The following is a 71,890-nucleotide window of genomic DNA, read 5'->3' as shown; positions in this document are numbered from 1 at the left end:
CCTGCTGTGTCTGATCTGTGCACAGATAATGATCGGAGAGGGCATTCTGTACTGCTGCCTAACCAGGAGAAGAAGTGGGGGAGGAGGGGGTGCCGAGGCCAACATCAATGCAGCCGGCTGCAACTTCAACTCCTACATCCGCCGAGCCGTCAGGTTTGTAGGTAGGTTGATATTTTCACTGCCCCTCTGAGGCGTTGATGGTGGCATTTTGTATTGGATTCCAGAGAAAAGCATTTGTCTGGCTTTTTACTTCATGGTGTGCGGTCCATCAAACTCAAAGGTCCTCCATTTTGTAAAAAAAAAAGGAAAGAAAAAAAGTAATTATCCACAACACAGTTAAATGGAGCTGCTGTATGGGATTTCACGAGGGTTCAGAGTGGTCAGCTGGTGGGTGTTTTATTATTTAAAGCAGAGCTGTATGAAGTATCAGTCAGGGGGGTCGCTTGAGGCAGGTGGGCTCACACTCGAGTAGAAGCTCTCTGTGGGATTTTCTGTCAATCATGGTCCTGACGGGAGTGGGCGGAAACAGTTGGGGGGACCTTGGATTCATGGGAAATGACTCTGTTTGAGAATACCGAACCTTTCATAACCTGCCCAGAGCCTGCACATCACATGCGCGGGGGTCTGGTGATTCAGTACTAGATGAATAATAAAAAATTCTGTCTATTTCTTGCCTTTTAAGTTTAAATAAACATTTTAATGAGAAATTTCCACTATCTTACCAAACCAGCCTTCTTGAATGCAAATGTGGAGATAATGGAATTATGGCTCATGTCTGCTTTTGAAAATACCAATTTCAATAATTCTGACTCCTTTAAAGATCATGTTCAGGATAAGTGCTTGTGAATAAAAAAAGAGTTTTTTCTTTGAGTGTTCCTACAAGCATGAAATTTAGCACCTGTGCGTGGAAGTAAAGTATGTTTACATGTGAACTGTAGCTTGCATTTTGGAGAAGGGGAAACAGCATTTTTAATTAGTGTAGTTCATTAATTCACAAGCATAACACACAGGAAGTGTGCCTTCAGTGTGATCATTTCTGTACTTCATCATTTAAAAACTGATTATTGTGTCAATGACTTGGTGAATGAGGTAGTTTGATAAAATGTAAATATAGGCCAGACATGCAACACCTCAAATAAAAGAACATACCAGATAGTCATCAATTATATTGTATCATCATCTGTGTTTAATTAGTGGCCATTGCTTTAGCAACTTAGATTATTAAGGTGGTGCAAATGGGATAATTGCTTGAGAAGGGGCTTGACAAAGAGGCTATCATGACCTCCAGCTGGCGGAGGACTGAAGTGCAATTCGAGAAAACAACAGGAGACAAACTGATGGCTCTATTTATAGTTTATCACAAAGGCAAGAGGTTACAGAAAACAAACCATTATTCTTACCATTAGACCACTGGGTGAGCTTTCTTTACCCATTCCTATGAAATGCTGACAAAAAACTGTACTAGTTGGCCACAAAGCTTCCGGTATTTTCTTGTCAGTGCCGTGCGGCACAAATACTCCTTTTGCATTCTGACAGGCCACTTAAATAGAACTTCCATGATTGATAAAAAAGGACAGATCACCAAACCCAATGCGTTTTCTGGCCAATTACTTTGGTCAGCAAACTGCAAACCACAGGCCACACACTAAATCTAACTTGACAACAGATATATTTGTCTTATTTATTGAGAGTCCAGCTAAGTAGTTCCCTGGCAGCAAAATGGATGGAAGTTTCAGAAGTGAGAAACAGGAGGCGGTGCTTACTGGGTGCTTAAACTGCCAGCCACTGAAAACTCTAGCTCTAAGCCGCTATACTATTTGATACAAATTGAATCAGACGGTGAATCGGACGGTAAATTGGACGGTAAACCGAGATGCAGGCTTGCCGCTCAGAATCTCAGACTAGTTCAGCCTGAAAATAGAAATTACATTTGCATCTTTGTGATTTTATCCTTACGTAGCCCTAGCGCTAGTGAGCCTGCTACAGTGTGCATCATGGATCATGTTGTGTGTAAGCTCTGCATTTGTGGTTGCCCACAGAATCCCACAGAGTTGTTTTTCCTGTATTACAGTTAAACGCACATCAGAAAAACATGATTATTTATGAGGAGGTCTGTCATGGGCCGTACCCATTCATGATTATTGATGAGATTAATCTAATTAGAATATTTCCGCTTCACCGGTAAAGAACTCTCTGTAAGTTAGCCTGTGGAATCTTTGATTCCTGAGTGTTTCTTTTCCCCCCGATCTCCCTGTCAGGGGTTCACGTGTTCGGGCTCTGCGCCACCGCTCTCATCACTGACATCATCCAGCTGTCCACGGGCTACCACGCGCCCTACTTCCTCACCGTCTGCAAGCCCAACTACACCACGCTCAACACCTCCTGCGACGAGAACACCTTCATCATGGAAGACATCTGCTCCGGGGCCGACCCGGCTGTCATCAATGCGGGCAGGTCAGTCAGGACCGCGTGGGCGGGCTCCGCCCAAATACGGTCAGACACTATCAGGCTATTTTTTTAATTGCAACAAGAATCTATTCTTGCGGTATTTTTTCACAGGCTGTGTGTTTACTGAATGCGTGATTGTCGTTTGTTGTCCAGCTGTAATGCAGAACGTAGCTGAATCGCTCGAGTATGTCCAGCAGGGGTCTGGCGACAGAATATACTGAATCAAAAAATTGAAAATGTCACTCCTGTAAGCCCACACAAAGCTCAGCTCAAGAGCACTTACGAAATGGCTGTGCGGAAAGGCCGGCAGGAAAGAAACAGGCCGACGCCCACGCACAACCATGCAAACCTGCTTTGAGTTAACACGTCTTTTTTGAGTTAACAGTTTTTCACTTTGCAGTACAAAAGGTACAGAAAGAATACTTTAAAAATGTGTAAAAAATAAATTTAAAAAACATCCCCAATGTGCATACAGCTTGTATTGGACACCTTTAACAGTACATGTGAAGACTGAGAAAAAATTCAATTTTCTTTTCAAACTACAACATGCTTTTTGTTTTAAGCCAAGTAGCACATATCAGAATTAGTTGTGTTTTGTTTCTTATATAACATTTTTTGTTCACTCGGTGACCCAAGATCTCACAATATTGTACACAAAAAATACAAAATATTTGCTTGCCATTTAAACTTGGACAACCTGCATTGCTGTTAGATTGAATCTGGGCCTTAGAATCCCTCCAGAAATGTCAGGCCATCTGTGTTCTCCAGACTGTGTCCTAAACTGTGGTGACTGTGAAGTTGAACTGTAGTGGTATGATTTGAGGGGTGTGGAAGATCTCTTGTGAATACAGAAGTCATTAGTATGACTGTTGAGTGAAAGTTTAATGATGTCATTTGCTCTGTATCATGCCTGCAGAGAATATCTATGAGTATAAACAGTGTGGAGTTTATTTGTAATGGTGCGGGGTGCTCTGTGTGCTGAATTTTTCATGAACGGGACAGTGATTGTGTTAGAGACCGATTGTGTTGGAGAGAAATTGTGTTTGAGACTGATTGCACAGTAGAGTGATTATGTGGTAGACTGATTGTGTTGTAGAGTGGTTATTTGGTAGACTGATAGTGTTTGAGTGTGATTATGTGGTAGAGCAATTGTGTTGGAGAGTGATTATGTGGTAGTGTGATTGTTTTGGGGAGTGACTGTGTTGGAGACTGTGTCGGAAAGTGATTATGACGTAGACTGAAAGTCGTTGCGCATTGTCCCTGATAAATATTAATTAAAATACAAGCTTCTTAACGAAAAATACAATTCGTGAAAACTGTTTTTACGGTTGTTATGGTGAGTGTAGTGAAGGCAAAGCAAGTAGTCATGTTGACATTTTCAGTGTGCCCAGCAATCACAGTGACAGAGGACCTGCCACTCTCTGTCACTATGATTTATGCAAATGGTCATTGTTTATAAATTCCAAAATCTACTGCATAACCATAAGATGAATCTTCTTCCAATACTTAATCTAATTATTTGTAACATCTTTTCATTATCTGATACCAGATAATGAATTATAAATAATAGAAAAAAATTCAGAACGCTGATGCTCATCTCACCTGCAGTAAACCAAAATACGCATGTAACACCTCTCCTCATCTTCCTTCAGTAGCTGCTGGTGGTGGCTTGAATAAAACAGAAAATCTATCTAGCCCTGGTCTATGGTTCAGCTCCCTCTTATCTACTGTACAATCTATTGTCAAACCAGACACTCTTGCCTGACCACTCCACTGCTCATGCACTGGTTGCTTTCAGACCTGGGTCAAATACGAATTTGTTTTGGATTCAAATACTTTTCTACGCTTTACTGATCTTGTCTGGTGTATTGGAAACCAATTAAATACTCTCAGAAAGTGCAAACCCCACCTTCTGGTCATATTGGCTGGCTCAATTACACCAGGTAAGATAAATAGAGCACAGAAAAGTATCTGAATCCAAAACAAAAATGTATTTGACCCAGGTCTGGTTGCTTTACTGTCCCTAACAGAGCCCTCCTCTCAATCATGTCTATTCTCTACTCTGGCCCCATGCGGTGGACTTGCTGCCCATCTTCTGCTGCACACTGAAAATATATCCATTTAAACTGTACCTTGGATCACCTAGACATGTACATTCTGCATGGGGTTATTTAACAGGCCTATGCTCAGTCTAAAATGATATCCCCTAACCCATCTGTTCCTTAATCGAACTATAATAATTTCTTCCTTCTTGCACATAATATCAATTGCAACCCTGATGACCTGGCATTAGCACTGTTCATTGGCTAAGTCGTATGTACAGTACACTTTGTAAATCCCTCTGGATCAGTTTGCTTACATGTATATGCCTATTATGCCAAATGTTATTACACTCTGAGAAATGAAGTTGGGATACATTGTTCTTGTTCTTTAGGGAATACATTTGCCAAATGTAACCTGAAAGTACAATAATGGTCTATTTACTTTCAAATGAGTACCCTTTACAAGCAAAAAAAAGGTACAAATGAAGTATGTATTGTTGGCTAGGGGTACAATTTTATATACCTGTAGGTATATACCTTATATACCACCTCAGTGACTAGCATTTGTATATATTTTTCATGCGTTTTTTTTCTGAGAGTGCAGAGGCTCTGGTTTTCATGCACTTCATGCCACCGGTAAACTTTGCCAAATCTTTGCTGGCAGGTATAAATTTAGTTTGGGCAAGCTGATTTCTAACCGATTTGTCTGACCAGGCAAGTGTGAAAAAAGTGTGAACCCTGGATTTTATTCTATAGTGTGCGGCATTGTGTTGGAAGAGTGATTGTATGGAAGAGTGTCTGTGTTTGAGAGTGACTGTATTGAAGATTGGCTGTGTTGAAAACTTGATTATGAAGAAGAGATTGATTGCGTTTGACACTCATTGAGTGGGTGAGTGTCTGAGTCAGTGAATTACCACAGGAGACTGTGTGGGAGAGAGACTGTGTAGAGAGTAGTCGTGTAGGTGAGCGACTGTGTTGGGAGAGCGGTTGTGTTGGAGAATGATTTTGCTGAAGAGTGAATGTTGGAGTGCTATTATTGGAGACTCCAGCTGTGCTGGAGAAAATGACTGTGCACGCAACGACTGTGTCGGAGAGTGATTGTTGGACAGAGTGATTATATTGGAGAGAGTCATTGTGTTTGAGGGTGATTATTTTTTTGTTCTTCACAGGAAGTCTTTTCCATCCCAGCATGCAACCCTGGCAGCTTTTGCTGCTGTGTATGTCTCTGTAAGTAATGCCCCCCTCACACTTACTCACTGAAGCGGTTTCATCAAACTCTATTACACCCTGCACACAAATAACATGTTTTCTGCATAACAGTTCAATGCAGTTCAGTACAGTTTTCTTACAATTCTGTGAAGTCCAACTTAAGCACAGAACAAACAGCTGGAGTTACGGAAATATAAACTAGTATTTATAGTTTCACACCGCAACTTTTTAGCAACTTGTTTTTAGGCCATATATGCAATGAAAGGTGAATTTCACACACATTTCAAACGGATCCAAATGCACCTTGGAGTGAGAAAGCCCCTCTAGCTATCTATCTAGCTAGCGTTTATCGGTCAGCAGAGGACGTGTGTTCGCAGATGTACTTCAACGCCACCTTGACGGACTCATCCAAGCTGCTGAAACCCCTGCTGGTCTTCTCCTTCATCATATGCGCCATCATCTGCGGGCTCACGCGCATCATCCAGTTCAAAAACCACGCCATCGACGTCTACTGCGGCTTCCTCATCGGAGGCGGCGTGGCTGTCTATTTAGTAAGCTTTATATGTGTGCCCGTTATTTAACTGAATTGATTTAGCTGTATTAGCTATTGATTTACAGTGCTGATGATGTATTATGCATTTTGTATTGCATTTGGAATATATGCATGCCTCTCAATGCAATTGCAAGTGGTTATCCCTTAGTGCTGTACAAATAACCCTGTATATTGGCTTGCATTTATTTCACATGAATGTCCTTCAGTCCTGCAAGGATATGTTTAGAATGAGATGGCTGCTTGCAGGTCTTTATGAATCCAAATGCACAAAATGCTAAATATGAAAATATGTAAATATGTAGTGTTGCTATAATAAGCATATAAATATGCATGTCAGTGAATCAGAATGATTGTCATCGCAACTAAAATTCAGATATAAATCAAACCGTAATTCAGACTTTCCACTTTGTGAGCTAAAACAGTAGACTTCAAGTGCACAATGTCAGAACACATTCCCCTACTTCCTTGCCATTTAAAAGAGTTATACTGTTGTTGTGTAAGAAATAATAAAACTTGGGCAGATACACAACCCACGCATGTATATCTTATCCCTCCTACGCATGCCCTCTCTTTCACACGAGAGCACTTCCGTCCCTGAGCATCCCTATGACACTGCTTACTGTACATTCCACAATTCCCCGGACAGTAGCACAGACTTTTTCACTGACCCACTGACACCAACAGTGAACTCAGTCCAATAGATGTTTAGAGCTGAAATAGACTATAAAGAAGTGCCTGTCTCTCACACTGAATGTCAGTGAAGTCAGTTCAAATCATTAAGTCAGTAAACCAGAAGCCATTTTATTCTGAAGGAAACAGACTCCGTTCCTGAACACATATTTGTCATTTGCATAAACAAAACAATTAGGACAGCACGTTTTTTATTTTATTTTCCTTTCATCCCCCCTCCCAACGTAACAAGATATACTACTTTTAGCTTTTTGCTTATTATTTTTAAATGCAACGTGAAAAGAGAGGTGAGGTGCAATATAATATCTTGATGTTCCTGTTGGAACCCAAAGGGCAGGTGAACAAGCAGAAATTTCCTAATTCTGTTAATGAATGCTAATGACGCATGCAGCCAAGTGTCACCTTGGGAAGGCACTGTCACCAGTGTTTTCTCCCCCCCCCCATACCCCCCGCCCCACAGGGCCTGTATGCTGTAGGCAACTTCCAACCCAGCGAGGACACCTCCATCCAGCAGATTCCAGTCCGAGACCCGATCCGTTCGCTGACGGACCTCAGCCAGGACGCGGGACGGCACCTCCAGATCAAGAACGGCGGCGGTGGTGGCGGCGGCGGGCCAGATGGCCTGGCCCCGCACGCCAACGCCACCCTCACCCGCAACCCGCGCGATCCCGGCTCCCTGGGCAACCTGAAGAGAGCCAGCGCCGACGTGGAGATACTCAGCCCCCGGAGCCCGATGGGGAAGGAGAGCATGGTGACCTTCAGCAACACCCTCCCCAGGACCCACACCCCGGCCGTGGAGGAGGTCACCCGCCGCAACGCCAGCATCCACGCCTCCATGGACTCCACCCGGTCCAAGCAGCTGCTCTCGCAGTGGAAGACCAAGAACGAGAGCCGCAAGCTCTCCCTGCAGGTGATGGAGACGGAGGCCGGCCACTCCCCGCAGCGGAGCATCGAGATGCGCTGCAACTCGGAGCCCGTCCGCGTGGGCGTCAACGGCGAGCACCACCCGCCCGGCGGCCAGTACGTCAAGCTGCCGACCCCCGGCGGCATGCCCCTCATGCCCAACAACAGCAGCGGGATGACGGGCGGAGCCAGGGTCTCCATCCAGTCCCGCCCGGGCTCCTCCCAGCTGGTCCACATCCCCGAGGAGACGCAGGAGAACATCAGCGCCTCGCCCAAGGGCGGCTCGGCCCGCTCCAAGTGGCTGAAGGTGGCGGAGAAGAGCGGGGTGTGCCGCACCAACAGCCAGCCACGGATAATGCAGGTCATCGCCATGTCCAAGCAGCAGGGCCTCCTGCAGGGCAGCCCCAAGAGCTCGGACGGGAGCACGGTCAGCTGCACCGGGTCCATCCGGTACAAGGCGCTGACCGACCAGGAGCCCGGCGGCATCGTGCGGGTGGAGGCGCACCCGGAGAACAGCCGGCCGGTGGTGCAGCCGCCCTCCACTGACGGGAGCGGCTCCTGGAAGTGGAAGCCCCAGGAGAGGCCCAGCCTCCGGCAGTCCTTCGAGCTCAACGACCTGAACCGGGACTCGGAGAGCTGCGAGTCGCTGAAAGACAGCTACGGCCCCATCCCCGTGCCCGGCCCCCTGGAGCGGAGGAGGCCTTGCTCCGGCCCGGACCTGGGCTCCAACCACCACCATCACTTCCACCACCACCACCACCACCCGCACGGGATCACCACCATCCGCGTGACGCCCGTGGAGGGCAGCGAGGCCGCCTCCGAGACCCTGTCCATCGCGTCCAGCCGGGACTCCACCCTGCGAAGGAAAGGGAACATCATCCTGATCCCAGAGCGGGGCACCAGTCCGGACAACGCCCGGAACATCTTCTTCAAAGGGATGTCGGCCAGTCCGGTTTTCAAGGAGTGAGCAGTCTCCCTACCAACCACTACCTTTGTGCGTGGCCTTGATCAGAGGATTTACAAAAGAGAAAGAAGTCAATTGTGCAGCCTATAGTCCTTGGAAACACCCCCCCCCCACCCCCACCCAGCTCCCCCCAACTGTCAAGAGTACATTACAAGCCAATCCATCATTCACCTTTTTAGAGATACTGCTTTTTCTATTACGGAAGCTGTATCGTGCATGTTTCAAAGATTCTTTTGTTTTTTGTTTTCATATTCACACAAAAGCACAATTTATTGTGATGCTCCCCGCAGGTTTTTTTGTTTTGTTTTGTTTCAGTCAAAAGTTGAACACAGTCTACCTGCAAAAACCTCTGAAGGTGTTCTTATCGTGCCAAATTTTTTGAAACATGCAGGAGAAGGTGTGCATTTTTTAAATGATTCACTTTTGTCTAGTGCCCTTACTTTAACATTTAACCCTCTCTACAGCCACAGAGATTGGCACTCTTCTCCTGGCAGTCTAGGTGCTGTTAAAAAAGAATTTCATACTGCAACTGTTCTGAAAAAATATATTTTTTCTCAATGTAAATATTTATACTGTACAACTGGTGCTAGAGCGCCACCCTTATTAAAATTTGTCAATATTTAAAATTTGATAGTTTAAAAACGATGTTTATTGATTAATTTTAATATTTAGTTTTCAACTAAAGGAATCAAGTAGATAGTCTAGGGGAAAAAAATAACCAGAACAGATAGATTAATTCACAAGATAAATTTTCTGGATACAGCATAAAATGATTGCTGTGTGGCTTTTGTGTTGATGATTTTATGTATTCTTATGGTATGATGCCTCCATCCCACTGTCCAAATATGGCAGTTTGCTTGCATTTTATTCTTTAGTACCGGATTGTATCAATAGAATATTAGCTATAAGGACATGGCATAAAGGCAGTTACTGTTTATGTGGTTGCTGTACTGTACATATCTCTGAAAAATGCATTTACATGTAAAATGCTTGACCATTCCCCAAACAGTCAGTAAGTGCAGTTGTGTTAACACGGGAGTTCTAAAATAAGTGTGTTCCCAAGATTCTAAATCCAGTAAATGCTCAAAATTCCTAATCAAAAAGCATTCCCAGGATTGTGAATCAAGTGTGAGCACAACAGACAGAACATAACTATTGCTTGCTTTGTAGCCTAGGTCAAAATAATGCATTGCATTTGGAAAATCACACTATACTTGCTGTTTGATTTTATACAACAAAGTACCACAAAATCTCATTTTAGCATATGTGAGTACTGTATCAATATTTTTCATAGTTGTGTTACAATACATTAATGCATAATGCCTAAATGTAAACAAAAATACTGGCTTAGCTTCACCCTTGTATATGTGATATTTCTATTTAAGCAGTGTAATGTGTTCTTCTCTGGAATCCTAACTGGATTTAGTCCTATGAGTTTAGGCATCCTAATGGTTTTAGACATAATTTGTTCATTTTGCATTTGAATCTGAAATAGAAAATGTCTAGTGAAAAGGTAAATTAGTTCATCATACTTTATATTTTACATTGTCACCAAGTCAATTTGTAAGTGAAGGAATTTATATCAGAACAAAGAAAATACAATTTCAAGGGCAAGAGCTTACTGAACAGACTGCATGTCGTCCTCCATTAAAAACATACAGTATTTGGTACAGTAAATTAAGTATGCATTTACATGATTTAGTCTAATTGCAATGGAGCTTGTCCGTAGCTGTTGTCTTTGGGATGATAACCCCAAATACTTCATGAAATTGTAACTGCAAAATGTCCAGTGTTAATTCAGTTCTAACAGATAACATTTGTCACACTCTGGTCCAGAGTGGGACCAAATGTTGTCTGTTAGAGTTGAATTAACACTGGACATTTTGCTGAGTAAATGAAGTTATTCCAGTGTTCTTAATGTTTCATTTGTATCTTTGTTTAGTTTTCTAGCACAGCATTTCTGTCTAATTTAGTGTTCAGTTGAACTTATTGTAGATAAATGGCAAAAACCTTGAAAATTGTGGCTAAATACCCCCATTTTTTGCTTAAATTTAAATGTACAATGCAACAGAATATAATTTGTTTCTGTGTCCATAGTTGCTTGTTCTGGTGCCTTTGGTCATTCACACATGCATACATTACACACGCACGCAAACACACAAAATCAGTTTCACAACTTCACAACCTTTTACCACTGATGGAGAGAAAGAACGTTATGTAACCAATGTTGTTTCTCAGTGTAATATTGTAAAATCAAGTGAGTCATCCACCATTCTCTAGGAACTAGACAAGATGTTTATGTATTCTGTATTCTTCTGGACTGAAATTCACTGCTCTCACAGTCTTTTCAAGTGCATCCTCCCATTTGTACATAAGGCAGGGCGAGTCTGGAATACATTCTTCTTGTGGATTTTGCACTTCAGTGAACATGGCAAGGTAAAGTGGTATTGAGTGTTACCTGCCCAATGAACCCATCCTCCGTGTATTCTCTTACCATGCTGAATTTTAAGGATGCCTAACAATTCAGCTTCTATGTCTGTGTACAAGATGAAACTTTATTCATGGGGATATTATATTGCAGATTCCGTGTTGTCCTTCTTTGTGCGGTACTTGCAGAGTTGCACTTAAAGTAAACTTCTCACAATCATCTGCCAATCGAGGGCTGAAGTATATAGTACAGTTTACAATAAGTGCAACAGTTGCCATACTGTGTAGTATGTGAGTTGTATACTTGCCATTTATTTTCACTCTGAAGCTTGCCAAAAAAAGAATGTACAAATAATGTTTTACTACACTGTTGGAAGGTTAGATAAGAGACCTTGAATGGATTCATTATTTTCATGCTGATTTAGAATACCTTGACTTATTTTTATGTTTTCAGTTGAGACTTTTGTGACATTACTATATAAATATTTTTTGATAGTCTGTGCCAAAATGTTTTATGAAAAGTGACACATAATTTGTTAAGGATCTGATAGTGTAAATATAAAATCCAAAATGAAGGAATATATCTCAAATAAATGTCAAAATATACTGCAGATATTAGAAACTATGTTAGTGGTTGCCACTTTCTTATAAGTGATATTATGTATATCTTGAATGTAGAATGTATTCCTATATTTTGTATTTGATATTATACCATATATTGTCATATGTACAAATTTTTCACGAGGGTCACAAAGATTTATATATACCTGTATTCTGGTAATTTAAATAATTTCAACTGTTGTGGTCTCTGCGGTCATTTAATACTAAACTAAAGGCTTTTTTAAAATGATAACTTTATTTGCCATTGGCTGGTACCTTGATTTATACTTACCATGGATTGGTCAATCAAGTGTTTAACCTTTGTACCACTGTAAATAAATATTTGTTACTTTGCTAGAGAAAATACATGTGGCAGCGTACTTCAGGCAGTGTCAAGACAATGCTTATTCATTTTATTTCATTTTTTAAAAGATGCGTGTGTGTGAGTGGGGAAATTTGTTGGATGGTTCTGTATATAAGCCTTAGACCATTGTTCCGCGGTGTTTTTCTAGCAGACATCATTAGCTTCTGTTGGTTGGCGTGGGATACAAGACAGTGGCTTCTCAAGCATATAGAGTGGCTCATCAGCACAGCTTCGTGACCGCTTCCAGGAAATGGAACAAGAAAAACCTTCCGGAAAGATTTTTCAAGGCAGCCCTATTTGGCCTTCAGTCTTTCCTGGGCTGGCGTGAGGAAGTTGTGCTTTGTCTGACTGTTGAAATAAATGTTTGCTATCAAAAAGAAATGGGGCTCCCGATCTCCTTAGTTGCCTGTGGATTGCATTTGCAGCTATGGAGGAAAGACTCATTTGTAATAATCGATTTCACCTTGATCGCCAACACAAAGGCATTATATGTCCTAAAGTACTCAGGGTTCCCAAGATCACTGGAAAATGATCTTTGAGCCCTCCTGTGAAAAACTTTTCACTATCTACCAAATAACCGAAGTACAATAATGTAAAATTGCTAGAATCAAAAAAAGTAACTTTATTTATTTTAAAATTAGTGCAGTGTTCATCTTCCTTTCTAGCTTGATGCCAATTGCTTTCATCTTTAATCTGTTAGTAATGATTCTGCTAGTAAGGGTTCTGCTAACTGGCAAGTCTGTATGCTAAGCCAAGGATGTCAAAAATTGCTTGTAATCTGCCTTGGTTGAACCCACAACCAAAAGTCATGACTGAAATACAATGCTAAGGCTGGCTGAAAAATGAGTCTACACAGACAAAATATTTGGAATCTCAGAAAATGTCCTCCCTCATTCAAAATAGTCCAGTTTGACAGGAATTCGACTATTGCAACAGTTTAACAATAATCTTTGAAATCTTTACATTTTTAACATCATTGAAATAGCAGGCCAAATGTATGTATTTATTGGAGTGGGGACACACCAGTATATACTGTAATCCACAATATATCAGATTGGCTTTTTTCTGTGAAAAGCTATCACAAAGGGGCTTGTGGTGGTGTTTGTTCTAGGGAACTGGTTCTGTCACAAGGGCTCTTTCATGCTGCATCACTGAGAAGACCCACTGCTGTGAGTGCATCTACCCTTACAGCTTCCCGCCTTGTCAATCACACTGGTATAGAGTGCCCCACTTCCCCCACCACTGGGTAGCTGAGACAGAGACGCAAGACATCTCATTCTATTTATAACCTTGTGTCTGCCAATTGTTTACACCGTTTTCTTATTTCTTTTTAAATGTGCCATCATATGAATTAAAAGTGTACATACACGCGCCGAATTAAGGAGAAATCTGGGTCTTGTTAGCATTGTCGAGTGTAATAGCCGTCTTGAGGTCTAAAGTAGGTCGGTGAATTGACCTAAATTGGAGAAGAGCTCTTCTCATCAAACTAAAGAGCCTCCCTGAAGACTGGAGGGTGTGCACTGTCGAGAATGGGGCAGGGAGGGGGGACTGCCCTGGAGCAAACCCAGCACCGGCATCTGCCCATAACGCACACTGTTTATTGCTCCTGAAGAAGCTATGCGTGGGTAGGCAGGCTTCAGGTACCTTGTATTCCCGATGTCACGCATAACTAAAGCAATGGGGTTTTTTTTGTTTGTTTTTGTGGGAGTGACGTAAACACACTGCAGAGAATGCGTGCAGCCGTCAGACAGTACAGTTGGGCGGTGAAGTCATGCGGTTGCGCCTCGACATGGAGTTTCTCTGGACGGAGCTCAGTCAACAGAAGGGGAATATCGCATCCTTAGGAACAGATGGAGGAGGATGAATCTATGAAGGAGGGTTATCTTGCCAGGGGAGGTGTGTGTTTACAGGAACATTCGTAAATATGGCACCTTTTTTGGAAAAACCTACACATGAGAACAAACATGGAAGTTTTCCTGGAGCCAATAATACATAGTGGGCTACATTAAGGGTTCACAAACTGTGGTCCAGGGACCTCTTCACAGACTGTGAAATATAAACATATTTTGCTTATAGTTTATTACTTATATAAATATCATTATTATTCATTACATATTTATTGTACATTACAGAGTAATATTTTTCTCTGTGGTGGAATATAATGTTTTTTCATTTTTTGAGCACAAAATATAGGTTATTACTTGTACTGATTATTCTAAATACCCTTATTTGCTCATCATTATCAACAGTGTGAATCATTTCGAGGAGCTCAATGTACAGCAGCAAGTAGAACTCCTTTAAATAATTTGGCAGGATTCAGCCCTCTATGAATGAAATACTTGCTCTCTAGAATGTGTATTTTAAATTATATATGGCTGGACCACGAATAAATAAATAAAAAACATCATTTAGTATTCATACAGAACATACAAAGGTTAGTGACTTGCATTTTGTGTACTTGAAAGGTAAAGCGGTTTCACTGTATGTATAATCTCTGAGCAAATTGTACATTCATAACTTTGATAGATTGGCACCCTTGTTTGGAAATCTGTTTAAATGCTAGAACTGGCCATTTAAATGAGTCACTTTAACAACCTTTACATAATTAGCATCTTTCTGTTAGATTTACATGTACATCAATCCCACTGTTGCTGTATTTTGTGGACATTCAGCATGAAAACAAAAATCAAGGTTATTTGTATTCATAAGCACAGTTCAAACCCTGCCTGAGAACCGGGGCAGTTAAATGTCTTTCCTACCATGTGGCTGCAGGATTACCAATGCTGAATCACCAAGGAACCTGGGATTAGCTTAAGTTCATTTTTAATGGAAGCAACACACTGTAAATAAATCTCTTAAGTCCAGTGATCTCAACTATATCATTGTTGCTCCTGTCCTTAAGTCATTTCGGTTAGCTGAAGCTGTTTTTTATTTTCACAAGAGCCTAATGCTTACAAAACAGTGTGATCCACATTTATCAAAGTCACATCCACCAAGGTAAGGGGAAACAGACATATAAAGTGAAAGCTACACATACAACAAGCACATGAGCATCTGAGGACACTATTGCATCAAGAATTTTAACAAACCACATTTAACATTTACTATTATATTGTAGGCTACTTATTAAACCAATCAATGACTGGGTTGCCAACCACAGGTGGAAAGCCCAGGGGTAAGTCATACCATGTGTTTCTTCCACCCATTAACTCAGCCAGCTGATTCACTAATTCATTCAACCTCCTGGCTCAAGAATAATTTGCTAATTAGCAAATCCAGTTGATTGGATCAAAATACTGGGGAGGATTTTCTGAAACTGGATTTTCCACCTCTGTTGCCAACTCTCACACTTTCAGGGTGAGAAACGGACTCCTGGGCTACCCAAATACATCTCATGCCAAATAAAACGACCGCAACCAAAAACAAACCGCTCGCTGATTAGCCAAATTATTATGTATCAGCTCAAAGGGCAACGTGAGATTGGTTCATAAACTTGACAGAGACTGTTGGCAACTCTGCAACCACCTGTTGATCTTAGCTTTGTTGCATTGTGAAATGGGTGAATTGTTATGTGTCAGATAACCATATGAGCCTTTAAAAAGAATTTCAAGTTATCCTCTGTCAGCACCACAGTCCCTGCCATAGAGTAGTAGGCTGTTCAACAGCCACTTCCATCTCAACTCATGTGAGGTGGTCTTCCTAAATCCCTGTATTCAATACGTAGGCTACAATTCAGCAGTTTTGAAAATTTTGCAGCAGCCAGCAAGCAATTTGCTGCAAGAATCAAACGAGAAATCAACCTTGCTAACCAGTGTGACCCGCCTATTTTGCTTTGTGCTGGGTTAAAAAAAAAAAAAAAAAATTTGGGAAGGAGTGATACACATTAAATTGTCAATATAACACCACCCTATAGACTGACAGGAGCAAATTAGGAATGCCCTTTTAGGAATGAATAACAGAACACCACAACAAAATGTGATTAAACTGCTCCTCTCCTATTTTTATTTTTTCATTTTTCTGACATGCATCCTCTTAACCCAATTCCAACCCTAGAATAAGTAACCATGACAACACATAGAAAGAACATTGAACGCTATCACAGGCTGCAGTTTAATTTGCAAGTGCAGAGCTATAACGGTCTCGGAACAATAGGAAACTCGGAATGATACCGTGTCATGTGCTGCAGGAAGCGGAGATAATGAAGAAAAACATTCCAGGAGGAATGAAAGAACAGGTTTTACTTGGAGTATGACAAAGATAATGACAGCATGTAGCTAGCCAAGCCTATTGTTTTTGATGGCTTGAGGTAATGCACAGCATGTTAATTTCAAGGCGTTACAAGGGAAAGGCCAACCAAGCTTGTGGAAAAAGCACATATACTGCTGTCGCCACCTGTCCAAAAATGCACCCATGAACCTGCAGTTAAAGTATATGGAGTGAGGTCAAAGGGTGATGGATCAATATTTCGATCCTGGCATTGAACCTCAGATTTTGAAGCCATTCTAATATGGTGGTGGTCTGCTGGTGAAAGCACAAAAGTAGCCTCCTGAAGTGAACATGGGTCAAGGGTTCATGTTGACTTAGCTGCATATAATACACTTGTACAGCCCTTTTACTTCATATAAAATATGAAATGAATATGAATGTTATGGCTGTATCTGGCTGTACTTGCACCGTGCTGTTTTCTATTAAAGGTGGAAATTGGAAAAATCCATTTTATTATTTTATTATTTATTTATTATAAATAATTTTATTATTATTATTTATTTTAGCTGTTTCAAACATGGCCACAAGGAATTTGTGGTTGACCACCACATCCAATAGCCTGGTGGCATGAAGGAAACGTAATTTATTTAGCAGACAGTGGGTAAAAAATTTTATATCCTCAGGGAATGGCAGAGGGGTCGACTAAGGTATCGAACGGAGGAGTCTGTCACCCCGGCAATGAGAGGTCCAGTTCCTCACGCCCGGGGGAACCAGATGGCCTCTTCACACTGTATTTGTGAAAACGCCTTCCGCTCACCGTCACAGTTGTTCATTGGCTTCGCTTATTTTCCTAAAGAAAATATTTCTCTTCCGATTGTACAAAAATTACTTTGTACTTTGTATCATTTAGCAGGGTCAATGCAACTTCATGCTGATGAACTGCAGTTCATACAACAATGTGCAGTCTTCTTCGTAATATTAAATGATACACACGATAGTCGACCTGCTTTACATATAGTTGTTTCGCATTGGGGGCAGGCGCAGAAATAGTAGCTATAAATATTTATAAGGTACTAAGGTTATACCTACACTACCAAGTTGCTGAAATCACAAATTTCAAAATATAACATGAAACCTTAAGGTACATAAAACCTACATTATACATCAGAAATGCATGGCTGATTGTGTGCCCAACATGAATAAGTAATAGGAGGAGGTTCAGGCGAACCCAGAGTGAGAAATTCCACGCAAGGCTACAATCACTGCAATGCTATCGTATAATATACACACACATCTCTATGACTGATATGACCCAACTCTGATAGCCCCCAAATATGGGAAAGACCCCATAGCCATTGCTATAGGAGTAAATTCTCACAATTCCTGACTCTGCTCCAGGAATTTCAGGCCAGGCAAGTTGCCATGGCAATTAGCTCAGAAGCCTTGAGGGAGGTAGGAAGGGGTGGCCCTGGCGGTGGCGTCATCTGTCTGATCAATAATGTCAATGTCCTTGCGTTAGAGGTCAGCAGGGGGCCTACAGCTGAAGGGTGACAGGCAGAAGGCGTTGGGGAGCAGGAAGAGCAGGCAGGAAGCTGTCACTACCACCCCTCACCACCACCACCAACAGCATTTCCACCTCCACAGTTTTATGCAAATAAGAACAGAATGTACTACACAGTAACTTGGGAACCAGGTAATAAAATACATTATGCTGCCAAGTGAATCTTGTAACATACAAAAGTTACTAGGGAGATGAAGAAATGTATAAGAAGTATTTAGCAGTGTTTAGTCCACTGATTTTTGGGTTTCTGAACCTGTGCAGCAGTCACTTGATCCTACTGACTAATGAAATGCTCATAAGTGCTATTTGGAGGCATAATTATTATTTGGAAAAACATAAGCCCAGCCTCAAATTCACCATGGATACAATGTTAAGACTTACATTACAGTGTTTCCACACCGCTATTTATTCAAAACAAAACTCACTCTGCTGCCCTATTTAATCATCATAGCACCGAATCTGTGCAAAGTAAGTTTATCTCCACTGCGAGGTTGCCATGGCAATGTGCGAGCAGTCAGCGAGGAGAAAAGAATGCTGGTTTCTAATCAATATAATGGCAGGGCTGTGCAACCAGGCAGATAGCACCACAGCAAGTAATGTCTTACATCCAGAAACTGTTTAAGGCCAGATCTGTCTTTTCACTTGCCATTTCTATCTTACCACTTCACCATTCTTAGTTGCATTTCAGGAAACAATCATACCTATTATTCAAAGTTAATTAACTTTCCTATTATATAAAAGTGTTATATAATATTTGAAATTCAAGTAGACTTCACCCCTACAGATACAAACTCCACTGTTCATAATTTTTTTGTATATCAGGTATTTAAAAAAATGCAAGCTTTTGTTAAAAAATTGCTGTTGATTGGCATACTCTGTAAAGGTTCTCACTACATTAGCAAGCTGTAGTTACAGGTTGGAACTTCAGCTCTGATATTCAGGGAATACATAACTGTTGAAACACTGTTGACCTCATTCCACCAGCAGTGGTGTTGGTTTAAATTGGCCAGAGCTCCTCAAGTTACTGCTGCATTAGTTCTTCCCACTTTCATGCCAGGCGCCCACACACCACTAGGTGTCAACAGTGAGAGATATGCCCCTCCTCCAGTCGGTGCAAACTCTCTTGCAGAAAGTTGCTGTGTGGTCTGCAGGCTGTAAACTAGTCACTGACTTGCAGGTATGCGCAATGAATGATTGCATGCCCTGCAGCTACAATACTCCTTGCACGTTTGCAGGTTTGCACGTTTGCATGTTTTATGGTATGAAAATATGTGTCTATTTCTGCTCGTCAGTTATTTCACACCGGTGAATTAAATTTCATGGAGGCGCATGGTGGTCATATAGCCTGATAATGCTGTCCAGCATAATCCTTGTCCCAGGATCTTAATGGTCAAACATTAACCAATTAATTCCTGGAGTAAGGAAACACATCTATTTATCACAGCTGTAAAAACTGGCTGATGATTAGATTACAGTGGGGCTGGGATTTCATTGTTTTGCACTGTGCAAGCGCATGGTAGCATGAAAGAGTATACGAAAGTAGGCAGAAAAACATTTGACTGTTTCTTATGTTGGCAGCCATCTTAGAAAATTGGGTCTTAGAAAGCATGTAATTTTAAAGAAAGTTTAGCAGTAGCTGTAATTCCTGGTGGAATATGTAGATGACCTATTTATAGCTACCTTGCTTCTAATGAGCGCAAACCACCAATCCCTCTCCATTGGGCACATGCAGTGGAGTAGGCAATGTTATGGCTAATCTTTCTAGTTTACCATTATACCTGACAGCTACTGCTCGTAGGCATTTTAAACACATAAATATTTGCAGGTGAGCTCCAGGGAAAGTGTTCGGTTGTACCAACCATAGCCGGGCCAAAACCTTTTTGTCCCTTATAGAGCCACGGATGGATGTTTGTCTGACTTTTAAAACCATTCTGTTATCCTAGGAACCCAAATAATGAATCTGTGCTGTATGATATTTCATTTTGTTCAAATTCATGTGGCCTCATGTGTTTATCTGAACTTTGAAAAGGAAATTGACAGCTTTCTTACAGAAATATTGTGGAGGTAATAAGTTGGTTTCTTTTGTTTTCAATGTGTTGTCATTCAGTGTCTAGACATTCCGAACACTGACATTTTTGTTTTAAAGCACAGCATGCCTGTCATTCTGCCACTCTCCCCCCCCCCCCCCCCCCCCCCCCCAGCCTCCAGAATGTATGCGTCACTGTATTTTGTTCTGACCTGTGTTTCCAGGATTCTGTTCATAAATGTTGTGCCTTTTTTAAAAAGCAAAGTGTCATTTTTCCAGGGAACAGCAATGGCTTTCCAGTAGAACAGCTCTTTAGAATATAGGTCAGGCCGTAAGAGAGATAGGATTATTGTGAATGAGAAGGAAGACGTAATCGAGCCATGGGTGCTATAAAATAAGTTAATACAATTAATTTTCATTGTTTGTTCAGTGACATCGAATTTACTTGACTGTGACTTGCTCAGAATTGTCAAATGCAATTTTCATAATGAATCTTTGTATTTAGCATTTGCCCATGGAAAATATTTCTAAACTTAAACTGTAGAAGGTATTATACCTAGTTAGGCTAATACGATCACGTTAGTTTTTATTTGGCAGGATTGTTTTTGTCTGATTCTGATTAGGCAAATGTGATTTCAGTGCTAGTTTGTACTTGGCAGGATTGTTTGTTTGTTTGCTGAACAAGTTACTCTACAGGGTTGGAGTCCTGATCTATGTGGTCACTTCTGGCACTACGATCTTTACTTAACTCTAGTATGTTTCTTCTGCACCTCTGCACCTTGAACTAATGCACTTGTTGTACGTCGCTCTGGATAAGAGCGTCTGCTAAATGCCTGTAATGTAATGTAATGTAATTCTCTGCATATTCATCTAGCCTTGCTTGTTATAGAGAAGCCAGAAGCATTAAAATGGGCAATTCACATGCAATACAAGCACAGTGGTGACAGATAGGGAACATGATAGCTCATTAGTAGGTGCAAGAAAACTAAACCGGACAAAAGACCATTTTTAACTTTCTTTCCAGTTGGCTTCGAGACCACAGGACTAACCTTCTGCTGGGTCACATTCTCAACAACTTTTCTGGTCAACCCAGGAATAATGAAGTGCCTGTCCCTTTCTTAACCCTGCCATGAACTCACTGACTGATCGTTTAGGCATCATTTTGGGCAGGAGCACCCCCTTTTGAGAAGAAAAGGCGAAGCCTGGTTTAATACGCTTAAAAAATTAAAGCAGTAATTAATTGTTTATCTATCAGTCTTTGATTGAGAGCTCCAATATCACAAGCTAATAAAATGTGTGGGTGCCCAAAATGAATTACCAATCTGGTTCAGGGAGCACACGTGGGGTTCCATCACATCAGTGACATTTGTGCATAAAAGCTCAACAAAACTTAACAACTTTGCTGTGTGGGTAAAGACACTTCGTACCCGACCAGACGCACTCCTTAAGGGCCTTGACAGATTTTGCAGGGTGTCCCAACCAGCAGTTCGCCGGATCGCTCAAATTGCTATTCTGGTAAGGTAACTCGACCAACTCTATATTCGATAAACGAAAGAAATGCACACAAATGTCAATCATGTCATGAACAACACAGACTGACTCTCAAACACCACTGAGAATCAAGAAATGTGATTCGCCCCATGAAAACGATTTCTTTCTTTCTTTCCAAACCCTCCAACTGAACAGCCTCATCAAATCCAGTACCACGGTTTTGACATACAGATCTCAGCGCAGGGAGGAGCGGCAAGAATACCAAATGAGAGAAGTTAGCGCCCAGCCTCCTCTGAACATGCTGCAATGCAGTTGCTTTGTTGCAGGACTGCACCTCTGACTTCGCAGCCACAGGCAAACTGCAGATACACAATCATTTGGAGAAGTCACTAGAACTCCCTGCAGAGCGAAAGGTAGAGGACTTTGTTGGTAGGACTGCACAGATCTCTGAGCCCCACAGTGAGTCAGAGCCAGGATAATAGTGAATCCTGAATCTCTCGTACCCAACATTTGAAATGATTCCTGATTCATACGTGCTAATCTCCCAGCCACAAGGAGATGAGGGAGGAGAACAGATTCAGCATGATAACAGTAAATATTGATCCAAATCCATCAAAGGGTTCTCGCTGAAATAAAAATATGACAATTTAGAAATCAATATTCAAAATATTTTAGGTGAATTTAGGCTTAAGTCACTGAATTTATTACCTCCATCCCAGTGCAGTAAGACCACCAGTCATTTTCAATCATGTTCACTGAAAGCTGAACAAAAGGCATTTTTCAGTTGGGCACACAAATTAGGGACCATCAATGCGTGGGTGGTGCATTTGATTCGCAATTAATGCATGGCTTGATTATTTCCGTTTCAGATACAAGGCTGGTTGGTACTGTTATTAATAACAAGGTCAGTGAGCACATTTTGGCTTTTAAATTCATGAGATTTGAGGATTGGGCTTTGCAGGATTTGCTCCAGGAGTGTATTTGTATCTGTGCTGTTATCCCAGAGAGCTCTTCTAGAAACAATCAGGAGGGCACTGCAGACCAAATCCTCCTCCGTGCCCACGGTACAGTTTCACCATGGCAACCACACTAAGGGAACCGCATGAGTTCGGCTAACTCCAGCTGTCTGCTCTCCCAATGAACCTCAGTTACATACGCACACAGGCACACACGCTCAAATTACGCCAATGTATGCACATATATGCGACATACACACAGAGTTCACATTCAAACTGAACCGTTACACAGATTCTCATAATCATAATCACACAAGCACAGACAAATACACCCACACACATATAATGAAATGTATTCAAATGTAAATGTATCACACATAAACCTGACTTCCTTACCATTGAAAAACAGTAAAAACTACATTTACAGTAATTTGCATTGAAAATCCCGGATGTACACGAAGTGCTCGGTCAGAAGGTTCTTTCATCATCCATCATTTCCCTCTGTTAGCTACCTTCTGTAGCTAATGCTGATGCTTCAGGTCACCATCTTGTGAGACTCAAAATCGCTGCTTGTTGGCTGTCAATTTCGACATTACTTTGCAAGCCAAATGCTCACTATTCACCATTTCTCCGCAATATTTAATATTAATTCAATTTATTAATTTATTCATTACTATGCTGACTATCAACCCATATTCGAACCCCCTCCCCCCAACCCCCCCATCCCCCCACCCCCAATGGCAGGGGATTTCACTCCACGCCATTGCACTTTCCGTGTACTGTAATCTCCTCTATTTCCGTAACTCGCTCTGTCTTCCTACTGTCTGAATAAGAGTGCAAAAATAGATATTGAGGGTGGATTGTCTGTTATTCACAAACTCTTCTGTGCTCAAATGAAAATTATCTATTTAAAATTAGTTTTAAATAAAGTTTTAGAATCTAAAGTACTGTAAACCATGACTTTCATTGAAATTACTTTGTTTCTATTAAAGATAAATTGAAGTGTGTGGCTTTTTTGGTTTCCTTTCGGAATTAACAAGCTATTTTGTCCCTCAGTCAAAACACCTTTTTGTCTCTTTCTATTTTGTTCTTTTCTGGTTTTCACTTTTGTTGAACTGATTCTGTTCTGTTCTGCACAAGAAGGAAGTAATTTAAGTGCTTCTGCAGATATCTCCTGGGGCCACGACTGGACAGGTCTCTCCTTTTTGTTCTTTGTGGCCTCAGTGTGAACTCTGAGGACAGACAACTGTGTCGCATTGGAAGGTTCTGCGAGTGCTCTTCCTCTGAAAGTAGCGCCTCCTATAGGATTGGAGTAATCAAAGCAGCAGTTCCACTGCTGGAGGTAGCAGGACTGTGAGGAGTGGCATAAAATCTCATTTAAATTCCTGTCGGTGCTCTGGGCCACCGGTCTGGAGTTATGATTGGCAGAGTGTGTCATTTCCATGCTTCCTGTCCACAATACCATCAGAGGAAAAAGCAATCATCAAAGCATTCAACCCCATACCTTCCTTACTCACATATAGACATTACACTGCACACACACACACACACACACACACACACAAATTAGAACGTATATACATAATAAACACACTCTCAACCATTCATAAAAACACAGACAAATACCAAAACCTATGTTGGGAATATGTTAAAGGAAAGGCAGTTTAATGTTCCCAGAATGTATATGAAGGACAATATGGGCAGACGCCGTCATGTGGAGAGAGCCATTTGCGTCTGACGTTGGCAGCTCGCCCTTCCGGCTAAACTGAAAAGTGTCGTCGAAAACACGATGCCTTCGAAGGATAAAAGCGGAGAGACAGTGGGGGTGGGTGTGTCATATCTTGGCAGGGGCTCAACCGACAACCTAATCTCCCACTCCGAATGTTTCCCTAATTAAGGTTTTGTCACCTATTTGAGTCCCCTACTGGGAGCACCCGTCTGGGTTTTTGCTCTGCAGTGGGTAATGAAACTGGAATGGGGCTCAGATGGAGTAGCGGCTCCAACACCCGCCACGCTCAGACGCAAATTGACCCTGCCCGCTTGCATTTTCCACAACGCATTTACCCCAGCCCGGAGCTTTCTCTGCTTTCACGTTGGAAAACCTGTCGCCTGTCGTCATTTCAGCACATCACCACCTTCAATAAAGGATCTATTGTCGCACCTGGCCGACAAGAATTGAGCGTTTTCGTCAATTTGGGTGCCAGCTCGACTCAACTCAATTTAACAAGACACAAGAGAAGAGAATGAGAGGACTCAAATAATGTGAAGTGTCCCTCTTCTACTTCCCACTTACCAGGAAATGTGTAAAATTATTTTGACATAAACATGACCTTGCCGGGGAGTGATTCATTTTGCTTCTATTGTCAGATTGCATTTACTTTATGAATGGCGGATATCAGAACCTGGGTGTTTCCATTCTCTATATGGCATCTGGTTCTTTACTAACCATCAACAGCGTGTGAGGTGCAGGGCCATTTGATGTCCCAAACTTAGAGTGAGGTCATGGTATAGCAGCATCTGTTTGAATGCATTGCCATCTGCTGGTGAAAAACACAACAGGGAATATGGTGATATTTTTCACTTAATTACATCATGTAAGAATCAGAAAATTGCTGGACCAAATGATATTTGTATTTGTATTCATGTTATAATATTTTTCAAGCAAAGTTCTGATACACGAGATAATTCAATACACTTCAGATCATCACTCCAGGATTTTGGTAGACATATCTATGAAACTTAGTAAAACCAGCTTAATTAAACATGATTTATTTCGTAGAGAACATTTTTTCAAAAATATTATTTTACGTGGAGCCTTTTTGTTGTCTTTATGGAGTTATGTCAAACCAAAATGTTTTTCATTCATTTACCAGGTGATACATACCACTTCTAAGGCTGCAAGTGAATTGATAGAGATTAAGTTACAGGGTAGGATATTGGCAACATGGCTAAGAATTTGGCTGGGAATAAAAATGTAGCTAGTTCAAGTTTGATGTGTGGCGATGCTTTTTGCTACTGGTAATTAACAAAATTGGAAAATTAAAAAGAAAAAATAAACACTTCAAAGTGACAGTAAGAACTAGGCCAAGATATTATTGCTACCTATTAGATAATAGACATTAGACATGTCTGCATGCATGTTAAACATATGAATCAACCAATAAACATGAACACACACCCACACACATTCAGGTGCTTATCAGGAAAGATCCATATTTGCTTCTTTGTGGAGCATAATGTTAATTTGTTGCCATGGTAACAACACAACACATTTGTCTGATCTGTAATGAGGCTTTAATTCAACTGGAAATTTAGCTCCAATAAATGTGAGACACACCAAAGAGCATGCCCATAGGCATACAGGGCTTTTCCAAAGGACATTACTGACCTCTGGTGAAAGCTCCTCATGGTACTAGTGATGAAAATTGCATTTCGTTTCTTTGTAAAATGCCTTGTGTGGCCATTCCTTTTTGCATTACACACACTGTTTATTTTTATATTTTATGATACTGAGATCCATGCTTAATTGTGCCATCTTAATTATACCTTATTTGGCACATTTGATTTGGCCATTGATACTGTTGTTGTTGTTGGTGTTGTGTTGCGTCCTATGGTTTTGGCTTATTCTGGATCATGTTAATATCAACCATAGGTGGGACTTCTACAGGTTACAGAATGAGCTACAGCATTTCCCAGATGACAGATGACAGATCAGGAGATCTGTACAGGAGGGACTGTTCTGACACAATAATGTGTTTAGCACTGCTGTAATGGCATGTACAGAATCACATCCATTCTGCACCAGCCATGATGTGTTTCACACAGCTTCAACAAATGCCTCTCTTAGAAGGTAAGACCCAACAGCCAAGAATCCTAGTCAGCACTGGCATCAGATTTCAGAGTGGACTCTCTCTCAGTTCAGAGGACATATGTACTGTACTGGTTTTACTCATTTTCCTGGACAAAGTGATGAAAACTGTAGCTAAATTTTCAAATCCAAAATATAACATGGGGAACATTGCATATGTCATGCCCATTGAATGAAATGGAGAACTACATATCCATTTGAGAATTGACATTAATGTCTCAGGTTTTGGTAAAAATGTTGAAGGACAAATGTGATTGAAATACATATTGTACAAATAAAGGCTGACAACAATATTCACTTGGTATGACATGATAAGACCCTCATTGGTCCTCATTAACCTGTAAAATCTATGAATTCAGCAACTTTAAATTACTTAAAACTACTGCAACCATATTAAATTTTGCTTGAAACATGAACCCTGCATGATACATACATGATACATAATGGCACTTTTTATTTGACAATCGCTCCCTCACCACCTACTCTACCCAGCTCCTAGTATATGCCCTAGTACTCTCATGCCTGGACTATTGCAGGTCCTTTTTCACCAGCCTCCCTGTTTCCACCGCAAAAACCCCTGTAGCCCATACAGGACATAGATGCGTGACGTCTTCAGTCTTCCCAAGCGTACTTATGTCACTTCACTGGCTACCTGCTACAGTTCACATCAAGTTTACAGCCTTGGTACTAGCCTACAGGTCAGTGAATGAAATGGCTCCATCTTACCTCAATTCAACATGCAAACTATACAATCCAGCCAGATCTATCCGGACAGAAGTGGTCACGACAGTAGAATCATTGGCTATCTTCTAACACAGCCCAAAGACCCACCTCCTCTGACTGCATATTGCTTCCACTCCCATACAAACCCCATAGTACACCCTCCTTTTAAATTTTATGTTAGTTTTATTGCACCTCTTTTAAACCAGGAAGATCAATTAAGAACAAATTTGTATTTACAATGATAGCCTGGCAAGAGGCAGACAGCCTCTTGAGGGTAGAGGTGGGTGGTAATTTAGCAATTTAGCTAAATTGTACTAATTTATTTTATGGCATTTTTATGGTTTTAGGTCATATTTTCTTGGTTTTATGCTTCTCTTCTTGGGGCTTTATCTTCTTGGATGCACTCTGTATGCATTTAGTGTTTGTACTTTGGTTATTAGCATAGTTGCATTGTGATCATATATTTTTACTTGCTGATCTGGGAATGTTAGCCAGGTCTAACACTATTGCTCATATTAATGCACTTCTGCTTCCCTGTACTATATTCTCCCGCTGGATAGAAGCATCTGATAAATGAATATAATATAATGTATTGTAACTGTAATGACTGTTACTGTATTCTGCAGATAGTAAGTGTAATTTGGGCATGTCGGCCTATGACCTAACAAAAATTGCATGTCTAGGACTGAAAAACGTGACGAGGCCCAAGCTGAATGATAAGGAGGAGGCTGAAAAACAGAGGCATGGTGTGGTGCCACCATCACTGTGTGAGAGGACGATTTAATAAATGACCGAGAGGATTACCATAAAGGTGTCCCAAAATGGCTGCTCTCAGCACCCCCAGCTGTGTATTAATGCATGTCCCAGTAGATGACAATGGCAAGGCCCCTTTTTGTTCAGTTCATTTGCCATATTGACAGCAGGGCAAACAATGGCCAGGACTTGGGCACTCTCATGGACCAGACAAGGGCTTCTACCCCAGGGTTTGTCCTCCAGGTTAATGGTTGGGGTGTGGGTCCAGTGAACAATTAAGATGCATTTAATGCCACCATTAATCTGGGAAAGAGGGATACCATGGAAAGGAGAGATGCAAGTGCATTATGGACAAGTAGGTCAAGTAGGCCTGCTGAGACAAGGGTGTATTTTTGCATTGTGCTGCATTTGAGTGTACTGTATGCATTGAATGTAAGAGCCACCACCCTGATGTATGAATGTGCTAACACACACAATCAAATTAATCAATAAATCATTTTAAGGTATCACAAATCAGTGTGACAGCCAAGTGTGTCCTGGGGAAAAGCCAGGAAACAGACAAGGGCCCAGATCTAACACTCAGGCTCTAAACTGGACCGAATCCAGCTACCTCGACCCACCACACGATGCGGGCTCACACTTTGGCGTTATGTTTGAGACCACAGCTCGAGTCCCAGTGGCACGGGTCCCCATATATTCTGTATGTAATGTGACATAACTGCTTGTGAAAACACTGCCACAGTGCTGCGAAACTCTCACCTCTATTCTTTGTTTTTTTTTTTTGTACCTGAAGAGATTTAATTAAAAGTTAGACTGCTGTGAATGTCACATTGACAAATATGCCCTTGAAAGAGTGGGATCATATGCTGGATTCAATCACCATTTGTACTGACCTTGACTCACAGTTATATGCAACGTACTTTTACAGTTCAGAAAGTTCAGCCGATGAACGTCATCAATGAAAATATTGCTCACCATGAAAAATAAAACAGTGTCAGCTGTTATTTGCTAGTTATGGATGAATGTTAACACAATCCAGTAGGGGGGCAGAGTCTACTGGACTACTGTGAAATAAAAGCTTGGCAGAGAAGAGGTTTTCTGAGCTGGTATTCGCATGCTTAGCAGAACAATGGCCTTCACCTTTTCAATCGGAATCAGGTCTTCATATGCTTGCACACTGAGGGCCAAGGTCGGAGGAGAGGGTTAAGCAGCTGGCCTTGAGGTTTACATCTTCGGGGCCATTGTGGAGTGTAGTACTGCTTTCACTAGCCCTGTAGGGGCCCGCCATGTTGTCTTTCTGGCCATATTCATCCTGAACAGAAAAAGAACTTTAACCAAACGTTCCAAAATTTTCTGACATCTACCATGCAGAGAGAAACATTTCAGTCTCGGTGAGGAGTTTCCCTACAAACTACCTTTTACTGCTAACTTCACTTCACTGACCACAAAATTTTTTATAATACTGCTGCTTTTTAGCAGACAATGACACCATCAATATACAATTATTAATAAGAAATCATTGACTGTGTCACTAACCTGAAGCAAAATGGTTATTTAATGTTCCCCTAGCCTGTAAACACTGCATTTCTGTTATCGTCATGCAAATAGTATGCATGTTTGAGGTGAAAAACAGATTTGCTGATTTGGTGTTTCACTGACTCTCTGGTTCACGTAAATGTTCGTATTCTTCTGTCTGCACATGCCCAACCAGAGACCCACAGTAGACTAAGGGAGGTGAGGTTGTTTTTAAATTGTGGCCATTTATTACAGTTAACTGATAATTAAGAGTCTTGCCTGAGTGTTTAAAATTGTTCTTTAAGCAATAACAGGAGAGAGAGAGTTATTGGTGTAATAACAACACTGAATAAGTGCTTTTACACATTTAAGAGCAGCAGGGCACATACATTACAATACTTTCCCTCGAAGGCGAACACTAAAAATATCAGAAATAATCTCTGTGGTAGCTTGATTACTACAAATTTTGTACGTTCTTATATTGTTCATTTATTTTTGCTCAGAACTGGAAAATATTCATGTAATAAGCCTAGACTAGACTTTCAGCAGTTGTTTCCTGAGTGAGTTTCCAACAACAGACGGTGTGTAGGAAGCAGTGAATGTGAATAACTGAACAACCCAGGGGGACAACTATCTAATGGCATCCCCCACAGACTTTGAGCACATCATTAATTAGATGGTCGGCGGGAAATGTTTTAGAGTGGTGAGGGTCTCTTTTTTCAGACAAGAACAAGTAAACAGACTAGAGTGCAGTCATGTCTGACACCATCCTGCTCTCCATGACCTGTCTCCGTCTGATTTGTGACACTGTTTTCGTTTGATTAGCAGTTTTATGGGAGTATTCAAGCCCGTACGAGCTCATTTTGAGACCTAGTGGTGTATTTTTCTAAATGAATCTGACCAATATAACCACACACTAGTTAACTCCCCATAAAAAGCAAGCTATTTGAATTTTTGGAAATTACCATTATCTCCGTAACATAGATAAACCTGGTCCTGTGTTCAGCATGGTCAAATGTCCATTTGCACCACTTTTGTATTCAAAACAGTTCAAATAAATGGTCACCAATTTTCAAAAAATAACTTGCACACAGAACGTTGTATTTGTTTTTGTGGATTTGTGTGTGTTTGTATGTGTGGGTGTGTGCGTGTGCGTGTGTGTGGGGGGGGGGGGGGGGGGTCAACTGAAATTCAGTATTTTGGTGTGCATATAGCAGTATTCAGCCTCGTAAATCGCGTTGATAGCCTAGTATTCGTATTGATTTACCCCTTCACTCTTACAAAGTTATTGTACTCAGACAGTGTGGCGTAACGGCAGTGCCTTTGAGGTTAATTCGGAAGTAACTCGTTAATTGCCTGTCAAAGCCGTCTGCGCCTTTCTCCTAGGGGGTGTTGAGAGCTGTATGCTGCCAGTGGGATAAGGGGAATTTAGACCCCGACTTCTTGTGGTAAATTTATTTTGGTGAGAGATTTTTAGCAGGCGCACGACCGCACGGTGCGCCTGTAACAGACGCTGAAGGTGCCGAGGGGCTGTTTTAACAGGACACGCGACCTATATTCATTGGCCCAAGGGTAAGTTGTCAGTCATTGGCAACCCAGGCTCAACTGTCAGCCCACTGCAGGATACCTGAAGTGTCCGTTCTGAAATGAAGGGCTCCATGCTGCGCATTGGAAACTAAAACCCTCTTGGGCGCGCCAAACAAGACTGTCCCGCATACTCCTGGTGAGTATTCTGTTCTGTTTTGCGACTTTAACGCTGAGTATCAAAATAGATCCAGATTAATAGGAAAATATTCGGAATAACTCCGATTAGGACTAGTTTATCCTTAGGTGCGCACTCCAAATTACCTACACTTAGTGAGGGAATAGTTTTCTTATGGATTTCTACACTCTTTCAATGAGAAAAAATACATTTAGCCATTTACTGCGTGCCAAAACAAAAAACGAGAGGGAGTTCATCGGGTCTCTCATAATCTTATAATACCTTCAAACGTGCTTTCCGCCATCGGTCCAATCTGGACGCTCCTGGAAGTTTCCAAAAAGGGGTACGGGGTTTTAATTGCTTAATGACAGAATAGTGACATAGAAACATTTTCCACCGAATAATCACTTTAGTTATTTCATCGGGTGTTCATCGGGTCTCTCATAATCTTATAATACCTTCAAACGTGCTTTCCGCCATCGGTCCAATCTGGACGCTCCTGGAAGTTTCCAAAAAGGGGTACGGGGTTTTAATTGCTTAATGACAGAATAGTGACATAGAAACATTTTCCACCGAATAATCACTTTAGTTATTTTGCCTCTGTTCACAAAATAATAAAAATAACCATATCAGCATAATGACAAAATGTACTTTGTCTATGGAATATTTTACTTGGAATAGAAAGGTATTTAGCGAAACGGGAACAGGAGTTGCGAAGTAAACATGGGGACAATGCGCGAACTGCGTATGCACTTCTCAGTCTCTGCACATTTTTCGGTTATAATGAAGTGCATCCTCGCACAGCGTGGGCCTATACACTGTTCTCTGAATTAAAATGAGATTGGAAACTAGTGTATTAATTGTCATATAATGAGTCCATGTATACGAAAGACTGAACTGATAATGTTGTTTCGTTATTGTTGTGAGAGCAGATGCCTCATGAGATTTACTGCTAAAGCCCCAAGTGATTAAACGATTAGAGAGGACCTACTTCCGCAACGAAATCGTCAAATTTAAAGGTGCGTTCAGTTTGTGGCATCCAATGAAAGCTAACGTTAATTAAATATGTATTACAAGTAATGTTCATATTGATAAATGCAGCCTTTTTGTATTAAACATCAATCAAAGTATTATTATTATTATTATTATTATTATTATTATCAGTAGTTACGTTTATAGCCTGCTCCATTCAATGTGTCATTGGCCTAGAAAATTGAATGACTCTGCCGAGTAAGTATGCCGTCTGTAGCTACATTATGTCCCCAGGTCCCAGGTTGTAAAGACCTGGACCTGAAAGTGCAATATGCCGGATCATTCATGGTAGCCTAGTAACAGCACAGCTGTGTGCCCTGCTATTTTTACACAACCTCACTTGAGCCTGCCTCACCGTCTGATGGCTGCATGTCTGGTAATATTGCCTCTCGTAAAAGAGAAAACATCTTGTCGGATTGTAGGAATGAGAGAATGAGATATCCTGGGGGGAAAGGACTAAAACGTTCTTCCTTATGTTGTTACATGGTACTAAGAATGATTCTGCAGCTTGGAGCCCTCAACAGCTAGCTTGATTCCACAGAAGTGTGAGGAAACTGCTAACATAGAGCCACCCCACCTGCGCATACGTCCTCACCAGCACACTTCTAAACCCATATCCCGATCCATATACTTGCCCACTGCGTCTTTCACCCAGCACAGGGATTAACACTTCATACAAACTAAATTTCCTCATGACACTTTTGGTCATCTTCAGGACTGGACCACTGTCTGCACTGACTATAAGATTCAGCAGCAGCAATCACGTTCTTTGGCACAATTTAGAATTTTTAGACATTCATTTAATATGAATTTTACCATGTCAGTAGATTACAGATTGATTCATACGGCTATGGCCCTGTCACTTTTGTCCACATAGCGAGTGTCAGGAGATGCTCACATGGGCAGCAGGTTTGAGTATTTCAGTATGTTTGGGGAAAGTCTGGCAAGCTCATGGAAGCCACAGACCGTACAGTACTTGCTGACCTGCAGTTCATCCAAGGTTATGAAAAAGAACCTTGGCAGATTGAGAGGCATAAAGATCAGTTTACAACAGCATTAGCTACACCAGGTAAAACATGTACTAGAATCAACATATATAAGGAAATTGTATACATAAGAAACTAGGCGGCTGTGTGGTGAAAGGGGTCGGGAAACCAAAAGGTTGCAGGTTCATATCACTGTTGTTGAATCCTTGAGTGGGACATCTTTATTTTCTTAATTTCTTTTAGCAATACAATTGGAATAGAGCCTTGTGTTGACCTGATAATTGTTTTTAATATGAACAATCATAAACGTTTGTAAACATTTTTCACAAAAATGAAACTTTGCATGTACATGTAACCAGTCATGAACAATACATGAATTATGTCTTTTAAGTTGCCTTTTAAGTTTATTTTAAGTTGCCTTGTTGCCATAGCCAGTTACCATGGTTATAATTTCTATTATGTCTGTATGTGTATTTCCTATATTGATTGTACATTATATCAGTACAAACTTCATACTGCTCGGCACGTTTTCATTACACATGCTTCTTGGCCAGACCACAATGCCAAAAATAGCACGTTTTCAACTTATCTGATTAAATACAGATATTACATATTGAATTAAAATGGGGGAGGAGGAGGAGATCCTAAACTAAAGGCAGCCGGTCCACGCATTGCTAATAAGAAAGAGGCCCTACGTCTAAACCTCTGCTCCACCTCTCTGCTCCCCCTTGAGAGTAGACATATGCCCTCGCCCCCGATCTAAAGGACAGCTGTGGGGGGGGGGGCTCGCGCTACGTGTCCCGCGAGTCAGCATTCCGGGCGCAGCGCGTGGCCTCAAAGGCACGTCGGGACAGACAGGCCGACGGCGAGCGGGATGTTTTGTGTTTCACGCCGAAAGAAAGGAGAGGCAGCGAGCGCGCCGGTGTGCCCTTTGGCGAATAAAGGTCGCCGGTGTCAATGCGAAAGTCAGGCCTGTGCTAAAATTAACTCGCAAGGCTTTCGGCATAACGCGGTAAAATACGGTCTAATGCGGCTGCCGAGTTTTATAAGCCGTCTCCAAATGACTAAATGAATTATTTGCAGAAATCTAGTGTGTTAAAAACTTATTTCAGCTTTGTGTAGTGCCATGTTATCACTGATACCCTACATTGAGTAAGGTGCTTGAGGCACTGCTGTAGAGACAGTAGCACGCTACTGGCTGAAGGTCGGACTCTGTCCCTCTCTGAATGTGTCTGGTTGTGAGGCTTTCTGTGAAATTGCTCTTGCCCTCCAGTGACTTGAGTGACTGGGGTTGGGGGGAGGGAGAGAATCCAAGTGTCCTAGATCTAACAATTATCGCCAAATGAAGCCTGTCGGGCTATATAACGGCTGGAAGGGGTCCTGCTGTGGGGCGGCAGCAGTGACTGCCCGAAAGGCCGCCTCTGACAGCGCTGCCTATCCAGACTCTGACACCGTAGGTCACGCAGTGAAGGAGTCCTGTCGCTTTCTGCAAATCATGCTTTCTCTGCTCCCCGTGTCACCCCTGGCACTATTCCTGGGGTGCCTGGGGACTATCCCCCCTACTTAGATCAGTGACATTGCCTGTGTGGCATCTGCAGTATCAATGACTGCTCCCAGGGACCTTAACAAAGTCAATTACCTCTGTAAGCACTTCTGTCTGATGAATGGAATAGAATTACTGTTTAATATGCTTACCATCCTCTATTCAATTACAGCTGCACAACTTTTAGTAAAGGCATACAGAATCTTACTTATCCTTAAATGACAGTTTTATACAGTACTATAATTTTGTTTTATGTAAATATGTAAAACTACCCAAAGGCCTCCTCTTCATATTTTACAATCCCCGAATTCCAGTGTGGTCTCAGACTTCTTTATAAGTAGTTGTAAACCCATATTACACAGCATTGCTAGCACTTAAGTAAATAGCTTGATTATATTTTAATGATAAAATAATAAAGAAAAACGGTAGAAATACATATCCAACAGCAAATGTTTTCTGCTGCTGAAAATGGACCGTGTCCTTCAGATAAGAGTTTTATTTAAGTTTTATTTATTTAGTGTTTTATATTTTTTAATCAAAAACACTACAGTGTGATTAGTTCTTAACATGAAGAACAATTTTGTAATAGTTCATTTGGCATAAAAAATCTCCGAAGTCCCATTGTATCATCCACAAGACCTGCCAGCAACATGATCCTTTCTCATAACTCATAGCTGTTATTTGAATGCCCTCTAACACCAAGTCCATGGTTTCACCTTTAAGCTTTTGCTTCTGTGTGGAAGTCAAAATGGATGCCGCTTAGTTGCAGTCACTTAGTGATAATGCTTTTTTTAAAATGACAACAGCGTTAATAGATACTGCATGACGTTGACAGTTCCTTTCTGGTTCTTCCTGTACTATTAATATATCACTTAGCGGTGGTCAACTCTTGGCACCCTGGTAATCAGAACCAAGCCAAGCCAGAGTGTGGGAGAATCTCTAGAAGTACGCAGTGGCCTCTTTCTCTTCTTTGGAAAGAGATTGCACCAGCATCACTACCTGCCATTTAGCGTCACGCAATAAATAAAAATAACAGACCGCAGTTTTATCACCCAGCACGTTCAACCTATCCTTGGAAAAGCTTTGCGGCGGGCATGTGACATGCAATGCATCCTGGAGCCATGCGGTCTGTTCCAGCTATTTGAGTCAGCAGCCGTCGGTACCCTCCCCCCTGCCCAGAGCCAAACTCCGGTCAAACGTGGCTGTTTCTCCCGTCTCCCTGACACCGCAGACTCACCGCAGACAACTGCACATCCTCTTCAGCTGTCCTCTCACTGACCGTGGACCACCATGGAGGAGGCGCAGCTACTGAAAGAGCGACTTCAAGCCATCACGGTAAATTAGACCAGAATACTCTTTACCAGCTCACTAGCGGTCTTGGGACTTTAAAATGTTGAAAGCCACACAGTTACATTAATAAGCTTTCATAGCCAGTTGTGGTCACTCAGTTTAGAGTGTAGTAAGCAAAGCAAAATAAACCACACAGCATTCCGTTCCTGCCTTCTGTTTGTGGTAATAAGCATTTAATATATTTCTGTGAATTATTATTAATATTGAGAAATAGTGTTAGGTGTGAAATGTTATGACTGCACTGATTTATTAATAATGTTATGATTTGTTACGTGGAGCTTAACGCAGTGTTTAACAAAGTTTAATGAGGTGCTTGTTTTATGCTTTGAACAAGTACAGTTCACTACTTTTTGGGGAACACATTCTATTGTTTTCAGGTTTGTGTCATTTCTCCTGCAAACCCGATAGTTCCGCTTCAAATAGGTGAAGGACAGAAATGTGCTTGTAGTATAGACGGACTTTTCAGTGCCCATTTTTAAAGGTCTAGACAAAAGTAAGGGCCAGCTGTTCTTGCCGCTTGTGAATTCCCTGTGAAAATATTAATATTAGTTTTAAACATTAACGTTGTAGCGCTCGCATTTTGTCCTGAGGGAGCACAGTGCGGCACTCACTGATGTAAGGTAGACATGTATCACTTTACTCTTAGTCTGTGTTTTGCAGGGATCGTGTCACAGCTATTAACAGGAAACAATGAGTAAGCGATAAGGTCACATGGCAAAAAAAGTCTGTGTTTTAGTCTTGTAATGAGGCTTAAAATGTAATTTCATTCTGTCAAGTGGAAAATATTAGCTTGTTTTAAGTAACTTTTTGCTTGACTAGTGAAATTGTCTTACCCCATTGGAAAATCGAGAAAAGAATCAAACTCTCACCTTGCTGACAATCTGACTGTCTTATTTAGCAAAAACGTAATACAACAAGTGACGTCTGTAGTTTTTTGGCTGTTTTTGCGTAAAAGCAAACCATTTAACATCCAAAACACTACACGAACCTGCCTTGCAAAAGAACCACTTGCTTTCTTGATACATCCAAGCTTTGCTTGGGTTGATTTTCAATATTGACTTTTTCAATAGGGCTGTCAGGGCAGATTCTGGTGTCATGATGCAGTCTCCTATGGATAACCTTGCTCAGTGCTTCTGGCAGCACACAATTTGAGGTTGATTATAGTAGCCATTTCAAATGGTGGTTTGATGTAGACTATTGCCTCATTTTCAGAAAGGCAATATGTTGTCTGTTTACTTTCTGTGTATGTATGCATTTCTTCAGGAAAAGAGAAAGATTCAAGAGGATATTGCCAAAAAAAGGACAGAAATTGATGAGGAAAAGTTAAAGCTTCAATACTTAAAGGTGGGGTTTTTAAAAAGAATGCCATTTTTATTTAAGAGAAACAAGCAAGTCTTATTTTGTTACCACACAATATCAACAACTTACATTCAATGAATATTAAGGCTGTTTTCCAACTGTATATGTTAGTGATATTCTTTGTGTAGTGCATGAAAATAATATTATTTAAAAGAATTGATCATTTGTATATTTAGATAAAGTTGAATTGCCCGATATAATGTTGAGTTGTGTGGTGTGTGTATAGTATATTATGGCGGAGTTGACCATGTGCATCCATCGTCCAATCAGAAAAAAGCACTACGGGAGCAGTGGCTCCAGGATGGTCTGAGTGTCCAGAGTTCACAGGAGTTGGAAGCCAGGAGACTGCAGGCCCAGGGCCACCAGCAGCAAGCCAGACTACTGCAGATCAACATTCAGAGGTAACCCAGACCTGAGGTTAAACTGCACTGCTGTGTTTCCATTCACTGCTTTTCCATAAGACTGAATGCATGTCTTTAGAAAGTCAAATCCTCATTTTGGCTCTGACCCAGGATGCTCTACAGTGTCGCATTGTAACAGCGTCATGCTCAATGTGTCACGTGTAGGATGGAGGAAGAAGTTGAGGCCCTGGAGAGGCAGGAGATGGTGATTTCAAAAAACGAAGGTTTTATCCTGAAACGACTGAAAGCCATTGAGAAATCTCCCGAAGACATAATAAAGGTATTCATGTATTGTCAAATACTACATCTGCTCCTATTGCCTCAATTACTATAAGTACCAAAAGTAACAGTAGTGGTAATAGTGGGGTTAATGCAAAATAATCCACTTTAAAATAATCTGTACTTTTGGAGATTTACTTTATATCATTTACTTGCGGTATATAGATTGATTTTCATTGACAGTTTAAATGAGGTTGTGGTGCCCGTGGCTGTCTCAGTAATTGCAGACTGTAAATAGCTCTGCTCAGCAGCTGGTTAATTGAGGGGCTGTCCCATAGATGCCACCTATTTCAATGGGAATTTGAATGTGTTATTGAAGATGTTCCTTTGCTTTGACCTGTGTTCTTTCCTTGTTTTGTATAAACTGGTACGAAATTGTATTTCAGTCTATTTTTTCTTGTCATCAAAACATATTTTTTCTTCTGTTTTGTTCATCTCTTTCATCACAGGAAGCAAAGGCTGATGTCAAGAAAGGTAAAACCAAATTTGTCTATTACTGTACTTCCCGCCATTAAGGTTGTACTTTAAAACAGGCTAAAAGAAACATTTTTTATCTTGCAGAGCCAGCCCAGGGTGTTTATTCTGCAATTCCATACATCCCAAAATCTTACAAATCCCCAAACCTGAAGAAACAGAAAAGTACGGACCTAGAAGTCAAGGATTCGACTAAAAAAAGTAATGCATCATCATCCTTGCAATATAATATTTTTTTAAATGAATGAATGATTTTATTTTTTAAAGCTTAAACTAAAGCCAGTTTTCTGTAAACAAAAACAGAAAACTGAATGAAGAGTCCTGTGTGGAGCAGCATTAATGATAAATCTTTAGAAAAACTCACCTGTGTTTGTTTTACGGGTTCAATTAATATGCCAAATGAGGCTGGTGAAGGTATCAGCAGGAATTCGAATAGCATTATTTGGTCGCCTTGAGTTCTCCAATCTGTTTAACTGAGCATGAAATGTTTTTCTTACACATAATGTGAGCCTGCTGGCTCCATTTGGATAATTCAGGGTAGTTTGACTGTTGAACTATTGTGAACATAAGTACAAATGGTTCCAACTGTAACAAGCCCCTTATCCACAAAAAGCTGTAGAGCTTCTGAGGTCATTTGAAGGCAAAATTTAGGCAAATAAAATAAAAACTACAGTTGTAATTTCACAAACTGGATCTGCCCATTCACACTGTCCATCACCCTGCATCATTTCATGTAGGCCTATTATCTTTCAGCCAAACTTACTTAATGCTTCCCCGGAATGAGTAGGAGTTGAAGGTTACTACGGTACAACCCAGACAGAGCATCACCAGAGAAGATACTCAGCAACTGGTGATGTCTATGGGTTACAGACTTCAAGCAGTCCTTACAGTATATAGAAAGGATATGCGACAAGTACTAAACGTGATTATTTTCATTTACAAAAACCCTGAAATGGGGGGGGCTGAGTTTAAAAAGTGCTGTAATTTCTACATGGTGAAACCAAAATAAAAGCTGAGAATGTGCATTAACCACATTTGATTACAAATCTAAAATTGTGGAGTACGAAGCCAAAATCAAGAAAAAATGTCTTTGTTCCAAACATTATGAAGCTCACACACGGACACACATAACGTTGTGTAATATACTTTGCTTCAGACCTCTTGTGACTGATCTCATAGGATGAGATCATTCCCTTCAAAGCTTCTGCTCTCTCTGGTCACTAATAGGTTGGCCTTTACAACCGTTATGGCCTTGTACCTGTGCATTTGCATGAGAAAGTGTTTTTACATCAAACTTTCTAAGTTTTCCATTCTATGAGTCCTATATGATTAAATGCATTACATAATGTAGTCCACCTCCACATTATTGGTGTGGCCAGAAGACAGATATATGAACAAATGCTGTGTGATTATGTAATTACATCAGAACATAATGCTGTTGAGAATGTAATGTCAGTTAGAACACAGTGTCACAGTCACAGTGAAGGTCACAGTACATGCCAACTGTTTATGTTTAAAGTTGAAAGTTGGCACTTAGCCGCCTAATGTAAAATGTAATCTCTGCTGACACATTGTGCATGCAGCCATTGGTGATGGTTTAACAGCTGCTTGTCCCTCACAGGCCTGTTTGCCATGGAAATCAATGTCCAGAAGAACCTGCGGACAGGGGAGAGCCAGGTCCTGTCCACGGCAGCAGTCACTGACCGGGAGTTCCAGCAGAAGGGCATCAAGGTCTACGACGATGGGAGGAAGTCCATCTATGCCCTTGGCTCAGAGGGCCAGGTCCTCCCAAACAAAGTGGACAACCTCACCCCGGCGGAGGTAGAGGAACTTCTGAGGAAGGCCACGGTAAGGAAGTCCAAGGCAGGGCAGGAGCACCACGAGCCCAGCTCCTATAGCAGCCGCAAGAAGTTTGAGCCGGGGCAGGCGAGCCAGGGGCTTCATGGGCTCCAGGAGCCTCACCAGAGGACCCCTCCAGAGCTCTGTTACATGCGGTCTGAGGGGGAGGCAAGGCCTCTGGCACCACACGTTCCGCGCCCCACCAGAGGCAGGCCGGACACCACGAATGGCTGCAGCCATTTCTCCAATGGCTACGAAACGGGGTCGACAAAGAATGGGCAGAACAGCAGGCAGGCCCCCTACCTGGAGCACAGGGAGGATTACAGACTGGCACCATTTGAAGATTCCAAATGCAGGAGCAGGAAGTCGGCAATAGCTCACTCTGACAACTCCAAAGTCAGCGTCCTGAACGCCACGCCGATCAACATGGACTCAACGGAGCCCGTGACCATGATCTTCATGGGATATCAGAGAGTGGACGACCCCGACGAGGGTAACCAGCAGGGGCTGGGCTACGAGGGGGCGATTCGGGCTGAGCTGGTGGTCATCGACGACGAGGACGACGAGAGCCATGACCCACAGTGGTCACACCAACCGGATGGCAACCATGCCTACAGCAACCTCGGAACAGGTCAGTACCTGGCAAAAGGCAACTGCAATGCAAACAACACGGCCTCTTGCAGGGCCTCAGTACAGTTTCGGGAGTACGGGTACAGGCCGTGCCGGTACTCTGACTGGGAGATGGATGAGGACGACACCAAAGGTAGCAAAAAGCGAAAAAACAGAAACAGACATTGCTGCTTGTTAATGTAGTCCGTCAGTTGCTAACCACTTTCCTGGCATGGCAACCATCTCAGTATTTTCTCACGAGCTGGCAGCTTGTGCAATGCATGTTGACAATACTCACCCACCTGTGTGCGCTTTACTTCCTCCATGTCTCAATGCATGTGTAATACTGATCCAACAATAATTACATGTTGTGTTGACAAACAAGATGGTAAGCTCCATACAATTAGCGCTGAAAGTACTGTCTCCCTACCAGCGAAGCTGAAATGATTTAATTTGATCAATCATTATGAGTGCTGATGAAGGGGAGGGGCCAAGGGTAGTAATGCTGGTGGCAATGGATGTAAGGCTCTTGGGTCTGGCTCTTTATGAATATTCATAAACTGTAGTTTAGACCCAAAAACCACAGTTACCAAGGAGAGCATCATAAACTAAGACAGCTGAGTGGATGGAAGAAACAAAGCTGCCCATCTGGTTAGAAGAAATAATCTGTGCTCAAACACAACTTTGAGCACTGCTTGTACATGTGTTACACATTTCTTCCATTTAATCCCAAAGAATTTATATAAGCATGGGAAATATTTGCTTCATAGACCTTTTTATAGACAATTTTATTAGTCATGTACAGTATAGGTGCAGAAATAAACTGAGAAGGTACTAAATTGAACTCTACCTCCATCTAGTGGCTGAAATACACATATGATTAGTTCAGACTACATTCCTGTGCAGCTGTGGAGCAAATATTTCCAGTTCACTATCTTGGATTGGACTTACATTAACTTTTCTGTGTATTTTCTGAATTATCCTTCATGCTGTAACTTCATTTCAAAGCTGTTGTTTTGTTTGCACTTACAAAAATGTGCATGCTTGCTTGCATCTTCTTTTGTAACCATAGCCGTTCTGACTTCCATAAAATAACCAGTGTTTTTTTCTGCCGTGTGTGTGGGTGTGTGTGTGAGAGCAGTTTGTTTTTAATAAATGCTTGCAGAACATTCACCTTTGCTCTTTTAATGCCTTGGAATATTTGCAAACCAGATTTTGGATGTTGAAACATGTTTAAGACACCATCATTGATGAACTTGTACTTCTACTTAAACATGGTTGTGCTCCAATGTCTCATTGTAATCAGGATTCAGATCACACCAGAATGTATGGGAATACATTTAATTCACTCAGATAAAGCAACTTGTTATTAACTATGATTATTATGTTAGTGTACTGTAATATTGGGTGCCAGATCACAATCACACACAGACACCAAAGTAAATGTGCACACCTTTTTACTATTTCATTAGTAAATTGTTACATATGGCTGACCAGGCATCATGAACTTATTAACGGACGAAGACACATATGCATGAATTTTTATGAATGAGGATATCACAATGTTGGTCAGTCACCATTGGAATGGTCTAGCATACACAATAACATATCCTATGCACAAGTATATTAAGTTGACCCACCAATAGAGTGTCCCTTGAACCTGCATTTATGACAGTACCACTTTCCTCAAGTGTGGTTTTCACCCTTGTACATCATTAGCAATGTTTATCCAGGAACTGAACAACAGATCTGTAGCTTGATTTTGGTCAGGCAGAATTAGTGTCAGCAATTGTTATGGGAGACAAGTGGTCATCTGTCTTTTTCTCCGGTGTTTAAAGCAGGAATTGAATGAGCCAGCTGCACAGCATGACCTGCAAGCAACATGGTGTACAGTACCTGGCGTACAGACTCCACAAAATGAAAGTCAAGACATTATGCCCATCGGAACAACCTTCTGCAAACGAGACCTTCCTCGCCACCCCCCACTTGGAGGACTGCTTTATTCAAACATGTCACAGTGATGACAGGTTGAGTTTGTCCATGCAGCCTCCTCAGTCTACCCTACCGTCCCCCACCTGGTTGTCCCAGAATCTATCCCCACTCACATTTGTGCACCCAGGTCAGCACACAATTAAAATCTTTTTTAAAGAATATAAACAAATAATAAATTTCAATGGACAGACAGTGATACTACGGCAGACAGGCATATAGAGAGACAGACGGACAGACACAGGCATGTGTACATTCACGCAATACAACAAAGAAAACTGGCAAGCACAGAGCATTACTTTGAGATGAAGAGTGTTACTGTCAGGAAGAGTTACTGTCAATCAGGAAGAACACATAAGTACTTTCATACAAAACAAAAGACTTAACTACTGAGTGCAGAGGGGGTTTTGCAGAGTATAAGACTGATTCTAAATCCTGGCCAGTCTCAGCACGTGCCTCCAACCCCATGGCCCTCCAACAAATTACTTACAGAAGACAGCTGTCGAGAGATTTCAAATCCAGACCAGCACTGAATTAGCAGCTCAGTCATAGTTCATTAATGAAGAACTCCTTAAAAACGGATTAGCCAAGCCCAGGAACTGAGACCAGCACAGACAATGGGTCAGCAGGTCCAGGACAAAGAAGCTACTGTGAGCCAAGCATGCATGGGAACTATACAACATGTTAAGTATTTGTTTCCAAAAATGGCCATTGTACAAAAACTTAATGAATGAAAATGTGATCAAAAACCAGGTTACCATAATGTCAGATCTAAAGCTGTTTTTGGAGGGGATAATAGCATATCTTTTTTCGTGCCATTTTGCTGCTTTTAAAATGAATGTGCCATACAAATGTTTAGATAAATCTCTTCTTTGTGTGACTCACACTGAATAAGTGCCTTTGAAAACTGCTTTTTAAGCTGCTATCTCAGTTTTGCAAGTATTTTACCACTGTGCACTTTATGTAACTGCTATTAGTTCACAAATCAGCACCACAGCATTCATTAATGCCAGAGTAATGCAATGTATACTAAAATTCAATAAAGTGATCCTGGTTATCTCGCAGATATGCTCCTGTAGGTTTGTTAACATACACCATGCACAAGATGTGAATGCAAATATTATTCTACAGGTTAGACTGATTCAGGTTCTCCTTCAACTGATGGCAGCGGTTAATTGTACCGCAAATTGTACTCAAGTATTTAATTCGGAACCAAAAATAAACACGCACAAATGATGGCTGATCAACATGCCAGACACCACTGAAATGCATTATACCTGCTGTACTACCAGGTGGCCTGGAGCCATTGTTTTTCCTTCCCCTATTCCCTGTTGGCCGGTGTCCCACAATGCTTGTTGCTTGGTCCTCCCTTCTTCTCTCTGTCACACTTGGCCCAGGTATCTCTGAGCATGGTATGTCACAGCATTGCTATGCTCAATGCTGAGGACATTCGGTTCTCATTCTCATTTTCTTCCCCCGACACCCAAAGCGCAGGTGTATTTCTCTGCAGACCTGGCTGACATCGCAGAATGGATGTCTACCCACCGCCTGAAGCTCGGCCTGCAGAGGACAAAACTCCTGTACCTTCTGGCTAAGGGTTCCCTGTGGATTGATGCTTTAATCACTTTCAAACCAGTCCCCACAGTGTCTCCCTCTCACTCAGCTAAGCATCGTGGTGTGAGCCTGGTCGACCAGCAGAGCTTCTGGAGACACATTGTAGCAACGACCTGGTCCTGCAGATTTTGCATTCACAACCTTAGGAGAGTCCACCACTTCCTCCCCCAAGAGACTGCACAGTTACTCATCCAAGTCCTCATAACTTTTCGTCTTGACTACTACAGACAACAAACACCCTTCACTCACTCTCAGTGGCTGCCTGCATTAAGCTTAAATCACTTGCACTGGCAGACCAAGCTGTGAATGTTACTGCCCCTTTCTATCTTAAGCCAATGATTACACCGTACACTCGGACCAGAGCTCTTTTCCCAGCATCCTCTCGCCAGCTGCTTGTCTCATCTGTCCAAGCATCCAGCAGCTGCTCCTTGCGGCCCTGGCTCTTCTCTGCCCTCATCCCCCAGCAGTGAAACTTTTTATTAAGTTAAACTCGACCTTATTTTGCAGGTCTTACACCATGCACCTTGACAGTGACATTTAGTAGATATTGTTCATATACATGACTACTGGGTACACACACTTTTTCAAACAACATTGTTTCTTTAGTCTACTTCCTACTCATAGGCTAAACTAAAAAAAAAAAAACACTAAATGCTCAGCACTACTTATCAGTTAATCATTATTAAGCTATTAATTGATGCCAACAAACAATTAAAAGAATTGCACAAAATCTGTATCCATAGTTCTGATAAAAACCCTAGGAGCGATTTCTGTTTGAATTTACTCACGTTGATCGAGCTACAGCGGCATACAGTGGCACAGTACACAGTGGCACAATACAATTTTTGGGCAGGCCTGTGAAAAAGTAGGGTAGGCCAAATGTATTTCTGGAATGCATTTTCTACAAACTCTATGCCCTGCTCCAGTGCTTCTTAGAGCTATCTTATAACTAGGGCCACCAGTTTGTCTCCACCATGTGACCTGCAGGGTATTTAACCTTGTATTTCAATGGTTATCCTCCAGGGGTCCCCATTGGTCCTCCAACATGAACGGTACTCAAATAGAAAGTGCCCTTATTCCATACTGTTCAGTCCTGAATTGCCAACTTGCTTAAAGACTGCACTTTTTTGAGTAGCCACAGAGGGCAACCACGCACCAGTCAGAAAGTAGTGTGTAGTGAGAACCAGCAAACCAACACAGTTCAGCAGTGATGCGTCATAATTATAAGAAATCTGTGAATAAAAATTATACATAGCAGTGCAATAATGTCAGTGGAAAAGAACAGCAAGTAGCCTTCAACATGAAACATGTCTCATACAGATGAAGGCACGGAGATCAATTATATATATATATATATATATACATAGAAGTAAGTATAGTATATATAGTAAGAATTCCCTTCTGCTGATAGGAGTGTACTAAATTTGGTCGTGGAACCCAGAAACGTTAAAAGGTACCTTGTTTCCTTAAGAAGTAAAATTAAAGGTGATAGCAAGTTGGAGATACCATAGATAGATTTTACATATTTGAATTATGGAACATGGTGGCAAATATAAAATATATTTATTTTTTGTCCAACTTAAATAATGTAGCGGAAAAGTGTATACATCACACCATGTCACACCAATCTGTGTGTGTGTGTGTGTGTGTGTGTGTGCGTCTGAGCACACACATATGCATGTGTACGTGTATATCCATATGCCTGTGGGTGAATTCATGAAAGTGTGTTTCGATATATACAGTATGTCTGTTTGCATGAATTCACACAAGTGTGTGCTAACATGAACACACGTGAGCGTGTTTGTGTGTGCGTGTCACAAGAGACTCCATTCAGCCATTGGCCCGTTCCCACACACTCAGGCTCCAGCTGGCTTGGCTACCATCAGGCAGCAGGGGGTAAACACAGACAGCACTCCGGATCTAGACGAATCACAGCACCAACGCAAGGTAGGACCCGGAACAAAAACATAAACTTTCGCTTTTTTTAACAGCAAAAAAAAACACTAGTTACCAAACAGGGAGTGATACTGTATATTACTACTATCGAACAGCCAGGGGACACTGTATAGTCACCAATGAGTTAGAGGGGTTGGTCAAATTGTATTGAACAAATTTTAAAGGGGCATGGGTCTAGGGGGAAAACAGGGCAGACCAGTGAGCAGGGAGATATGAAGAGCAAATCAACTTGAATCGCACTGCACCACTGCTAAAGTGTAAGGGCTGCTGGGGAAACAGAAGGAAAAATCAATGTGGAGAGTGGTGCTGGCAACAAAATCAAACCCACACAGGAATCCTCAGCTATGGGAATACTTCAGCTCTCCTCTTCTAACAGTTAACGCATTCTATTCGTCATGCATCCCCACGCATAGCATAGCGTACTCTTCTTATGTTTTTAAGATAACTGAGTAGTGCTGTTAGATGCTGTGTGGCATAATCTAGTCTAGTGTAGAGGCAACAAACTCAACTTCTGGAGAGCCATTTGTATGCTAGTCTGAGTTCCAATCTTAATGGCTTAACCAGCTCAATTGTAAGTTCATAATTTTTATAAAGAACACATTTTAAACTAATGCTCATATCTTCAATAAATGTGGTACTGCTTTTGCATTTTTAAAAAAATGTATACATGTAAAAGTGGACAGCTGATTAACTAAATGGACCAAACAAGTCAAACGGGGCACTGGTTGCAATGCAAAAACAGGACATACGTAGTCCCAGCAGACTTTGGTTTCACACACCTGTCTGAATATAACAGCTCCATTAATGAAAAGGCTGATTCTTCTCCAATTAGCAGGCTAAGGAAACGTATCGCATATATCATGTAAAGGAATTCTACTACAGCATTCAACAGGTGTACTATGTTGGTGTATTTGTGCCACCAGCTGAGAAGAAAGCAGGTGTCTCTGAACAATACTGTTGTCCTTCCTGTTCTGAAAGTCAGGTGAGTCCAGTGATCCTTCTGTGTGGGATTCACAAGTTCACTGCCAAATAAATCGATTCAAATCATGCAGACCTGAGAAACCTGCTCAGCACTTGCATTGATTTTGATATAGAGCCTGACGACTGATTTATCTCCTTGAACTCCAGTGCTATACCTTTTGTTTTGAGTAGACTGGAATCATTTTGAGGTAAATTTTCTTTTGGCAACTAGGTGCCACTTTGCTTGTTCTTTAAGAACAGTGTTTTAATACATTCCTTGTAAATTCACAGATTACTTCTGGAAAAAAAAAAATTGCTTTGGACCTGAAAAAATGATTTATGAGACCATGGTGTGCCCTTCCCAAAATAATTAGAAAATTAGAATTATTTAATTGAGAAATGAGTTTACTCTGGCTCACATACAGACATATGGAATCAGATGCAACTGAGACCCACAGCTGATCTTTCCGTCGGAAAATGCCGATTCGAGTTGTGGAAGAGGCCTTTCGACACAATGTCCTTCACTTTGCATATGAAAACGTGAATGCATTAAAATGTATCTGAGGCCTGTCTACTTTTTAAATAATGTAATGTTTATTTTGAGCCATGCTTTGCAGGAGCTATAAAACACTGTTTTTATGGCTTGGGTTATGAAAAAAAGATTGCCTGCACAACATACATATCTAGTTAAATGTGTTGCCAGAACTTACATGTTTCTTTCCCAAAGCCGATTGCACCTATGATTCATCGGCATTATCCTGCTGTTGAGGCGCGTTCATAATTGAAATCGCAAAAGCGCATTTTGTCGGCACTGTTCCATTGCTTTCGAATTTACTTATGGTGATTCATAATAAAATGCTACTATTTAGCACCGAGGTGAATAATAAAATATTCCGGTGTACACGATATAGGCTTCGCAAAATATATGCAAAAAAAATAAAAAATAAAAATCAATACATCCGGCATACGTGATAAAGATATCATTTAAGGTTTCCCACTACATTCCATACATAACATTTTGTCTCATGTCTTTCAAACAATGAATTTCAGAGGGACGTTGACCTTGGGCACATTGTTCTATTGATCGTCCATCGAAAACGCGTGGGCAGAGCAGAGAGTCGATAGCTGCTATGAAAGTGTGGGAGTCCACGGGGTGAAGCGCAGGCTCAAGCGCAGCTCTCCAACGTGCTGAAACAGAACGTGTATCTGATGTGAGGCGAATGCTGGAGGGAAGTTTAACCGTTTTGACGATGAAGAACATTTCAGTGGCGTTTATGTCAATACCAATTTTGTTCGCCCGAGTTCATTTCAGCCAGATGTGCTCCGCTGATCAATAGATCTGGTTAAAAGAAAAACTAAGACAAAATAAACCATATGAATTACTCGCGACGCGTCGCTCTTTGGCTCTTTGGACTGCACGTAGCTTTGGCTCAGAAATGTGCGTTCGTTAGTAAATTGGAGATGATATCGTTCTGGCTGCTCTGCTGGAAACTACTGGTAGGTATAAGAAGCAAAATTTACCTCATCTTTCTATGTATAATGCGCAAATCACTATGATCCTGGAATTATTGCATGCTAAAGGTTAGGACAGAAATGTTATCCCTGATTACTTTTAGACAAACGCTTAAATTACCAGCCGTTCAGGGAGTTGTGTGCATATGAGAATACCAGGGTGCATGTGCCTTGCGTTTCCATCTTATGGAGCACTGGACCGAGTGCCATTTTTCAGTTTAGTGAAGATATAGCCTACACTTATGCCTGTAGCATGTTGTTTCGATAAAAAAAAGCCAAGGCAGTTTTTTCCTGTAATTTACAGCGTTTTACTCGAAATACCGACGGGCTAAATCAGATTTTCTGAATGCTGTCACCCAAGTGACCGTTCTCTGAACTCCTTAATCTCACACTGAACGAGCATAAAGGTGCTTTCGTTGAATAAATCCTTGTTATCTTTCTAGATGTGTTGGTTTGACAAGGCAATGCTAATATCCGTCTTATTCTAATGTCTTTATAAATTGGTCAAGTCATCATGTAGCTAGAACTATTATTTCATCATGGTACTTCTAACCATGTTGTTTTGCTCCACAAAAGAGCATTCCGTGCTGGATTACCCCTTCATCACTGATAATTTACATAAATTGAAAGGAGGGATTACCGGAAGGGCATTATGCATTGATACATTAATTTTATATAAATGCGGGGGAGGATTCTGCAGGTGCCAGGCAACAGTTCCCAATGAAGAATAACACCTCCTCATTTGCAATGAAAGTGACTGTACTTATATTGTTGCTATGTAATATCAATGCGGTGGGGTGGCACTGTCACTCCACAGCAAGAAGGTACCGAGCAAGAAGATCCCCAGTTTGAATCCGGACAGAGAGCCTTTCTGTGCAGAGTTTGTATGTTCTCCCCGTGTCTGCATGGGATTCCTGGTTTCCTTCTGGTACTCTGGTTTCCTTCCACAGTCCAACAACATGCAGGTTAGATTGACTGTAGAGTCTAAATTGTGGAACGAATGAATGCGTGAATGAATGGTGTGTGGACCCTGCGATGGATTGGTGACCTGTCCGGGGTGTATTCCTGCCTTTCAACCAGTGTATGCTGGGATAGGCTCCTGCCTCTTCATGACCCTCACCAGGAGTAAATGGTTTAGAAAATGGATGAATAGTGTCAGTTTTCCATTCAGTGTCATCACTAGCTAAAATGAGATTTACTCAATTTTTGATAGGGGACTACGTGAACAAAATCCTAGATCAAAGACACGTTACAACCGCAAAAGGCCTTTGCACATAAGTGGTCTGCAGGTGTCTGCTTCTACATTGAAGGAGGGGCATTGTTTTCAAATCACAAACATTCCTTACCAATGTTACCTTATCATTAGGGCCACCAGTTTGTCTCAACCATGTGACCTGCAGTGATTTAAACAAGTATTTCAATGGTTATCCTCCAGGGGCCCCATTAGGCACTCCAACTGCAATGAAGTGACTAATTGTACAAATGAGATTATAATCGAGATATTTGTAAAAACAATTAGTTGATCTAATTGTTAGATTCAGGAAGTCAAGTGAAGATGGATGGAAGTTCAAATGCTATGAAAAGCATGTCTTTGAGCTAGTGGTCCTCACTCCTGGTCAGAGAGAGCTGCAGGGTCTGCTGGCTTTTGTTGTTACTCAGAACGTGAGTAGCACAGCAATTGATCAGTTAAAGCAGTTGATTACACAGTTGACTCAGGTCACCTGGTTTCTTGGGTTGAATTGATGGCAGATCTTAAGGGAAAAAAAACAAAAACCAGAAGACTCTGTGGCTCTCCTGGTCCAGAATTGAGTGTCACTATAGTAAAAAGAAAAATGAATTTATATAAAGCAGGGGTGTCTTGTCTTATCTGAAAAAAGATGGTGTGGGTGCAGGTTTTTGTTTTAGCCCAGCACAAAGATACCTGATTCTACTTGATTAGTTTAATCATAATTTTTTTTTTTTTTGTACAAATTAAATGTTACATAACTCATTTTTAATGTGGGCATTCCCCACTGCATCTAACAAAAACCGTCCCTCTACAGCATTTAAAAATGACCCGGTACAGCATTAAAAAAATACTGCAGCATGTCCATGGTAGTAAGCATTCGAACTGAATTTAACACGTGAATGTCGCTTGCAAACGTAATTGTCAAACATCTGTGCTTAATTAGTGGCAATTACTTCAACTTAGATTTTTGAGGTGGTGCAAGTGGGATAGTTTTTCAAAATGGGTTTTGACAAAGAGGTTATCGCAACCTCTACAATGCGACAAAGCGAGGCGAGACAAACTAGTAACCTTACTTATCATCATTGCTATGAACACAGGAAGTCACATGTCACATGGCATATGTAAAATATCTCTTTTAGCCATAGAACATGTTTCCTATGTACTGCATCCATCTACAGTGTAGAATTCAGTTGACAGAGACTGAAATGAATTTTGAACTCAGTGTTGGGTGTAGAATTTCCCAGAACTGTATCAGTTACATGGTGACTCTTGTATCCTACACTTAGGCTACAGAAAATATTTTTAGCTTTGGTCAATTAAATATTGCCAACAAACATTTAAATCATTAAAATAAATCATTACAGACATCTATGAAGGAAATTAAACATTGATTGCATTCAAGGAGACAGAAGTGATTTCCCTTTCAGAAAATAAATTGACATTCTGAAAATCCATGTGCAGTGCTTGGACTCTTTCATTATCTTCATGGACATGGCTATACACAATGAATCATTTTAAATTGCATTGTATAATTGATCAGACAGAATGAGTTTCAAGCTATGGGGTTAGAAGATAGTTGGTGACAGTTACTGACTGTTGTTTAAATTAAATTTTAATATCATTCGCAAATGCTTTAGTTGTGGTGCTTCTTTCAAAACAGGAAAGTACTACCACATACATTTCAGGTTAAAATTTGTGGTTTTAGCAACAGGAATGAAATGTTGTTTGATTTTCTCTCAGATATTGTCCAAGTAGTTTTTCTGTGAGAAATTCTGTCATGGTTACATAACTCATCCATGAGAAAAGTGTGAATTGGAAAATAAGGCAGGTGTTTGAACATATGCAAGTGCTTGAAGGAATGCTAGTGTTGATATTTTAATTATATTATATTAACACTTGATAACCATCCCCATTCTTGCCAATGATGTGTAGAACTATACATCGAAGGACCAAAATCACAGAATTTAAAAATGCTAGAATTTTCATTTCCATTATGTTCACATTTAATTAACAATTCATCGTATCACACCATTTTCAGGAGTCCAGCTGAGTCACCTTTAGGGAACAATTTTTCAGTTTTCCTACATTGGCTACATTTGTCTGGCAACTGGTCTCTGAATTGGGCTAAAAAGATTAATTGATTGATAGATTGACAGATCTGGAAAGTTAATCAAGGCTTTTTTGTATATCCTTGCTCACTCTGATTTTGGCCCTAAGGTGACTGATGTGGTTCTGTAAGAAAATAAAGCTCAGGGGAAATGGTTGGTTGGGCACACCCATCCATGTATCATATACAGTTTCCCTGGGGATCGCATTCAAATATGTGAATGAAAACTGTTACACTTCAGTAGAGATTTGTTGTAGGTGTAGGAAAGGTGTAATGCTTGGTGTATATGTAAGAAGGGTGCAGATTTTTGGAAAGGTGTAAGTATAGGACTGATGTAGCCTCTTGAAAAGGTGATGGGAAATACCAGTTGTTTCCCCCTTTTAGGTTAGCTTCTCCATAAACCAGACCTGCTGCCTGTGGGCACTGAGGTTGTCTTTGATCCCGGTTTACTGAGTTTTGCCTTATCTCCTACAGTATTGTGGCTCAGCACTTAGATACTGCAGGGACAAAAAACAACGCCAGTGTGGGAGTGATATTTAATCCTGCAGTCTTACATAACAGGTCTACTTATTTCAAGGGAATTCAGTTCTGCCTAACTGTGGGAAAGGCACACTGTACCATGCCATATGTGGGGGGGGGGGGAAACACTATTTCTTGTTGGAATGTAGCCTATAATATTCATGTTTGACTTCACATTGTATAGAATTTTGAATTAGTGATAGAAGTGGCACCAACCTAAAAGCAAATTAGCCAGCCAGCAAATGACAGTTAAGGCATAATGTGTTTGTGGGTGTGATTGGACCTGAAGTTCAGCAAATTACCATTAGTAACAAAATTAGCTTATTTTGTTCCATATGCTGTCATACCACAATGGATATGATGCTGTGCTTTAATTAAAACTACTGTTCATCAGAAGAAAAGCATGTAATATTGATCTGAATAACACAAACAGCAACAAATCCAACAGAAAACCATGTCAGTGATGTCCAACTCTAGTTGAAGTGTGCTGGAATGTTCTTATCCAGCAGAGCTACCGGCACCTGTTGGGACAATTTCATCCCTGGTCACAGAATTGACAATGAGACCAGCATGTTCCAGTATTTTGTTTACTTGTTTTCTCAGAATTCATGGCTGTTTTAGGCATGAAAATATTCCTCATGCTAATTCTGGTACTCATGGTAATAAACCATGTCCAGCAAATTTCATGCTTCCTTTGAAAAATGTCTCATGGTGATTTGGGGTATCAAAGTCTCCTTCCCACTGCCTGTGTGTCATATAGGGGGAAAAAAACAGAGATGAGTGCTTTAAAGTGCTTGAAGTGAAGAAATCAAAGTGACATGGTAGAGTCACATGTGCCTCATTTCTGTTGTACAAGAGGAGGTGTTAGACACTTTATTTATAGCAGAGTTGCGAATGAGAATTTCAGGTTCTTTGGTAAGGAACTTGGAGGCGAGCACACAGGTACTGTATGTCTCTCTTCATATTCAATTTCTATAGACAGGAACAAAATCTCACAAACTCACACATTGGAGGTAGAGAGTAAAATCTGCTCAAATGTCATACACACTGTATATAAATGCACAAAAACGAATGGGTCTCAAATTCTTATTTCTATTTGTTTCTCTACCATTGGGAGGTGAAATTATTTCATTTTGTTTTACAGAGAGCTACAGCTGGTGTTAAAAGAACAAATGGAAATGAACTGACTGAAGAGTGCAGCAACGATCAAAATCAGAAACTGAAAGGAGGCAACCACTCAGAGGCAGTAACCATGGAGACCAGCCAGCTTTCAGAGATGGATCCTGCAACTGAGTGCAAAATGGATTCTGTTCAGATGGAGAAGGTAGAAAACACAGAAGGTGGTGAACAGTTTACACCCAGTGTAGGTTTATTGGAAGCCACAGAAACAGGTGGTGCCATGGAAACCCCCACGCATCACAGAGATATGTCTGAAATCAACAATGAATTGGCAACTGTTAATGGACAGGAGAGTACAATGGATCTTGCCCAACAAGAGGAGGTCTTGGTCCTAAAGGTGGTACAAGAAGAGCTCATTCGAACAGATTCTGTTACCTCATCGGTCTCTGACACACCCTCTAGTCCAATAAGCGTTTACGAGAACAAGCTGGTCTGTGACACACAGGACTTGCCGGACCAAAAGCAGCCAGACAGTCCCATGGTGACAGATGATTTTGGAGACAACCACATCTTAGAGAAGGTGGATGACCACAGCGAGGTTCAGGAAGCCGTCATGGAAAGTGAAAGCCAAAAGGAAATACAAGAAACCGTCCTAGAGCAGCAGATCCAGGAAGAGGCCTCCTCAGACATCTCAGAGTCATTTCACAACCCAGACCAAGATGATGACCTAAGCGACTGTTTGCATGCTGAAATAGCCATCGTCTCCTCCGACAGTGAAACCGATGAGAACTGGAGGGCCATATTTTCATCCACAGTGCAAAAGGATGACTGCGATAAGCTCTTCCTGGATGGCGCCCAGGAGACAAACGTCTGTGAGCAGTTAATTCAAAAAGACACAGATGCCACAGGTTTCAGTCGAGGCGATGAAGCTAAGACAACATGCAACACCGATATTTTGGTGCAACCTGAGCCCACTGAGGAGCCCCTCACCTGCTCATATGACAACGCAGCTGAATTTCACAACTCAACAAAAATCACTGAGGACAAGGAGCCACAACAGGCGGTGAGGCCGAGCAGCATGAGCCCTTCTTGTGCCACTAAGACAAACTCAGAAAAGAGGGTTCCCAGTGACTACTGCGTGATCCAGGAAACCAAGAGCAAGGATGTCAGCACAGAGCACGTTGACTTCCAAATGGCTCGCAAGCAGTGGCTGCAGATGGAGGAGCAGACCAAGAGTCAAGTGCACCACCCCTCCACCAAGCGGGCCACCAGCCCTGGTGGCCACAGCTTCATGTACACGCCTGTCAGAACTATCAATAAGCCCAAAAAAGACCCAGAGCTTGAAACCCTGGGACCGAATGAGTACCCATACACTCAGTTCAGCCCCTGCTCAGAGGACTCAGGCCTAGATGACTCCAGCTACAGGTCGGCATATGACGACCCCGAGACACCCATTGAAAGAGAGATCCGGATGGAACTGGAGCGAGAAGAGAGCTTTAGGCGGGAGAGGGGCCTTACCAAAGCAGCCGACTCTGGGGAACACGTGCGGGCTAAGGCCCGGTCACCCAGCTTCCACCTGAGCAAGCCTGACAAGAGCCCGTCGCGGGACAGGCTACCGCGGTCACCCACCGGTTCCAAGACGCCACCATCGTTCACCTTCACCTCCAAACCGCCAGCAGCAAAGGCTCCGCTCTATCACGAGATGGCGGCTAACAACGTCATCATCCTTGAACCGGCAGATCCCTACCCTACAAGCCCGCGACATTCTCCCAGGGGGCCCGCACCTAGTCTGTCAAACAGGAAGTTCAACGAGTGGCCCTCAGAGACAACCAGCGTCATCATCCTAGAGACGTCAAACCTGATCATCCGTAGTGCCTCTGAGTTATGCCTGAACACCGCTAGCCAAGAGACCCAAGAGAGCACCTTCCACAATAACCCCTTCTTCAAGCTGCGCTCCCGAAGCACCCAGTCACTGGTGGACCAGGAGATAAAGGTGGTCAAGCAGAGAGAGGAGGAGCTAAGGAGGCAGAGAGCACGCCTGTATACGAAGGAGAAGTATGACACTGTCCTGGTGTCCCCAAACCTGCTGAACAACCCATGCCTCGACAGAAATGGTACGCTAAGATGAACAAGGTTCTAAGCCTTTGTGACCAGTGGTTGTTTACAAGAATTTTAAACAAATGTTAACGCTTTACTAAAAGTAAGCAAATTCGGGTTTGGCACTTCATAAGTTACCTGGGTCTTAATTCATGACAGTTATACTTTATGCTTGTGATTGCAGGGGTCTTCCAGGTATGTCACTTCAAGAGTGTTTTTTTCCCACAGGTGTCATTTAAGCAAAGAGATTTATTGTTTTATTTAATATTAGCTAGTTGTTTTGTCATTTGTCTGCGTGTGTTGTTCAACCTGTATTTTTTTTTTCTGTGACTCAGCAGAACTGCCAGCGAGGTGCAAGTCCTCTCCATCCTCACCCATGAAGACTGCACGTAAAATGGACCGTTCAACACTGTCGTGTGATCACAAGGTACAGTGTATGATCCTCCTATAAAACATATAGCCATATAGCACACATATTTAATATATGGTATATTTTACATGACTACACAATCATATAAAATATAATTTTTTTAAATCCATATATGAACAGCCATCTAGACAGAGTTCTGTACTACCGTAAAATATAATTTTATGGTTCCTGCAATTCAGTTAGAGTCTCTGTTGAGTAGGTTTTAATGTAATTTCAGTTAAATTTAGTGCCTTTAAAGTTGAAAAGCTAGCTACAGTCTTATGGAGGGTTAATTCTGCCTCCTCCAGTATATGGACACATTCTCCGGAGCACGACGCAAGAGCACCCTGGCCATGCGCTGGGAATCGGGGGAATTTGCCAAACATGGGAAGGATTGAAAATCCCTTTCGAAGTAGAGAAGCCTGTCTGTTCCATTTTCTCGCAGTGGTGCTGTGTTATGTTCGTTTGTGTTTAAAACATAGCAACACACACTGCTTGTGTGACTTTAGCAACATATGACATTGTGTGAAAATTTGTAAAATACAAGATGTTGAATATTAATATGAATGGAGTGTTTAGTTAACAATTGTTCATGTTTATATTGAGCAAACCTTTATGGCTATTTTTGAGGTACTGTATTATGTTGTTATACAAAAAGAGGAGGGTATTTATTGTATTTTCGTATTCTATTTTCTTCAGAAAAGAGAAATTTGCACATGCCTTTCAAAGAATGTAGGCCTTTGCATAGAGTTTATTGTACAAATAGTTATTAACACACAGTTTGAAAATTCATTCTGCAGCATGAGTAAATGCAAGTGGTTATGCGATGCTAGTAATGCACAATGTTTACTGTGTCAGTGAATGCCCCAAGAATTTTAATTTATTCAGCCAGCAGGAGGAAGTCCCTTGAAAGGAGAAGGAGAAAACAGGAAGCACTTTATGGTACTTCCTTCCTGTTGTAATACTTTGCTCTATTTGTTACTTTTTAAAGAGCCTCACATTTGAGAGAGTTCAGGTAACTGCAACTTAATGTTGCAGGGTTTGTCACATTTATATATTAATCTAGCAGCACAATTATTAAATACTGTAAGACTTTGGTCTTTCTGATCCACTTCTTTTCAATGAAGACATGAAGGGCAAACAAACAGAGTTTTTAATGTGTCAATGTACTGTATACCGTAGATCTACAATGTGTTCTGGAACATGCAGAATGTGCAACATTCTATTACCAGTAGTGCTTGTTAATAATGGATATTAAATTACAAACAGTTCCAGAGGTCCTTATAGGCAGTATTTGCACCAACTTCAATTCTAAATGTCTTGTTTTGAAGATTTTTGGTTTTTGTATATTTTGCTACTATCAAATTTGCTTGAAAAATGTTTTCCCAGTTGACCAGTATTGCCTGCTCCTAATAATTTAAAATATTTATATCTGTATGAATGAAAAAATAGAGTACAGGAGAATTTCAAATGCCTTCTTTGAGGTACATCTGTGTCTTTGCTTCTATTTGTATGCTGAACACCACTGCTGCAAAAATAAAGACGTACTAATAAATCTCAGAATTTTTACTCTTCATCTGTTGATCATCATTAGCCACCTTTCCAAGTGAATTTACTGCACAGTTAATTTAAAAAATTTGCTTAAATGGCTAGTTCACTTTATGGAGAAATCAGCTTTAATATATGTTTTCCGTTGGCTCAGACAGTTTTTGTGTATTATAAAGGCAAGAAAATACACTTCAATTTGTATAGAAACATGTTTCCATACACTATACATAAAAACACAATTTTGGAGTGTTTATTTGCAATTATAAACATGGAGATAAATTTTAGTTTTATGCCGGTCCTTGTTGCATTGTCTCCTCCTAAGTGGAAAAAGCTGTTCCACCCCAAAGATCAGAGAAGCGTGTTTTTATGCAGCTAGCCTTGGAATCCCAAAACTTATAACTCATGTTTCAAAATTGACAGTGGCAAGTTTCTTTTTTTCTAAACAATGGCCATTGATTGTGAAATTCGAAACGCTGGCCCTCACTGGAAAAGAAGTTTGAGTCTGCTCTAGGAGACAATAGATCTCTTTAAAAATGGTCATTTACCTCTATGTCTGCACAGACATAGGCATTTAATTTTGTTATAAAATGTATATACACAATACAAAAACAAAAAACATTGTATGTAATAGCAGTCTCATAAGCAAATATGTCATTCGGAAAAAGTGCCCTAAAAATCGTTAAAATTATGAAAAGCATTCACTTTCAAATGGCAGCTATAGAATATATCCCATTCCCTCTCCAACCCGCTCCCAGTCCCCTGTCTCTCACTCTGCAGCTCACTCTCATGATCACATGCATAATTTGTTCAACAAACTCAATTTGAGTTAACTATCTATTTTTAGCAATATGCTTGACTCAATCAAAAAATGATTTATAGTGAAGTGCCAAAAAATAAATGCATTGCAAAGCCATATGCTCAGTGCATCTTGTGTTTAAAATGAATGTTCATATGTAAATTACATAAGTAAAATATGTTATATTAGTCAATTAGGCACAGTATATTTTGTAGCATCTGTCGTTACAAAAAGTTGAGCTGTTCCTTTGCAAGTTGAAATTGTTGCCACTTCAAAGAAATCCTACAGCTTAAAAGTCATCGCCCAATCCACTAGCAACTGCTTCTTTGGAACTGAAATCACTGAAAAATCCTGTCAATAAAAATCAAACTTGTCTATTCTTTTTTCTCACACTAGTCTAAATAAATTGTTTCTTCAGATTATTCAATCGTGCACTCAGAATGTTCTGTATTATTCAGCGTTGGGAACAAAACCTGCCACATTGCTCCAGTTTCTTCACCTTCTGTCAATAAAGCATAGAGGATCAAGGCTCCCAACCTACACCAGAATCATGAGGTCGGGGGTGTTACAACAAGTAACCTGTCACACACTATTTATGGAGCACAAGAGTGCAATCACGAATCCCACATTCCCAATGATGAAGACTGCCAACACCACATTTTTAACCATGGAATCCTGTGGGGAGCACACATAAAACAACACTTACAACATGTAAATCAACCAAGCCACTTAAAATGTGGGTAGTACTACAGATTTATGGGGAGAATATTCTTTTAAAAATCAGTGTCACTGTATACTGAATTCATACCATGGTGTTCTTTCAGACAAGCATTCATACATTCCACGCATTCACATTTGTGTCTTTAAATATCTAATATATCAAATATTATATATAAACTGATCTGTTCACATTGTTCATATGTCTTTAACTTTAATAAACCAATTTACATGAAATGTTATTAATTTCTTTTTTTAGGTTACCATTTAAGTACTCTGTGCATGGTATAGTAGACTTTGGGGTACACCTTATAGATTGGGGATACACCCTGCATCTCTAACCGACATATTGTTTTACCTTATAATCTGCCTGTGAGGTCTCAAAGAGAATTGGATCATCATCCCCAGTGGATTGTGTTTCTGTGGACAGGCAAGATCACAGGCCTGGATCACAAAACTGCTCAGTGCTAACTGCAAACAATCAAATGACACTCAAAGGTCATGTTTATTATTGAGAAGGGTAGAAACAAAAGTAAAACACACTTATCTGTGCCTAGATTGTTATTGCTGCTATATTGCATGTTCTAAAAGACATTTTGTACCTAATATGCACCACAAGGTTACACTCTCACCAAAGTATTTAACTAGGAGTCTTTATGACTTGACACAAAATCATATGCCTTTCTTGGTTCACCTGATTCTATCCTTAAAAGACCCCAATAAGGAATACAACATAAGGAATGTGAAGCCTGCTCCAGATCATATCACAGAATTACACTTCACAGGGGAGCACTAAAACTCCTTCAAGGTCCTGTCCATAAATGTACAATACTGCAGAGAATCAGCTAGACTTCATTTCTGATTTAAATTAAACATAAATATCAATCAAATGGGCAGTACTGTAGCTGAATGGCTCCAAGTTGTTAAAACTGTTAAAGGAGAACATTTTCAGACTAACCAACCTCTTTTAAGCAGGCCTTGTTTTTGCAGCTCCAACACCAGAAATGCCACAGCAAACCAGACTGCAAACCCCACAAGGGCAACATTGGACACTACTGTGGGCAGCAACAAGGCCTGCTGACCAACCCCCAGGAACATAGCTGCCACTAAACCAGGAGAAACAACAGAGTTCAAGTGAAGAGAGCACTGTGAAGTCTTAGCAAGTGAGATATAATTAGTCTGAGATAACAGGGCACTGGTAATCTTTGCAGGTGGGATATGGTTAGTTCTAACAGGTGTTCATTGAAGGCATTGTGATCTTGAAACAGAGGAGATACTAATTTTACATTTAATCGAATCGCTCCTCGCACCATCTGTTTTCAATTGTTTTTCTGATGCCAGTTTACTGAATAATCCTACCCATCATTAACTTTCTCAAAATTATCTCAAATAGGCAGCAGTCTCTCATATTGTGCACCATAAGCACTTTTGAATGATAAGCCAATTCAAGTTTGGTTGAGTAAATTCAATTTAATGAGTGTAAACACAACACCTAAGAGGTAAGTTGACCTCCAGCTCTGTATTGAAAAGTTGGCCAGCGGATCGCAGTGGTGAGCTGAGAAGATGTGGCTGGGTTTTACTTTCTTTTGTCTGTATTATGTTAGTTCATTGTTTTTGCCTGGAACCCTTGAGGAGGGAGGGTGAAGGTGTCTATTTGTTTTTGTGTTGGTTTGGGTGCGCTCTCTCTCTCTCTCCATGTGGTAACCAACGGTCCAATCCCGGAACTGCCACGTCTCCCGGGTGTCACAGCAGTGTGTGACACCATACTAATGCCACAATCAACCACAATCCAATCAACCATGTCGGTTTCGAAAAAGGGCAAAAAGAAAGACTGAACAGCTTCATATATATAAAGTAATCACCATGGAAACACAAGTATACAGTAGCTATTTCTGCTCAGGGATGTGTCTTAACTCACCCTTACAGAAATTGAATGTGCTGCAGTATTTTTTTAATATGCAGATTCTGTATACAATATTACAGTTTATGAAAATACACTGTACACTGCAATATCTAAAAGAGGCAATCATTTGTATATTTGTCCATTTACTGTCAAGAGGTGTAAAATCTGATTTGGATAATGTATTTAATTTTAATATATTGCAGTATATTAAATTTTTTGTGAGGGTTGTGTTTCTATTAATTTTACGTGGTTTAAGGTGGAAATACTAGCTAGCTTTTCAGTCACACAAGTCAGTACAAAATAAGTGACAATCCATCAGGTTTGGCAGAAAAATCTAACAGATGGGACTGCTGCTTGGAAATGAAAGCATGAAACGGACCTTAAGTAGCATAGCATTTGGCAGTTTGTTGATTTTTCAGCCTTCTCCTTTAATACTTGCAGCGTTGCCAAGTCTTTCTCAGAACAAGTAATGGTTGAGCTTCGGATTTGTCCCTAAATGTGGCTAGATGATGCCATATGTTAATCTGCATATTTGAGTGATGTCATTGTTGTTAATTTGCACATAAATACATTGTTTGTTATTTTTTAATTGCTCATAAGATGGAGCTGGACGGAATTCAGACTGATCTGGATGAAAATGCTAAGAAGATAGAAGAAATATGTACCACTGAGTATATGTGCACTATCTATAGAAGTTGCCGATGATATTGTTGTTACAGTTGAGATTTTCAATACATTTGGCGATTACTGGCATCGTGAATGTGTGGAGCAGAGGGAGTGAATGTCAGCTGCTACTGCTCACTGAGAAAAGCAGCCACAGGTAGCCAGTGGTGCTATTCTGGTGATGGCACTAGCCTTCCCTCTACCCCCTTACACATTGAGTCCCTTTCTCAAGGAAAGGTTTTACTGAGGCTGTCTGCAATGAAAGCTCACTAGGCAGCTGCAGGTGACAGTTTCCAACCCCTGCTGTCGGTGCTAATAATCACAAAATGTACTAAAATATGCAATGGATACAATGACTCTGACAGTCTGGCAAAGTCACTACATTTGTTATTAGTTGCTTTTAAGAAATAAAGTCACTAGGGTGGCCAGAAAACTTGCTAAATCTGTTGCCAACTTGGCAGAATCGTCCCAGGATTCTTCAGTTGTATCAATCATATGCAAGTGCAGCAACACCTAGTGGACTGGAGCAGAATGCTCTGAAATGGAAAGAGCTGTGATGAGAGTTTGCTTACCAGCGATTATCACTGCACTAGTACCTGCACCCATGTGCATCCAGTTAAATATGTACCTTCTGCAAATAGAAAAAGGTTGAGACATTCATTTAAAACACTGAGCAAAATTCTGGTGGATTCAACAGCAGTAGCTGATATACAGAACACTATAGATAAACTGAGTCTTTCACTTATTTGGAAGCATTAACACTCCAGTGAGTTACATGCTGGAAATAAAAATGCTTGAACCATACTGATCATATCACATTTCTCAGCTATGTTTTTATATATGCTGTTAGCATTTCTGTTTGCATGGTCTTTATTGCAGCACAAATTATATGTAAGCAATGAAATGACATATGTATCTGTAAAACTGGGATTGGGGTTTTACCGTGCAGAGTCAGGGGGAGGTCTAAAGATTGCCATAAAAGGTTGCAACACAGCAAGAGTCATGACCGTGCAACCCAGGTAAGGGTGAGCACCAGCGCGCTGGGGAGGACAGAGTAATGGTCATACATTGATCGCATCATGAACACGAACACATTCACTCTGACGCTAACTGTAAGAGGAACACAGGCATCGAAACATTCATTCTCACAATTACCTCTCCTTGAACACAGACACAAACACTATCACACTGCCCACACTATGAATGAGATCATACAGACAATACACACTAATAACACGGGCACATTAACATTTAAGCTTGCAAAATTATGAACGCACAAACACACACACACACCCATTCTAACCACAGCAGGAACTCATACCAACCATATTCCCCCTCAGATTGACCACCTCACTAACATATACACACTCACCCAATGAAACTGGGTACTGATCTACAGAAAAATATTACATTCAATATCTTTACACAGAAAGTGCAACACACTACAATCACCTTAAGCACAGCAGGGACTGAGCACTGACTGCTGCACGCACAAACAGAACCCACCCAAAAGAATCCTAACAGAGCTTCATAGTGTTAAAAATAAGAACCTGCAAAACCTTACTGACCTAACAGGAGCACGCTCCAAGGAAAGCTATGCTTTTATGGGATTTAATAAATACAACCCTCTACTGGCTTTGTGAAGACATAGCAAAAGAAAGCCACTTTTCAACAGTATCATTGCTAACTAAAGCTGACACAAAATGCATGGTGGTAAATATGTTGCCACAGGAAGAACTCACCGAGCTCCACCCTCCTCTGTAGATAAAAGGTAGAATGAAGCCAGTACCAGTGAGCAGGACAACCAGGATCATCATAACACGGTGCACCTGCACAGGTACAGAGAGGAGTTTCGACAGAGAGCACTATGAGTTCTGTCTGTATATATATAGTCTGTATATTGACTGAACACCACTTTAACAGTTGAGATACAACGGTACATAAACATTGAAGACATTTGCTCAATACACACAGAGAGACACATACACACTAGAGTTATGCTCTTTGGTACTTAGTTAGATCAAACCTGTAATTATTCAATCATCGACTCAAAGTTTTATTAACAACAAAGTTCTGTTACTGTTCACTGTGCACTGTATCCAGCTTGAGCAGCCCACAAGCAGCCACTAGCCACTCACTAATCATTTACAACTGGGTTTTTTATTAGAGGGTGGCTCAAATCGTAGATAAAATTCCAATTGTGGAAACCAGTTACATCAGCTAGAACAGCTGGACTGCTTACAATAAAGTCAACCTGTCGAGCAGCGGTTTGGGGATGTGCCCAAAATGTCTATGCCAAAACAGTACTGATGCCACGAGGAAATATGAACAATATGGCACCTAAAAGCCTTGGATGAACATCAAAGGCTATAAAAAACAATTACTGAAAGGCCCTGGCTGGGCATTTTGCACTCTAGTACCTATGGTGTTAAAATGTAGTTATGGCAGCAAATGAGAAAACCAGTGTAACTGTGGGTGTCAGAGTTTGGAAGTACACAAATGCGTAAGGAATTGAGGGGCCCCATTGTTTTCAGTAAAATACAGAAATTTCTGGATCAAATCATACCCTCACCTGAAACCAAACCTTCTGTCCAAATATGGTCCGATCTGGCCAGCTGGGTTTGAAGTAGCGTGCAATAATGATACCTGTGGTGGCTGCGGTCATCCATGCAACAAGCATCAAAGCCCCTAGCCATTAATCAAAAAATATATTTTCAACACAGAAGTTCGATTCTGAAATTGCATAACAGAGCGGGTGCAAAATATCCAAGTTAAACAATGTAGCAAAGCAATCTGTTTAAAAAAAGTGAGTGGATTCAATTAGTACCCTTAGCTGACTGAGTGTCCTTAGCTTTGACCCAATTAAATGTGAATGTTAGTGTTCTCTTCTTCAAGGGTCCAGTGTGGTAAGTGCAGCAATTACCAAAATTAAAGAGTGTGAAAAACAAAATACTTGCAATTAGTTGTAATAATACCATTGCCTTAAAACTCCCAAATGCATGCTTGATTGACCTTTCAAATGACCTGTTTATTAACATGAAAAATGTGTTGGCAAAATCAGCATCATCATCAACTTTGATGATGATGAAGTGGCTCCTGTGGGATGTTCTGTGAAATTATGTGGTGCGAAATCAAGCTTTATAACAGGTAGTGTTGCTGCCATTTGTAAATTATGTCATTTTTGCCTGCTAATCCCTAGCCCTGTAGTATTTGTTCATTCAGCTAATCATAGTCTTAATTTATATAATCATGCTCCTCCTTAAGTCTAAGAACTTACTGCTTTGAAAAACATAAGACAGAGAAATGTCTGATGATAAGAACAGGCCATTTAGCTTGGCCCAAAAGCCTCATCATTTTGCCTACTGTCCAGAGAGTATTTAGAACTCCATCGAGCTTGGTCTTTAGCAGTCCAAGAGTCTTTGATTCTTCTGCATGACGTGGAAAGTTATTCTACTGTACAGCATGTATTAACAACTCATACAGACCAGTAAAAAAAACTTCCCAAGATCAGGTCTTTTAAAAGAGGATGAAAACTGGCTAGACCACTCAAGCAACCGTGAAGTGATGTATCTGACACAGTCAGCATATAGCGTCCTTATATTTTTAGCACTTACCATGAAATTTCATCATCAAAGGAGACCTTGAGCCATTCATGTTCTCCGGAGAACCGGTAATCACTTTCTTATAGGTCGAAATCAAGGGCTGGCGATCATGTCTATGCACCTTGCCTCAAAGATAATGAAGGGACAGAGCAGAATTAGCTTCAACAGTGTCTGATACAGAGCCATACAGTTACGATATCTACCACCCTATCTCTTATCAGCATACATAATAGCATATGATTATATGGCCCTTGTTATACAATGGTAGAGGAAATGTTTCTTCCTGTTGTCAACAGTATCATTACAACGGATGGAAATTGCCATGATAAATGTTGTCCCCCCAACCATATAATTTTATATGTGACGAACTCCACCCACTTTCCGCCGTGCCACTGTCTGACACTAGGGGAAATGATGGAAATAAATGAGTAATTAGACAAACATGCTTACCTAAGGACAGATTTTAGACTTCAGGTATTATCTTGGAAGCGGAACAAGCAAGTGATTTACTGCTTTTTTAGACCCGGTGACCTGGGTACTGATCAAAAAGAGCTGACACAATATTTTAACTTTATGAATTATAGCCTTGTGCCAGTCAAGCACTTTTGGAGTCATTTTATGTGTAACAAAGTCATCTGCAATCAATCTGCAATTAGGCAGGGATCCAAAACACCTGTGTTACTGAAAAGTGCTGATGGTCAGAGTACAGCAACGTGCCTGACTGGCCCAGAAGAAGCACTGACGTCTGATCTCAGTCTGATCTCAGTGCCATCACAGTGGACTCTTTGACATCTTTGATATTCAACCTGAACAAATCCAGCTGCCTGCTTGGTACTTTAAAAGTGTCAAAATAAGCTGGCTACGGTTAGCTTCTAAAAGATGCAGAACTCCAGTGCAGTCACAAATGCCGTCTCTCTTCAGTACTCAGACATCAGGCAGTGCACATGCGTGTGTTTGGAGGGATGGGCTTTGGAGGGAGAGCTGAGGGGAGGGGGTGGAATGTTTTTTTTTTCTTGCTTGTTTTTCTAGACTTAGATACTGAACCTTTAATAGGCTATTCTGAAAGCAATACCTAACTAAAATTGAGGCTGGGATAAAGAGACTCACCATATTCAGCCCTGCCATTTGCCAGGAACAAGTAGTAGCTCTTGTCCAGATCAAATCTGCGGTGGTCCTGGGGGATGCGAACCTCTCTGCGAAACCTACACTGGATGATCCCATCAGCCAGCCTCCACGCAGCATCGCTTATTCCGCTCTACAGGGGGGGTACAGGCATACAGGCCAACAGGCTGTTCACATTGGCTTTGGTGCTTGCAAGTTCCAATAAGCAATTTAATATTAGCACCACTTATTATGAATGGTCCTTGATAAGAGGTATATAATGCTTATGTAAGTAGTACATATATAGCTCCTTCATAAGCAATTCATAAACATTCATAAATGCATATACAATGACCGCAAATTGGCATATGGGGTGGTGTGTTATGTAATCTCAGATGCAAGTAACATTACCAAGAAATGGCAAGTGACACACAACACATGCCTACTGCAGTTACTGACATAAGCATTCATAAATGTCTTTATAGTGTTTATGAAAGTGTTATGTAGTGCTTATAGAGACGTTGTATAACTCTTATGAAATTCAATTAAAATAAAGTGTTATCATAATATCAGTAGTGTGACTCTTTGATCCTGTAATGAAATAAAATGTCTTGTACACATGAATTACCAATAAATATACAGCAGAGTCAAAATACAGTCAGCCTTCAAGTGTGATCTAGATCTTCGATGGTACCCAAGGTGATGATACTGTGAATATTACACCTTGGAGGGTATGTATGTAATAAATGTAAAGTGGAGCCACCAGCATACCCCTGAAGCCCCCTCTGGGTGTGTCCGCCCTTTGACATAAGCTGCTTCAATATCAACACGGTCCCCATTCCTCACACATTGATAGACATCATCATTACCCTGCAGAAGAAAGACCAAAAAAATCTTGATTCCAAATTCGAAGTGAGACATTACTGCAGTACATGAGACCCCAAGGGTCTCTAGGACTTTCCTTTCCACATTATCATTGTTTTTGGGTACGTACAGTGCAACCCACTAAAAATAGCATCCGTCCCAGACCATTTTATTCTTACTGCAGTGGTAGCCATGGAAACGTGCATTCATATGAAAGGGAAAGGGTGAATTTGTGTTGAGAAAATGAATTCATAAATAACAGGCATGTTTAATTAACATAATATCACTGAGCCGTGCTTGGATGAACATGCCCTTTAACAAAATACAGTAGTACATTACATACAATTATTTTGAATTTCTAACACAGGAACCACAATGTGATGCTGCATGTGAACTTAAGAGTGAAAGTTTTTATCTTATTTTAGCAATGTGCTGCATTAGCATCAGTGTTCATGTTTGCACCGTGTTCCAATTACCATGGACATCAAATTAGCATTGTGTTGTCACTCACCATCCACTTGTCCAGTGACAACGCAAAAGCCACATATCCCTCTGCTGGCCCACTGAGCTCAAAAACCACACTGTGGCCCACAGGAGCAAAAGAGAGGAAGAAGCAATCTGGGTCTGTCTCTGGATGACATCCTACAGGGCCCCGGAGGCACGACTTCTTGCTGCCACACCCCTCCGAGCTAAACTGAGGATAAAGAGTCAGCCTCAGTCCCCAAAATAGCCACACCTCACCAAGCTAAACTGACGATGGAGCGTCAGCCACAATCCCCAAAACCATCTAATACTGTCATAATTATAGTCACTGTTGTCACCATCTTATGATAAATTATAAACTCTATGTATGAAGAATACATCAATTTTTTGTTCAAAAGACTTTCCAAACAAAAGAGCATAGAAGCAAAGACAAGGGCAAAGATAATAAATGTCATAAAACAGAACATAATATTACAGGTAGTTAATATAACCTCATAAAGTAAGTTAAAGTAGGCTGATACATCACAAATGTCTTAAAGCAGAACAGCAAACTGGCTAATATCAACATGGGTGTGGCCAGAGACTCACTGGTTTGGGAAGGACAGAGGGTGTAGTAGTCTCCACCGTCATGGTGGGTCGAGTTGGGAGAGGAGTAACACCGTTCTGGGATACCACTGGTGCAGGGATCTTTACCCAGAAGGTGCTGTAGTGCTGAACCACTGTTGCCCTGTATGCACAACAAGTAGCCAGTCATGAATACACTTCAGGTCAATATATTCCTTCTGGTAACTTCTGCTTACTTTCCAGAGTTGAAAACCAGTCCCTGGTTCCCTACACGGCACTACCACATCTCTAAACAATGAGATTATGCTACTATAAATCATATTCATTTTAATACATTTGGAAGCATTTATTCTGTTATATTTATTGTTTGATATAACATGTTTTACCTCATTTAAACAAGACCAGGTCAAAACCTAGTATATGGCTGGACCGAACCGGCCGACCAATGGTGTAACTTCATCACTCAGTCACTCAGTCAGTCACAAACATTCACGTTTATAGGGCTGGCCCCGCTGTTGCGGTCCAGCCAAAAATGAGCAATAAGAATGAGCAAGAATAACTAAATTGTATGAGGATAATGAAAAGAAGACAAAAAGAACACCCGATAAACTATTTGATCCAGATCATCAGAAAACTTAAAAGGAAATTAAACACACTTGTTAACTGCAAAACAATGCTGTGAAGAGGAAAGCCAGGAGGTACTCACAGAAACTGAACACTGGGAGGAGAGTCTTTCGGTGCATTCCAGATAACCTGGACTTCTGTTTTTTTGGTTTTACTTGTGTGACTCACGGCTGATCCCTTAAAATGAAAGGTTGGAAACCATCTTAAAATTCACCACTTACAACAGGAGTTCCCAAACATTTTCAGAGGCCCCTTTCATAAAATGGTTACTGTTTACTTTTTTCCAGCCCCTCCAATGCACTGGCTATTTAATACAGATGTACAAGAAAGCGATTCCACAAGCACAGGTTCACACCCTATGTATTTAAATCAGCTATACACAGATTTATTTCTAATTTTAAGTATTATAAAGTATACTATAGTATACTTCAGCATGCTATGCAGCATGGGAATACTTTGTGAAACACAAAAAAATAATGTAGGCAAAATCACATTGATAATGTTTTTGCATAAAAACATCTAAACAAAACATTTTTATTTGAAAATCTAAAACATGTTATGGAAATGCTGGACCTAAAAAATATTATTTAAACATGTCAATTTTGCTAGGAACCCCCTAAGGCTCATCTACATGGTCTAGTTTGGCAATCCCTGACTTGGAGTAATACTCGATACTATTTTTCAAGTAGCCTACTTTACAGCTTAATGACACAAGCAAAGTGCATGTGAGTTTTTTGTGCTTGGCAGTAACGATCAACAAAATAAAACAGCTCTAAGGAGTCCTTACCTGTATGTTTCCACAGTTCAAAAGCTGTGAAATAGTGAGATCGACAAGGTCAAATGACCCCACTGCAGGACCATCCAGGTGTCCGGCATCCCGAGCTTCGAGCAGAAAACCTTCAAAGTACTTGGCACCAGACCCAGATGGAAGAATGCTTACTGAAATAACAAAGACTCTGCTTCAGTAACAACACACACAGTTTTGATTAATGAGAAAGGCGAGAACACAATTAATACTTTTCCTTAATGGTGACCAAAAATATCAATGTTAGTATAGAAAGTGAAAGTTAAGGACAATGTTGATTGCATCTAATGCATCTGCTGGCTTCCCAGGTTTGTATTTTAACTACACACCTTTTATTTTATCTCCAGGACTGAATTTTCTCTTATCCACTGTCACCATGTAGGGGCTGGAAGGTTGAACGGAAGGTGAATGCTGATCGTGTAGGGGTACCATGCTGTCGCAGGCTGCAGTAACTTTTCCATTCTTAAAACCTTCAACTGTCACCCCACACACAGCCGCCAACAGGAGACTCCACAGTCTCAGATCCATCTGAGACCACACTGCTGCTTATTCTCCCACTGTATGATAAAAAAAGAACATCAGGCACAGATGAATTATGTACAGCTGTTTCCTGGCATGAGCACTGGACATTTTCCATGTATATGGCTGCACGTAGGCCTTATGCACATGCAGCTATGAGAAATATGAAGGCCTAATGTGCGCATAACAGTTTGTATTATTTAACCTATACATTAAAATATAACATTTTATGTTCCGGCAGTCTGACCTAGTGTTTACGCTAGTGTTGCCACCAGGGGCCCAGTGTGCTTGCTTGCGTATTCTTTTTACGCAAGAATTAACTTATGAAAGCCACTATATCGCAAGTAATAATTTGTTTTCTGGGAAAGGGAAGAACTATTAACTTTGCATTTCTGTTGGTTAATCATTGCGCTGTGGTGGTTCACCACAGCACTCTGTCCTCTAAAGATAAGGTGTTGCAAAGTTGCATCGACGCCCCAGACTGGCAAGTGGGCCAAATAAATAGGTTGATGCCACGTTCAGCTTATTCTGTCCTTCGCCTTGTCTATTCAACAGAACACATATCGACAGGATACGATATTAACTAACTGCTTAGCCAACAGTATCAAGAATGACTGACAAATAAATGGAAAGTATCGAATTGTTCAATATCATCACGTGTCCTTATTACAGTGGCTAGAGGCTGGTGTCGGTGCTGCTGTAGATAACTACAAACTTGAAACACATGACAACAAATGTATCCTGAGACCCTTCTCAAAGAACCAAACCTCCTATATGACCGGCCTTCTCAAAGAACAAAATTAAACAGTTATTATATTTTCGATACAGTTAGGCTTGACTTTCTACAAAATTAGACCTACTCATGTTCAAATAAAAACAGCATGGTTCGTCTGAACGCACTCACCTTGACTGCCCTCGGTGACTGACTGGAAGAGTTCGAATGTGCATTTTATCTGTGGACTGTCGTAAGATGTCGATAAGACTTGTACAAAAGGCACTTCCCCTTAGGGAAGTATCTTTGGTTGTTCGCTAACCGTAGGGGCGGTCCCTTTGCAAAAATTGGATTAGTTCGCATGAAAGGGACAAGTTAAACAGATTTTTATGCGTGGCGTCAATAATTTTTTTATAACAAAGACACAAAACTAATCTCAGTGCAATTCCTGCTGAAAAACCGCAGAGGTCAGTGAAGATGGTAATGCTGGTGGCCAACATGTTCAGAGCAAAATGTCGTGTTAATTCAACTCTACAGAATGTGAGTCCAACATGGATCATTTGTACTCTAAGAGTTTATTGAGAACATAACATTTTATAGTGTTAG

General features: G+C 41.0%; 4 protein-coding genes across 8 annotated transcripts in view; 3 read left to right on the top strand and 1 right to left on the bottom strand.

Annotated features, from left to right (window-relative positions):
• plppr4a (phospholipid phosphatase related 4a) overlaps positions 1-12,581 on the top strand; it is a 26,412-nt gene extending 13,831 nt beyond the window's left edge. Inside the window, exons 3-7 of the mRNA XM_035420286.1 lie at positions 26-161; positions 2,259-2,454; positions 5,660-5,717; positions 6,077-6,250; positions 7,403-12,581. Coding sequence (XP_035276177.1) covers positions 26-161; positions 2,259-2,454; positions 5,660-5,717; positions 6,077-6,250; positions 7,403-8,812 — 1,974 coding nt within the window. The 3' untranslated portion in view covers positions 8,813-12,581. The remainder of the gene's footprint in view (positions 1-25; positions 162-2,258; positions 2,455-5,659; positions 5,718-6,076; positions 6,251-7,402) is intronic.
• An 18,109-nt stretch (positions 12,582-30,690) lies between these two features.
• On the top strand, positions 30,691-43,888 carry palmda (palmdelphin a). Of its 2 annotated transcripts, none has more exons than XM_035422986.1 (9): positions 30,691-31,022; positions 35,794-35,897; positions 37,176-37,256; positions 37,542-37,672; positions 37,838-37,952; positions 38,401-38,425; positions 38,513-38,626; positions 40,047-40,895; positions 42,712-43,888. In XM_035422986.1, the coding sequence occupies exons 2-9, from the start codon at positions 35,853-35,855 to the stop codon at positions 42,723-42,725; spliced, it is 1,374 nt and encodes a 457-aa protein (XP_035278877.1). In that variant the 5' UTR covers positions 30,691-31,022; positions 35,794-35,852; the 3' UTR covers positions 42,726-43,888. The 2 variants fall into 2 exon arrangements, with proteins under 2 accessions (XP_035278877.1, XP_035278878.1); XM_035422987.1 differs by having other exon boundaries at positions 30,692-31,022; positions 42,715-43,888.
• A 2,266-nt stretch (positions 43,889-46,154) lies between these two features.
• On the top strand, positions 46,155-57,952 carry si:ch211-153l6.6. 4 transcript variants are annotated; one of them, XM_035422984.1, is made up of 4 exons: positions 46,155-46,423; positions 53,903-55,991; positions 56,310-56,401; positions 56,692-57,952. In XM_035422984.1, exons 2-4 carry the CDS (start codon positions 54,011-54,013, stop codon positions 56,779-56,781), a joined length of 2,163 nt encoding a protein of 720 aa, XP_035278875.1. In that variant the 5' UTR covers positions 46,155-46,423; positions 53,903-54,010; the 3' UTR covers positions 56,782-57,952. The 4 variants fall into 4 exon arrangements, with proteins under 4 accessions (XP_035278875.1, XP_035278871.1, XP_035278872.1 ...); XM_035422980.1 differs by lacking the exon at positions 46,155-46,423 and adding an exon at positions 48,108-48,889; XM_035422981.1 differs by lacking the exon at positions 46,155-46,423 and adding an exon at positions 48,109-48,889 and having other exon boundaries at positions 56,313-56,401.
• frrs1a (ferric-chelate reductase 1a) lies at positions 57,932-71,626 on the bottom strand. The gene is made up of 16 exons (XM_035422985.1): positions 71,477-71,626; positions 70,383-70,610; positions 70,036-70,187; positions 69,331-69,425; positions 68,649-68,787; positions 68,089-68,271; positions 67,485-67,583; positions 66,720-66,867; positions 65,625-65,738; positions 64,583-64,698; positions 63,753-63,839; positions 62,953-63,050; positions 62,583-62,641; positions 60,407-60,550; positions 59,803-59,864; positions 57,932-59,402 (listed from the first exon to the last, which is right to left on the bottom strand). Exons 2-16 carry the CDS (start codon positions 70,579-70,581, stop codon positions 59,310-59,312), a joined length of 1,788 nt encoding a protein of 595 aa, XP_035278876.1. The 5' UTR covers positions 70,582-70,610; positions 71,477-71,626; the 3' UTR covers positions 57,932-59,309.
• Positions 71,627-71,890: the final 264 nt, after the last annotated feature.

The sequence above is a fragment of the Anguilla anguilla genome, chromosome 6 (assembly GCF_013347855.1).
Source record: "Anguilla anguilla isolate fAngAng1 chromosome 6, fAngAng1.pri, whole genome shotgun sequence".
Lineage (NCBI taxonomy): Eukaryota > Metazoa > Chordata > Actinopteri > Anguilliformes > Anguillidae > Anguilla > Anguilla anguilla.
The sequence above is the reverse complement of the archived record's forward strand: the minus strand, read 5'-3'. Positions and strand labels throughout refer to the sequence as shown.

What these genes read in the sequence shown, in the direction of transcription:
- frrs1a (XM_035422985.1), bottom strand. Translation starts at nt 70,581, where the DNA reads ATGGATCTGAGACTGTGGAGTCTCCTGTTGGCGGCTGTGTGTGGGGTG. An exon ending in ACAGAGGAGGGTGGAGCTCG is followed by an intron (nt 63,051 to 63,752) that starts GTGAGTTCTTCC and finishes TGTCCTCCCCAG; the next exon opens with CGCGCTGGTGCTCACCCTTA. An exon ending in ACAAGGCCTGCTTAAAAGAG is followed by an intron (nt 59,865 to 60,406) that starts GTTGGTTAGTCT and finishes GCCTGTCCACAG; the next exon opens with AAACACAATCCACTGGGGAT.
- palmda (XM_035422986.1), top strand. Translation starts at nt 35,853, where the DNA reads ATGGAGGAGGCGCAGCTACTGAAAGAGCGACTTCAAGCCATCACG. An exon ending in CTGCAGATCAACATTCAGAG is followed by an intron (nt 37,673 to 37,837) that starts GTAACCCAGACC and finishes TGTCACGTGTAG; the next exon opens with GATGGAGGAAGAAGTTGAGG. An exon ending in AAAGGCTGATGTCAAGAAAG is followed by an intron (nt 38,426 to 38,512) that starts GTAAAACCAAAT and finishes TTTATCTTGCAG; the next exon opens with AGCCAGCCCAGGGTGTTTAT.
- si:ch211-153l6.6 (XM_035422980.1), top strand. Translation starts at nt 48,767, where the DNA reads ATGAATTACTCGCGACGCGTCGCTCTTTGGCTCTTTGGACTGCACGTA. An exon ending in CCCATGCCTCGACAGAAATG is followed by an intron (nt 55,992 to 56,309) that starts GTACGCTAAGAT and finishes TCTGTGACTCAG; the next exon opens with CAGAACTGCCAGCGAGGTGC. An exon ending in CACTGTCGTGTGATCACAAG is followed by an intron (nt 56,402 to 56,691) that starts GTACAGTGTATG and finishes TGCCTCCTCCAG; the next exon opens with TATATGGACACATTCTCCGG.